The sequence below is a fragment of the Abrus precatorius genome, unplaced genomic scaffold (assembly GCF_003935025.1).
Source record: "Abrus precatorius isolate BTA unplaced genomic scaffold, Abrus_2018 Scaffold8, whole genome shotgun sequence".
NCBI classification, from domain to species: domain Eukaryota; kingdom Viridiplantae; phylum Streptophyta; class Magnoliopsida; order Fabales; family Fabaceae; genus Abrus; species Abrus precatorius.
The window spans coordinates 8781243-8853331 of NW_020874428.1; the positions used below are offsets into that span (position 1 = coordinate 8781243).

The window sequence follows — 72089 nt, forward strand, 5'->3', positions numbered from 1 at the left end:
TTGTATCCTTCATACTTTAAATCGTATAATATACATTGAAATAATATCAATTCATACATTACATTAACTAGTATTTCAACAGTTTAAACAGACCATTAATCATTTCATTTAACACATTCCCACATCGAACAACATGTCATAATATGTTCGTTATAACCATATTAATCAATGCATTACAATACATGCATTATAATTACACCCATCAATGTATTATAATCACACCAATCAATCTGTTATGACTCACCTATTACAAACACAAATCTCACAATTTCACAACCATTGCCTATGGGATTCCTTGAGGTCTTACATAAGTATAAATAGTCGCTGGTTGGCCGCAATAACACAAATACAACATGTGTTCCTCCGGCCCCTTTCAGCAAAGGTATAGTCAGGAGTCTTATAAGGAAATGAGTGTATGACCTGCGAATACTTTCATTTTCAGCAAATCATTATGCACTCACTTACCATTAGCATTCACCACCCTCATTTTCCAAAGATTTCCTAAATCTTCTCCTGACTCTATACCCCCAGTGTATTTTTCTAACTATCTATATAGTGTCTTAACATTTCTCATGACACTCACTTTCTCAACATTTTATATAACATTCAATTTCTCAGCATATTTCATTACATTCACTTCTATCAGCACCTTGGCATTTTCACTTGACACATAATTTATCGACATTTCTCTTTCCACTTTCATAACATAAACATCTTTAGTTATACATGCACACTTGTTCACATTGGCCCATATTCATTAGTTTTCACTAATAATACATTATCATTCAAGACAATCAAATACTTTTTATAATAACCCAAGTTCACCAATTTTCACATTCATCAGTTATCAAACATAAACCCACAGTTATCATAATACTCAATTCTAATATTGACAAATTATCCACCTATTTTATATCATACAAATCAATGAAGTGTGCTGAAGGTCGAACACCTCCAGACTCAGACCAATCATACATTTTAACTTACACAAAATTAAATTATAGGTATATTGCTATATATCACACTCTCTCGGTCTTAATAAAATCATCTATCCTAAAGTTCAGCATCCTTTACTTATCTTCTTACAACATACATACATACATACATACATACATACATATATATATATATATATATATATATTTATGAAAACTTCTTGAAAACTCATTCCTATTTATAAGTTTTGCTATAAAATTCTATCTTAGGTGATTCTTAAACTAAAGCATAGATTTTTCTTATAAAAAATCCTTTTTTAACATTATAATTTCAAGAAAATCTTATAACTTTGCTATTTAGAAAAAGTAGTTTGAGTTTTCCTAGTGAAAATACATAAATAAGATTTAGAGTATAGGATCAACTCCCCTTACTTGGAAACAGGTCTCTAAGACTACATTGTTTGCAAGATCTAGAGGAAACGCAATGTTATGGTAAGAGATGCTACCCAAGGACCAAGAATTTTCCTAGATATCACAAAAGAGAACACTTTTAAGAAGAGATAAAATAGTGAAATAGAACAGAGTTGGGAGAACTAAGCTCTAAAAAAACTTACTTAGGATCAAAAGGAATAAGCATTCAAGCTCGAATCTGGAAGATATTCAGAGTTTGGGAGAGTTTTCTCTGGAAATGGAAGGTGAAAGAGTAGAAAGAAATGCTTTGAAAATAAATTTTATAGGAGAAAAGTTTTTTAAATACCCCACAAGGTTGCAACTTTCTCGCCACAATGAGAGGTTCTCACTACAGCAAAAAAACAAGACAACATTCTTCCTTGGCTATCTATCATTCTAGCTACAGCGAAAGTGTTATTAGGTTATCCTTATCCACTTCTCGCTACAGTGAGAAATCCTGCAACTCACACATCTTAAACTTTTCTAAATTTAAATAACACATATAAACAACTAACTTAAATTGCAATAGTAGAAAACAACAAAACAAGGATGTTACAACCTTTCCCTCTTCTCCCTCTCCCTTCCTAGAGAAAGCCTTCATTAACTCTGGATATCTCTTGAATCTGAGCTCAAACATCTATTCAAATACTAAAGAGCAGTCTTTCCTCATAAGATCATTAGACTATGATCCTAGAACAAATCAACCTTCTTTTATTTTTTTCTCATTTGTCTTTCTGAAAATAATTAGTAATAGTGAGTATTTCCTGCCCCAATAAATCTCTTATTTAATAGAATAATTTAAATGAAGCTGAAAATATTATCTAACCCATTATAATATGTACTAATTAATAATAACACACACAGGTTATACCAACAATTATCATAACAGAGCACATATAATAAGTCAATCACATTTCTACACTGATCTGTATATCATAATACATGTATTATATTACATTAATCAATATGTCAGAATACATGTGTCATAATTATACTCGTAGATGTATTATAACACGTATATCATAACAATACCAACTGAGATGTTACAATGCATATATTATAATAACACAATTTCTATACTACTTCAAATTCATCATACTTTCATATATATTGCCCTTGAGATTCCTTGAAGACTTCTGATGAATCCACATTTTATCATGTTTTTACTTGTCTTTTTAGTTTTCCTTAATAGAAAAATTAGACTTATATAGTGTAAATAGTACAAAAATTACATTTTGAGTAAAAATCATAGGTTTATTAAGTTTTAGTTAATTTGCATTTAGTTACATAGATATAGATTGCAATTTTAATTTTCTTAATAATTTTGCAGAGTCCCCAAGTTAATTTTTAAGAAATCTTGGCCCTTGGATGAAGGTTGGCTTCAAAGTAGCCACTTTCAAGAGCAAAAGTGGCAATTACAGCAAGTTTGGAAATTGAAGGACCCAAAGTAGCCACTATTGCCTCTCATAGTGACTACTCCAGGGAGCTCCAGGACGTCGTTTGGGAAGCATTTCTGCGCGTGGACACTATTGGCTCTCATAGTGGCCACGCACACCAGAGTAGCCACTTTCAACACAAAAAGTGGCAACTCCAGAAAAGTGACAAACCTTTCATCCTGCGCGTGGACACTCTTTTGCCCCAAAGTGGACACTTTCAAAGCAAAAAAGTGGACACTTTACTGACATGACATCCAATATAAATAAGTTTTAGGAATTAGGGTACGGGACTTTTACACTTTACACATTTTTTTCCTTTGCCAAATTGAGACAATTTCCCAGAACATTGGAGTCTTGGGTGACAGTCAAGGGTCCTCTATAGGTTTTAATTTCCAATTTCCCTTTTGATTTTTGTTAAATTTACATTAATACTGCTTACGTTCTTGCATTTATTTCTTTCATTTGTGAAGCCCATCCACATGGAGGGCTAAACTTCCTTGTAATTCCTAGTCAATGCACATAAATCTTGAATTCTTGGGATTAATTGTAATACAAATCTTTCTTTCCTTGAATTTATTGACCCCAATCTTTGAATGAAATGGAATTTGCATAAAGGGAACATTGCTTAATGAACCCTAAATTACCCAACGAAATTCTAATTCAAAATTGCTTAATTTTGATTAATCTTTGAGGTTGCTTAATCTTAGGGATAGAGATTGGAGCCCATTAAGATGCTTAATTTTAATTGGGATGTTAAAGTTAATTTTCGCTTGTTAGATTAACTTAATTCAAGGGAAAGAAAGGGGATTATTGAATCATTTAAAATAATAATGATGGAACTCATTGATTGACTAGGAATTACTCATTTTAATTGATTGAATTTCATTAATTCACATTTCTTTCTTGATTTAAATCTGGAAATTAACAAAAATTCCCCCCATTTTACTTGCTTTAAAATCCATGTTTACACTTGTTCGATGTATGTTCCCAACCAAAAATTCCCTGGAGACAACTTAGGACAACATTTTTTTCTTTGCATATTTGATGAGGATTAACGACAATCTTTTGCATGACGAGTAGCTAAATTCTTTTCATCAACTTCATAACATAGATAGTTGCGGGATAGCTACTGCGCACAGATACAATGTATACCAACAAGGCCTTTTTTTAGCAAAAGTGTGGTAAAGGGTTTAGGTCAACAAATGAGTGTGAGGCTTGTGGTATCTTTTCCCTCTATTTTCATTAGTTATGCACATTTCTTAGAAAAACATCTACCACCCTCATTTCTCCCAGATTTTCAGAATCACTTATGTCTTCCACACCCTAGTGTATCTCTGTGACTATCTATACTTATTCTTAACATTTTTCATATCATTGCCCATATCATTTTCATCGGTTAACATGTCATAATACCTGAGTTATGATTTATATAAATCTATGTATTTCAGTTCATGTATTATAAACACACCTTTAGATGTATTACAATACCTGTATCATAATCTCGCCTATCAGTCAGTTATGATTGACGTATTATAATCACACATATCATAATTCTATAATCATGTCATATTATCTCCCTTATATATATTCTTTCAAGATCAGTCAAAAACTTCCCTCGATAATATGAATTCACCCAATTTGACATACATCAGCTATCAAAAAACATTTATATTTATTGTATCATATCAGTCTAACACAGAGAACCATCATCCAATGTCACACTACATAATCAATACAATGTGCTGAAGGTCGGACACCTTCAGACTCAATCCAAACGTACAATTTAATATACATACTTTCTCTGTATTAATAAAATCGCCTAGCCTAAAGTTCAGTATCTTTTAATACATATGTTACACCGAATAATATTCCAATATTGATTGTACATATATAATAGTGGTAAAATCTTAAAACTCATCATAAAATTAGTTACTCATGCTCAAGATTCCATTCTTAGTACTAAATTCTTAAAAATCATTAGGGTTCTATTACTCAAAATAAAAATATTGGAGTTAGGGTTCAGAAAAAAATTTCTTTTTAACACTATAGTTTCAAGAAATCCTCTAACTTTGCTTTTGGAATCAAGTACTCAAAGTTCAGGATCAAATTCCCCTACTTGGAAATAGGTTCCTCAGACCGAGTTTCTTAAAGATTCAAGGGAGAGGTACAACGGTCTCGATAGAGGATATTGTTTGAAGGATGAAGTTTTCGCTAAGTGTTTCAAAGTAGACCTCCTTTTAGAAAGAGAAAATAAGAGGAAACGAATAAAACTAGAGATCTGAACTCTGAGAAACTTACTTGAATTCGAATGGAATAGAGTTTGAGCTTGGATCTGAAAGAAATTTGGAGTTTGAGAGAGTTTTCTTTAAGAAGAGAAGGTGAGAGAACAAAGAGAAACAATGAAAGAAGGTTGTTTGAGGAAAATAATGAAAGTTCCAGCACTGAGATCCTTTAAATACCCCTCCAAATCTGCGCGTTCTCGATTGAGCAAGCGAATTCTCACTCTCACCCAGGCGAGAAAACTAGACAGTGAAACAACTCAGTTTTCTGCTATTCTCGCCTGAGCAAAAGATACTTTCGCCTAAGCGAGTAGTATCTCATCTAGGCGAGAGACATTCTCGCTCTAGAGACATCTCTATTTTTTCTGTGATTCCTCGCCTGGCCAAGTTGCTTCTCGCCTGAGTGAGACTCCTTTCTCGCCTAGGCGAGAGAACAATTGTGACATCTTTATCCTATCTTACTTGAGCGAGAATGATCCAAAATGCCTTCTTTTAAAAAAACTCTATCTCGTTTGAGTGAGAACCCCTGCACCAAAATTTCTATCTTTTCCATATAAAGGCAGAAAATTTGAAGGTGTTACAGATACAAGTAAAATAATAAAAAAAATAATGAAAATCTTACCTTATGCACTTTTTTCAGGTACTTTTGTTTGCTCTCTATCTTTTTTATGTGTGGTTTCCCTGTTAGTTAGTTTTTCTTATATTTATATTATGTTATTTTTTCATTTTTACTCTTTTCAATGATATTTTTTTTTAAATATGTACTATACGAGAATAAGCAGTATTATTTTAAGAATTTTTCATTTCCCTCCAACTTTCTATTATTTTTATTCTTTCTCTACCCTTTTTTAATCTAAAAACACCTTTCTCCTATTTATATTTTTTTATTTTTCTTTATTATTATTTTAAAAAAATGTTTCATCATCTTTTCATTTGTTATTTTTCTCATAACTACTAATCAATTTTTTTCCCCACCATCTTATCCATTCTCTCAAAAATTTTACTCATTATTTTTATTATTTTAAATTTTTTCAAATTAATTTTATTCATTAATTTACTAATCTAAAATTCCAAAAAAATATATTATTTTTATTTTTTAAAATTTAAAATATTAAGTTTTAAATTCTTTCAGTTCGTATTCATTATCTTAACTTTACACAGATCTAATCATTATTTTAAATTTGAATTTAAAATTTAAAATATTTATTTTATTATATTATTATTTAAAATAATAATATAGAGAAAATTAATTATTCACAATAATTCATTAATTATTAAAACAAATAAAATAATAGTTGAGAATTGTCTTTTTGAAGACTTATTTGGAAGGATTTAATTAGTCGAGAGGATTTGAAATAAAAACCACTTCCTTAACTCTGTTTTCCATTAAGTATAGTAAATTTTGTAACATAATTATCCAACATTCTAACTTATATTTTTGTTTTATTGGATAATTCATTTTATTTGATAAATATTTCATAGTGACATGATAATCTATTTGTTATAGTGTTATAATAATTAAAATAATATTATTTGATTTTAAATTGAAAATTTGAGAATCGTAACAAATATCTGATTTTTTTTATTGATATTGAATTAACATTATTGACATAAAATATATTTTAATTGTGATAAAATATCTTTATCTAATTAAAATATCTAATTACAAGATATATTTTATATAATTATTAAAATATAAACTTTAAAATAAATGTACATTTGAATGATAATTTAATTAAATACTTATTTAATAAAATTTTATGATATAAGAAATTTATATTATAAATTTAACAATAAAATTTATTAACATAAATAAAAAGTATTTTATTTTAATAATTTATATAAAATTTTGCTAAAATAAATTAAAAATGCTTATAAAAGTTATAAATTATTTGTGAACTCTGTTGATGAAATTCCCAAACACCCTTGAAAAAGAGTGAAAAACATCTCTTTTGACAAAAAAGAAAAGAAAAGAAAAAAGAAACAAAAAAGAAACTGATAAATACGGGTGCGAGACGAAACGAAGTATATAAATGCGAGAAGAGAACAAGATTTTCAGAGTGGCTCCAATTTCCGAATCGTGGGGCACTAACAAGTAAAGCACAATTTCTGTTGTACCTGTGGGCATGAAACCCTAATTCACTTGCTTCTCGATCTTCGAAGAGCAATTCTTCCACGCTCGTCTTCGCTCTCCATCTGTAAGCTCAATCAATCCCTTTCAATCTACCAACCAAACCTACTCATCCTTTCAATTTTGCATTTTATTTCACATCGCTTTATTTTCGTTAAAATTTTCTGTTGTTATTGAATCTGGCATGTAATTCTCTAGTTGTTCACTCCCTTCCGTTACCCTAATTTTCTAGGGACAAAGATCCATCTGAAAATCTGTTACGAGCGTTTGTTGGACAATGGACGGGAACAAGGACGACGCGTTGAAATGCTTGAAAATCGGCAAAGAGGCGTTAGAAAACGGCGATCGGACACGAGCGTTGAAGTTCGTGACGAAAGCTCGCCGCCTCGACCCCACCCTTCCCGTCGACGATCTATTGTCTGCGATAGAGAAGGACACAGGGGATCCGCCCCCTGCTGCCGCCTACGCGGAGCCCACAAAGGGCCCCGATCAGCCCTCTATCCGTCGAAGGGCTGCGACGGTGCCATCGTCGTCCTCATCATCCTCATCGGTCACATATACCGAAGAGCAAATTTCAATTATCCGAGAGATTAAGAGGAAGAAGAACTATTATGAGATATTGGGATTGGAGAAAAGTTGCACTGTTGAGGATGTGAGGAAGTCTTATAGGAAACTGTCTCTGAAGGTTCATCCCGACAAGAACAAAGCCCCGGGCGCCGAGGAAGCGTTCAAGGCTGTGTCGAAGGCGTTTCAGTGTCTTAGCAATGATGAGAGTCGGAGGAAGTATGATCTTTCGGGGGAGGATGAATTGGTTTACGAGCAGCGAGCGGCGAGGCCTGCGGCGAGGGGTTTTAATGGTTATTATGAGGCTGATATTGATGCTGAGGAGATATTTAGGAACTTTTTCTTTGGAGGAATGGCTCCAGCAGCTAACTTTGGTGGATTCAGTTTTGGGCCTGGGATGGCCCATAGGCCTGCTGAACCTGGCTCTGGTGGCTTTAATGTTCGCGCTTTAATTCAGTTGCTTCCGGTTCTGCTCATTTTGCTAGTCAACTTTTTGCCTTCGTCGGATCCTATATATGTGCTTTCGCAGAATTATCCTTATGAACACCGTTTGACTACGCCCAAGGGTGTTAACTATTATGTTAAGTCTGCAAAATTTTCTCAGGAGTATCCACCGGGGAGCAATGAGCTTGCGGCAATTGAAGAAAGGGTTGAAAGGGAGTACTTCAGCGTTCTCCGCCAGAACTGTCATTTTGAGTTGCAGCGTCGCCAGTGGGGTTATATCCGGGAAACACCGCACTGCGATATGCTTCGGAAGTTTGGGGCGGCGAATTGATATGTTGAATCAAGGTCCTTATTACATTGTCTTTCCTTTTTATGTAGATGCAGCAGATTTACCTGCTTGTTATATTATAGGATGTACAATTTATTTTTCACTCTGATATTAGTGAAGCAAGTTCGTAATAAGCTGCTTTGACGGGATTGTTAGCTCTTGAGCTTCAACAAATATCTCTACCACGGGTCTTCCTTTACATTTTAAAATCATTCATTGCCAGAGATGTGAATGCATTGTGTCACATGTGTACCTAGCATTGTCTTTTTGACTGGTGTATTTTATATACTACTGCAGTGAGTGGAACACCATATGATAGAGCAAATCAGTAAGTACCTAGTATTGCTATATTGCCTTAATTAGTTCTGTTGGTTTTATTGCTGCAAATTTTGAAATTCTTTTGTATTAAGCTATTACTTTTAAGCTCTCTAATATGGGGATTTTTCTAACCTGCGCAGTATTGCAAAAGATAAAAAGTTATATACGGAAAGCTTTTATTTAAAGTTATGGAATTCAATGTTATTTAATGCATTGATAGTGTTAAATGCTACAATTTTCTATGAAAACTTACCTTATATAATTTTTTATATTGTGCAACATTGCATGTTAGAAAAATTGCTAATATAATTGCATGAATTGTATAAGATATTGGGTGATGAATGTTAAGAAATCATGTTTGTAATGGAATAAGGAGGGAAGTAAAGACGATGGATTACCTTACCTTGACGCTTTCATTATTTTCCATTGTCATAAAAAAGAAAGATCAAAGAACAATTACTACAGCCAATTATGTGTGGAGTAATTAATGTCATCTATACATATGATGGAAGTTTATAATTTATGAAGCTATGTAGCCTTCTTGGCTTCATTTATACTTGATAAGCTGATGCTCTCTAACTGACGGGTAATGGAGGCATAGTTGGATGGCTAATGAAAATCTTTATTTGACAAGTACAAGTCAAAGGCCTATTGCCATTGGGCATAATTTGTGTGTTGCAAGTTTTTTATGGTGATATGATTTAGTTTATCTATGAGCATGGAAATGGATATTTAGTGTTTGTGAGCAGCTTGATTCCATGAACGCATTGCCATGTAGGTCTGTGCTATAAGTTGATTTGCCTTTGCATTGAGATTTACCCTGTTTGAGTCTGATTGAAAGATGAATGAAGTGGAGATTGAGGAGAAACAGAACTTGGCCAAGCCAAGTAAGATATTTTGTGTTCTTTTTGGTTGGATTGGAATATGCCCTGAATAGTGGCATTTTCTCAGCTTGCCGAGACCTTGCAACTTCTTTTCTATTTTTCCCAAAAATAGTTTACAATATGGTGTAGGGCGGAGAAAGGTAGTTAAAAGAGGCAAAGCGGATATTTTCTAAAATAACAATCGTTTAGTCTTTTTCTTTTCTAACATATTTGGTGAAATAAAAAATGGAAAGATAAAAATGAAAAGTGACGTTTCTTTATTTTTTGATAAAATGAAAAATCAGGTGGGCAAATACTTAGAGAACGGACGGGGGAAATGAAATAACAGGCAAATAATTTTTTGAAATTTTTTTCTTTACTTGATGGAAAACAATTTATATTTAAGCTGCACATTTATATTTTTCTCTTTTGTAATTTTTTCTTGTGCAACTAAACGAGAAAAGAATGTTATATTTTTATATTATCCTTAACTTTTCTCCTCCCATTTTTTCTTGTAACAAAAACAAGTGAGTTTTTGACATTTTTGCTATGGCTCTTAGCCATAGGGGTGTACAAGAATTGATCGTTTTAAGCTGCTGATAAATTGATGCTAACAAAATCGAATATTGAAGAAATTGTTAATCGAACAAATTAAAAATTGAAAAGTTGCATTATTTTAATGGTTTGACCCGATTTTTAGTTTTCATATTTAAAATTAAACCAACTGGATTACAAAGATATTAAGTTATTAAATGTTCATATTTTGTAAGAAAAAAATGAAATTATTTTGATTTATGATTTCTAATTTACACTAAGTTATGATTTATTATGAGATTTAATATTTTTTAATATTTTTTCACATTTATTAGATATTTAACTTCTTATATTTAACCAAACTTGCCACTTAAATACAGAGTTAGCTACTAAATGAATTTATGTATTGAGATTTTGTTACTCTAATTAATTGAAGTCTACTTATTTAGTAATTAAAAAAATTAAAATTGTCTCCCTTAATAAATAAAAAAAATAAAAGAATTGATTCAATTTAAATAATCAGAAATTAGTTTGAATTGGTTTAGGTTTTATATTATTTTCAAACTAGTTTGGATTGAATTTCAAGTTTTATTTGGCTTATGCTAAAACAAGTTAGTAATTGAAGTTGTTATGAATTATTATACGAGTGAATGTCCATTTTTATAACTTCTCATATTTTTTGTAACTTATGATTTTATAACTATTTTGTTATCTCATTTAAAGAGATGAAATGCTTCGATTCCAGATCTAGGGCTATAAAAGTATCTTATTTGTATTGAGGCAAGGTGATGTAAAATAAAATTGAGATTATTTCTTCCTCTCTATATTTTTCACTCTATATTCTCACTTACTCCTTATAATTTTACATTAATTTCATAACATGTTATCAGCACCAAGCTCTTGTAAACACTTTTTTAAGAAATGAATATTATTGAATAAAGCATGAGACTCTAGTACACACTTTTTCAAGAAAGGAACATTATTGAATAAAGGTACGATATTATTTCATTTTTATTTTTTTTATAGAAATATATATCATTATTTGTTTATTTTAATCCCAATTAAAACTGTGTGGAGAAAAAGTTTTTGATGAGGATACGTTAGAAAAATTATCTCAAATAATAAATGTGTGTTAGAAAAGTTATCTTCTTTTTCTTCTAGTTTATATTACACACATATAAATATAATTGAAAGACATTATTGTAAATCAGAAGTTTATAAATCATGATAATTTTTTTATTTGGCATGAACAGTTAGGTCATCCTGATCAATCATGATGCAAAAAATAATTGAAAATTCATGTGGACATTCATTGAAGAGCTAGCACATTCTTCAATCTAATAATTTCTCATGTGTTACTTATTCCCAAGAAAAATTGATTAGTCGACCGTCACTAGTTAAAATTGGAAATGAATCTATCATATTTTTTGAACATATACAAGGTGATATTTGTGGACTAATACACCCATCATGTGGACCATTTAGATATTTTATGGTTTTAATTGATGCATCAACTAGATAATCGTATGTTTGTTTATTTTCAACTCTCAACTAGGTGTTTGCAAGATTACTTGGACAAATAATTCGTTTAGAAGCTCATTTTTCTGATTATCCAATTAAGAAAATATGCCTTGATAATGCTAGTGAATTTACATCTCGAGCTTTTAATGATTATTGTATGTCTATTGGAATTGATATTAAGTATCTTGTAGCACATGTACATACTTAAAATGGACTTGTTGAATCACTAATCAAGCGTTTAAAATTAATTGTAAGACCATTACTAATGAGATCAAAACTTCCAATTTCTACTTAGGGACATGCCATCTTGCATGTTGAAATACTTATTCGCATCAGGCCAACAAGCTATCATATGTTATCCACTTTGCAATTAGTTTCTGGTCAACAACCAAATATTTCTCATCTTAGAATTTATAGATGTGCAGTGTATGTTCTTATTGCTCCACCACAACGCACTAAGATGGCTCCATCACAACAAAATATTGTTCCAATTGTTGGCTATGAATCTTTATCTATAATAAAATACTTTGAGCAAATGACAGAGAATTTATTCACCGCTCGATTTTCTGATTGTCATTTTGATGAATCACTTTTTCCTACTTTAGGAGGAGAAAATAAGCATTTGGAAAAGGAGATAAGTCGAAATAAATTATCTTTATCTCATCTTGATCGTCAAAAAAATAGTGTGAATTAGAAGTTCAAAAGATGATTCATTTGCAAGGTTTAGCCAACCAACTACCAAATGTGTTTATGAATCCAAAAATAGTGACTAAATCATATGTTTCGGCTACTAATGCTCCAATTAGAAACAATGTTCTGATTAGACAATCTAATGTTGCAAATCAATCTGAATCATGTATGAAGCGTGGTAGACCTTTCGGTTCCAAAGATAAAAATTCTCTGAAAAAGAAAAGGAACTAAGAATCAAGGCGACCAAAATGAGGATGTAAAGACTCCAGAAGAATCATTAGACATAATCAATATTTTAGTTCCTGAAGAAACACAGGTACCTGAAAATGATGAAAATAAAGAGATCTTGATAAATTATATCATGAATAGAATACAATGGAACTGAAATGAAGTCAATGTTGATGATATTTTTTCACTTAACGTAGCATTGGATGTGATAATTGTTATAGAAGATCATGAACCAAAATTAGTCAACGAGCGTAGACAAAGAAGTGACTGAGAAAAATGGAAAGATGCAATTGAGGTAGAATTAAAGTCGCTTACAAAATATCAAGTTTTTGGACCTATAGTTTGTACACCTGAAGATGTAAAGCCAATTGGATATAAATTGATTTTTGTGCGAAAATGAAATGAAAAAGGTGAAATTGTGAGATATATAGCATGACTTGTTGCCCAAGTTTTTTTTGCAAAGACCTGACATTGATTTTGAAAAAACATATTCACCTGTAGTGGACGTAAATAGTTTTTGACACTTAGTCAGTTTAGTAGTAAATGAAGGACTTGAATTGTGATTAATGGATGTTGTTACAGCCTATTTGTATGGCTCACTTGATAATGACATTTATATGAAACTCCCTGAAGATTTTAATTTGCCAAATGCATACAATTCAAATTATAGAGAAGGTTATTCGATCAAGTTAAATAAATCACTTTATGCATGGAAACAATCTAGACGCATGTGGTATAATCACCTTAGCGAATATTTGTTGAAGGAAGGATATAAAGATGATCCTATTTGTCCATGCATTTTTATAAAAAATCATCTCATAATGGATTTGTCATGATTGCTGTTTATGTTGATGATTTAAATATCATTAGAACTCCTAATGAGATTTTAAAAACAGTAAATTACTTAAAGAAATAATTTGAGATGAAGGATCTTGGAAGGGAAAATTTTTTGTCTTGGATTATAACTTGAATATGTAAAGAATGAAATTTTTATGCATCAAGAAACTTATACTAGAAGGGTGTTAAAATGATTTTATATGGATAAATCACATCCATTGTGTACTCTAATGGTTGTAAGGTCACTAGATGTAAACAAAGATCCTTTCAAACCTCTGGAGAAGGATGAAGAACTACTAGGTCCTAAAGTACCTTATCTTAGTAAAATTGGAGCACTAATATATCTTGCTTGTCATACACGACCTAAAATATCATTTGTTGTTAACTTATTAGCAAGATATAGTTCTTCACCTACAAGAAGATATTTGAATGGAATTAAACATATATTTTATACCTTAAAGGTATAATGGATATGAGTTTATTTTACTCAAATAAATCTAAATTTGAGTTGATTGGTTATGCAGACGTGAATTTTTTGTTTGACTAACATAATGGTAGATCACAAATAGGCTATTTGTTTACATGTGATGGTACAATCATTTTATGGCGATCTATAAAACAAACTATAACGGCTACATCATCCAATCATGCAAAAATCTTAACATTACATGAGGCAAGTTGAGAATGTGTTTAGTTGAGATCTATGATTCAACACGTGTAAGAAACTTGTGGTTTATCTTTGAGAAAAATGACCTAAACAATCATATGTGAAGATAATGTTGTGTGTATTACTCAATTGAAAGAATGATACATTAAAAGAGATAGAACAAAACATATTTCTCCAAAATGCTTTTTTACCCATTATCATCAAAAGAATGGTGATATAAATATTCAACAAGTTCGTTCATGTGAGAATCTAGTAGATATTTTCACAAAGTCACTTCCAACTAATACTTTTGAACAACTAGTTCACAAGATTGGACTTCATCGTCTAAGAAATGATTGTCCATATGAGGGGAAGAATATTTACTCTTTTTTTCTTAGCTATGATTTTTTCTCATTGAGTTTTCCTGGCAAGGTTTTTAATGAGGCAATATGTAATAACGTATTAAATAATAATATATTTTTCCTTTCACTAGGTTTTAATCCCATTGAGTTTTTCCTAGTTAGATATTATGAAACATATTCTCAAATAATGGACATTGAAGGAGGAGTGTTATGAATTATTATATGAGTGAATGTCCATTTTCATAACTTTTCATATTCTTTGTAACTTATGATTTTATAATTATTTTGTTTAAAACTCATTTAAATAGATGAGATACTTAGGTTATAGATTTAGGGCTATAAAAGTATCTCATTTGTATTGAGGCGAGGTGATGTGAAATGAAATTGAGATTTTCTCTTCCTCTTTATATTGTTCTTTCTATTTTCTCACTTGCTCCTTATAATTTTACATTCATTTCATAACATGAGTGAGTTAGTGTGTTTAAATTATTATATATATTTTAAAATAAATTAACGATTCAGATCTTTTATCTTTACTTTATAATGGTAGTTTTTATAAATTTAATATTTATTTTTCTGTAAAAATTTACAAAATTGCTCTTTAGGCATTCAAAAGTTGTTAGTTTAGATCTTATAAAATTGAATTGATACTAATTTTAATCTTTCCCATACAAATCTTGTATGTATCCTGCATGTAGGTGGTGATTTTAAGAATTATAACTTTCATATATTAATGTTGTTTCAATTCATAATTAAAAAAAGCTTTTGAATTAATACAACATTAAATATCATTTTAAATTTTTAGGGTTTAACGCAAAACTCATGTATGCAGCCTATGATTTCTAGAATTAAAAATTTGAAACTCAAACAATTTCAATTCATCATAAAAAATCAACTTTTGTATTGATAAAATGTTTAATGTCATTTTAAATCTTTCACATGTCTCTCCTTGCACATTGATTGCATTTGCATAGTATAATGTCTACAAAATTTGCTAAAGCCAATTTAACATTGCTTAAGAGGAAGTTAAAAGAAAAATTACTTACTGAAAGAATATTGCTTAAGTAGTGTTGAATGTAATTTAAAAATTTCTGTATTTTTAGTTTAAGCGAAGAGGAATGTCTTGAGTGAAAATTGATGAAATTTGTATAGTCATTACTACATAAATTTAGCTTAAACAGATATTATATGACTTAAGCAAATTTTGCAAAGAATGATTTTATTGCATTTCTTTACTTTCAACCATATTTCTTTAATTACTACCTTCATTTTCATTTAACCAAGTTGTTCATTTCTAAAAGAATTAAAATAAATATATAATATTTTTAAATTTAATTAGTTTTACTTACAAAAGTCACATTTCAAAGTATGACAATATAAAAAAAGTATAATTATTTAAGAAACAAGTTTGAATACTATTTAGGAGGGAGAAATTAAGAGCATGTGATATTCAAGTATAATAATAAAGAAATAAACAAAATTTCTATGCAAATATTTCAAGTAGGGATTATTTGATTCCATTAAATCTCTTAGTTTAGTATTTTTTTTTCAACTTTTAAATCTTATATTTCAACTACAGCCATCGAATATAACAAATTAGCTATTAGAATTTATTAAAAAAATATTTAAAAGATTAACTTATAAATATTATAACTTTTAAAACTTTTTATACCATATTATCTTGCTTACTTATTTATAAATTATAGTAATACACTAATTTATGTTAACTATTATAGTTTTGTTTATGATTTGTTTAAATAATTTTTACCTCGTTGATTTGTATAAAATGATCATTGTAAGAAGAATTATTCTACTTTATAATTATATTTTGTTACACATTATCTTTTATTTGATAATCATTCAACGTAAGAAGAATCATTCTACTTTATAAGTGAATAAATTTTGATTAATGACTTAAATATATTTTTAGACTAAATATTTTTATCATATTTTAATTACAATTTTTTATTTAGCACCTGACACAAAAAATAATGCATAACAACATTTTAATCAATCACTTATTATTTTACCATCATTAGTCTTAAATGTTGAATTAAAAAAAATCAAGAATTAATATTAAAAAATGTCTTTCAATTTAGTGTCATAACGACAATGATTTAAAAATATAAAGTAAAAAATTTAATTTTATTTAAAATCAGAATGCATTGAAAAATACGGTCAATGTGTATTAATAATATTTTTATTAATTTTTCTCTTTAATAAATATCTTTAAGAAACGAATTAGCATTTTTATAAAAAATCAAAAAATAAAATTAATATTTATCATTAGTTTTATTCTATTGTAGTTTCTATAAGTATTTTTATTATTGTTGTTATCAATTATCGAGGAATTAATTACGTAAGCAATCAATAAGAAATCACATACATGCATAAAAAAGCATTAATGAGATTAGTTAAACAATGCAGTGTACAATATGTGTTCAATAGACAGAAATTATTGGGGATAGACAAAATATATAGCAATCCACGTAATGAAATAAGAACTTCATTGTTACCACTAGTTCTAATGGATGCTGATCATAATCTAGAGCTGTCTCGTACGAGAACTTAACTACAATACATAATGTAAAAAATAAAAATCTTAAAAAGATAACAAGATTGTGTAAGTGTGTGATCTTAGAGTATGCAAATACAACTTAATTATAAGAAGAAATCCTAATACATTGTTATCATCTAAATTTATTTTATTATTTGTTATTTATAATTGACTAAATTCAAAAATTGTTACTTACTTGTTATTTTGTATAGTTGTACAACAAATCTTAAGAGTTGCTTTGTGTATATATTGTATGTAAACTAAATAATATGAGATCAATATATGTAAGTTTGTTTCTTTTGCATGTTATCAAATTATCTATACTGGTTCATTGTTAATTTTGATCCACATGACCTCCAAAGTTTAAACCTTTGTGACTTCTTCTATTCCTATTGAAACTAAAAGTATATTCGGGAGGAGGTTTTTTAAGGAAAAAGGTGGGAAGGATATATTTTTTAATTTTAAATTAAAATAACTATATATTATTTATGATGATAAATATATTATTAATAAATTAATTTTTTGTTGATATATTAATTTATATCTTTTATTGTTTAAAAAAATTAATTTTAAATATATTTATTTAAAATACAAATTTATACCCTCTCCTCTTCTCCCTTCCAAAACTCTCTTTCCCTAACAACCCCTAAAGATCTTGTGAAGTTTAATACATCTATACAATTATCATTCAAATTAAACTCCTCAAATTATCGAACCTAGTACAAACAAGTGCACTCCTTACTTGTTGCTTGAGACCTTGAGGGATACGTGATTAGTGCAACACTATGCCTCCTTTTCCACCATCATTAATGGTGATATCTAAGTCTTAAATTAAATTATTTACTTTGGATACAACAAGATCAAATACTTTACATTGCACTGATTGGGTCCTATGATGTTGAAACTCACTCCATTATGTCATTCGCTAATACTTCTCATGATTCTTAACTTGCTTTTTAACGTGCATTTTGTGACGCTCCTAGCCTTAGATATAATACTCTATATAAGTGTTCCACATTATACACAAAGTGACATATAACATCTCCATGTACATCTGAGTACACATAACTCATGGATGTACTTCCCTTATGTGGGTAAGTTAACATCCATAACATAGCACAATAGAAGCTTAGAAAAATTCACTAAGGATTATAATTGGTAATTAATTAAAAACTAAGATGATTATTTTAGACTTAAGTAGATGTTTGAAGACTACAATTAGAGAGTTAGAGTTGAGGAATGCTAAGAGTGAAGCAGAGTTAGTATTAAGTAAAAGACTAAGGACCAACGATACTAAGTGTAGTAACTAATTGACTTAATAGTCACTAATAAAATATAGGAACCAAGAGGTAACTAAGGATCAATAAGCTTAAAATAGCCTTGAACTACTAGACTAAAATAGAACCAACTAATGAATGAGTACAAAATCATTAGACAAAGTATGAGAATTGTCCATTGAACAAAATGGAAATCGTGGAGTTGTCCTTGGAAGAATGTGCTTTTATGTGATTGTCCAAGGTATTTGGACTTGGAATGATGTGAAACTTTGAAGTGAGAATGAGAATGGTTAAGTAAAGAATGTGTAAAGAATGTGTACCAATAATAAGGTTACACAAATGTTCATCATGCATCATACTCATGCAAGAGATGAATGTCTTCGGTTCTAGGAGAACTTTGATGGTGGATAGATGACTCAATGACACAAAGTAGCTCATTATAACTAGGTTACGTTGTTAATAAATCCTTGCCAATCTTGACATAGACACCTATCACTAGGGTTATGGTAGGTCCATTCCTAAATAGCACTCTTGAAGCACATTGTTGTTGACAACTTTTATGGAGTAAGGAATAATTATATGATTATGTTCCGAGTGATTTGGATCCCCATGCATCATATCATATGACTAAATAAAGAAAAGATTCATAAACAAATCGCATCATGCATGAGCAAGTGTACCCGTCGAAAAGTAATAAAATGGTTCTAAAATAAGTTTCTAAAATAAGTTTCTGGAATATCGTCCTATAAGAATTATTTCTAATTACCAATAAATTCTTAATTTAATTGTTTGAACTTAAAGGAGGAAAAATTTAATATAACAAAGATTTGAATATAAAATTAATTAACAACAAATTAAAATAGTGCAACCTCTAACAGTAAACTAATCGAGAAGAACCTAGGCGCATGATTTCATCTTTACACTTCTCTATGTTCTCTTTTAGATTAATTCTAATTTCGATTTCTTTATGATTGCTAACCACTCATGCTAAATCTATTAACACCCAATGATCATGCAATGTTAATAGTTTTTTCTCTAAACTATTACCCCCAATGATCGTACAAGGTAAAAGGAAGAGAAAGCATAAAGTGCCTATGAGCAATCAATTTAATAACAATTGAAAGAAAAGAATTAAGCTTAGTTCACCTAATCCTTTGTCTTATTTTATCCTATAGATCCATTAACTATATATGGTATGATTGCTTACAATATAATTAATTATGGTATGTTTAAGAGTTATCAATTCTAACATACAAACACAGCTCAATAGGGTAACACCAATTAAGACGGAAACATGAAATTATCATAAATCATACAAATCTCACAGAGTCATGCAAAGAATCCACCATAGCCCTAGCTATGGATTTAGCTAGACATAATATAAAAGAAAATCAAAATAACAATAAAACAATCCATAGTAATCAAAAAGTAAATGCAAACTAAAGGAGTTTTCAATAGAGAAGAGATGAGGAGAAATCTTGATCCAATGCGCAAATTGGCCAACACCAAGGTTGAAAGATGTGAAAAGAGATGTGAGGTCTCAGAAATATTGAAAGGCTAATCCCAAAGTGCTTAAGTTGTTGCCCTTGGGTTCCTTTAGTAAAGTTTGAAACCCCTAAAATTGCTTTAGAGTTGGACTTCTCGTAGGTAAGCACGACCATGCAAGACATAAGTACGACCATGCATGTAGTCAAAACACCCCTGTGCTAACTGCTGGAGTTTGGGCGTGCTGACAGCTGTGAAACCTTATTTTTCAACCAATTTGGGCTCAAAATGCACCAAAAGCTCAACCTTCTTCCCACCATGATTTAACAAGAACGTCAGGCTCGTGAAGTTAAACAAGCGCTCCCAGGAGGCAACCTGTGTCTTTTATTTTATTTAAATTTTATTTTTTTTGTTTATTTTAATTTTGCTATTGTTATTTTATTTTTAGAATAAAGAATAAGCATATTGAAAGATTGGAAGGACGGAGTTGATTGTTCCCGCACACACTTTTGAGCTCTAATATGAAAGCATGTTCGTGCTCATCCCATACATAGCCATGCATTCAGTTGTAGTTGTGAGAGAAGCTTTACATCATAAGCATGGGCATGCTTAAGATTTCAGCATAGTCGTACTCCCTCACCCAAAGCCGTTGCGCCAAGAATTATCAGGGAACCTCTTTCCTTTTTATTCAATTGCCCTCTTTGCATGCTTTTAATTTGATTGCTTTCAAACATTGAAGACAATGTTTCACTTTAAGTATGAGGGAGTAGTTGCTAATTATATGATTGTTATTGCATGTTCTTGAGTAAAGTGTCTATGCTATTTTTTTTATGATAATTTAAATTTTTTACCCTTATAGGACCCAATTTTTTCAGATAGAATAGCATGTTGAGTGATTATTATTGGCATTATACTGTCATTTGGAAACTAATAATTAGCTAAGTTCCTTACTTTTATGCTCTACATTAAACTTTAACCCACAGATGTGAGTTTTTGAGCCTTAAAGGAAATTTTTACCTTAATCTAATTAATTGTACCCCTTTACTCATTGTTTTGTGTGATTATCTCCTTAGGATTTGTGCTCTAGAACTTGACTTGGAACCGACTTAAGACTTCTCTTTTTAATTGCACGTTTTAATGTAATTGAGGCATAATAGGATTTTTTTATTCTTGACTTTCTGCATGTTTGAGATACAACTAGTTGTCCAATTTGAGCTTTATTGATTTTTCTTGGTCCCTTGCGTTAAATTTATAGAATGTTCTGATAACCTTGAGTTTATGAATGGAGCAATTGAGTTGTTGAATTGTTTGATAAATTCTCCTCTATATCTCTCATGTGCAAAAAGAAAGAAAAAGTATGAAAAAAAATAAAAAGAAAAAAGGTTATATATGATTGAAAGGAGAGAGGAGTAAAGATATTGTTTACATACAAAAATATAAAAATTACTCCAAGAGCTTCATTTGTAAACTTAGGGGATGTTGTAATTGTTATAATTTATTTGTATATCCTCTTCTTTCATTTATCTCACCTCAATTATTATAACCCCTTGGCCACATTATAACCTGAAAAGACCTCATGATTTTTACTTGCATTTAATTTATTTAGTGGAGAGTCGGTTTATAGTCAAGCCTATGGTAGTACACTTTTCTTTAGGAGAATTGAGTGATATCTTATTTTGTCCCTTAGTGAGAGGGGAAAGTAGAGTACCTTAGTTTGACGTTTGAGTGAAAAGTATGGAAATATAAGATTCTAATTGGGAATCCTTTTGATTGCTTATGCTCAGTGATATTACTTTTGTTGCTCTCTTTATCTTCTTCATCTCTGGTTCCTTGTGTGGTATTATGTTTCAAGTTATTATGTTATTCTCTTAACCAGCACTTTGCTTGAGGACAAGCAACCAGATAAGTATGGGGGAATTGATAAGTCTGTAAATAGGCCCTATTTTACAGCCCATATATTCATATTTGACCTTTATTTTATTTGTGTTTACACTAATTTATATATTAATTATGCAGTTTGGTATAAAGAGGCCGTAAGTATACTTTGGGTGCGTTTTTGGGCCTAAATTGATAGAAGATTAGAGCTTCACAGTAGTCAACACACCCAGACCCTTCTAACATGCACGGTCGTGCTCAAGGCCTTGCACGACCTTGATCATCTGCGGGAAGCCCAATTATGAAGAGTTTTTAGGGTTTTCAAACCCTATTAAAAGGGAGATTTGAGGCATCGTAAAGGGGACCATTTTTGACACCTAGTCTTTGACACTTCTCATCTCCTTTCTCTTGCACGGGATCTTTGGCATATTTTTTGTGAGACTTGGAGCTTCGAGCGATTGTACTTGAAGATCGGGAACTCATCTCATTCTAGTTTGCTTTTCTTTACGGCTTTGTTTATGATTGTTTTAGTTCTTTTCTTTAGCATGAGTAACTAAGTCCATAGCTAGGGCTATGGGAACTATCGTTCATGAATTTATGGGATTTTGATGTCTGAATCTAAATTTGATTTATGTTTCGTGATTAGATTTTATCCTATTTTGCTTCTTTCTTAATCCTAATTAATCATATCGTCAAGCGACCGTACCCCGGTTAATTAATAGATCTATAGGGTAAAACGAGACAAAGGATTAGGTGGACCAAACCAATCTTTCTCTTCTAATCGTTATTAAATTAACAAGTTCATAGGTTCCTTAAGCTTTCGTAAATTGATGTCTTGCATAACCATTGGAGATGTTAATTTAGAGAAAAAAATATTAATATTGCATGACCATTGGGTATTAATAGTATTCGTATGAATGATTAGTAATCACAAGGAAATCGGATTTAGAGTTAAACAGAAAAATAACATAAAGGATTGAATGAGAAAACTCATATGCCCTAGGTTCCTCTCCGATAAGTTTCACCAGAACGTGCATTGTATTCCTTGTTTTTAGTTTATAATTAATTTTATAAATTCTTGTTTTAATTAATCTCATATCTTTGAAGCTTAAACAATTGAATTAGGAAATTCTTAGTAATCGAAAAACAATCCTTGTGGGACAATATTTCGGGAACTTAATTTAAGAACCTTTTATTACTTCTCGATGGGTACACTTGCTCTCCGAACACCAAGCTTGGGTTCACTTTCCTTACTTCTTGGTAAGTTCTTGAAGCTTGATTCTCCATTCCTTTGGTTATTTTCTTGATTTTCCTTCTCTAAATGAGATCTCTTGTGATATTTAGGAACAACTCCACGTTTTAAGCAAGAATCCTCAAAAACCCTTTACTAAACTTTCATTTGAAGGTAAGGAGAGCTCTATTTTGTTACTAAGAAAGTGGTTAGCTTGTGTTCATAAAAAAGGCTATGGTGCAATATATGATTTTGAGTATATGTTGGGTGAGAACATGTTTTTGTTATATTTGGAGCATGTTTTGTGGTGTTTGATGATGTGTATGATCTTTATTTTGAGTGTACATGCATGTATATGTGGATTGAGTTCGAGGGGACTAACTCTCGGCAATGATTGAATGATGTATGATGTAATAATGAAACTAGAGAAAAATAGAGAGATAAAAGTGTGAATAATATGTTAGTAAGAATATAATGAAAAAATATAGACATGAAATGGAAATACAGATAAAGAGAAATGAAATGAGAAAGGAATATGATAAGGACGAGTATGGATAGTACAAATGTACACTGGGAGTGTGGAAGATGGAGATGATTGAGAAATCTTGGAAAAATGAGGGTGGTGGATACTCATCTTGAATTGCGCAAAACAAATGAGAGTAGGAGCACCACAAGCCTCACTCGTTTCATGACTAATACTCCTTACCATACTTTTGCTAAAAAGGGTCAGGTCAGCACACGTTATATCCATGTAGCTATGGCTATCCAGTGACTATCAATGCTAAGGAAAACCTCGAGGGATCCCAGGGGCAGTGAAAGTGAAATGAAAATTCTGAGTATTAAGAAAAAAATGAAGAGAAATAAGCTGAATATTTAAAGATTTTTGGCATGCATGAGTATGATTTTGTGATATAATTAATTGTTGTATTACCTTTGTTTTGTGGTGTGAATAATTATAAATGTATGCTTAGTAATATGAATAGAGACTCATACTCATGCATGCCAAAAATAAGCATACATTTATAATTATACCAGGATGACAACACCCAAAGAGAGAATTAGGCTTGTAGATAGTTCTGTAATTAATAGACTTAATTATGTATTTAACAAGTATCAGAGATTGTTACTTTAGGATAGTTGTACATGTTAATGATGTGCCTAGGGATATTATAATGATGGAAATAGAATTAGCCTATAGTGTCCCTTTTGATTCCCCTGTAAGTAGAATCCATCACACCCTCTGTGTATACATATTTCCTGGCACTGTGAGGACCCCAGCAGCTTTGACTTACCTGTTTACACATCACGATCACAATCATCTTGGAAGACCATCTCGATGGACGTTTGAGCAAATTACTAGTACCCAGGTTATCGCAAACTTGGGTTATCTATATCTCAGGTCGGATGATGATCTCGATTCTGACGATATTGCGATGATAAAAGGATGGCATAGGAATGATTAGTGTCTCTTTAGTCTTTTGGGAGATAGACTGCTCATTAGAACTTCTTATATTTTGTACTTTGTAAATGTTGTAAAAGCGTCCTAATGTATATTTTGCTAAGGTCAACTCACTATAAACTCTTTAGAACAATATATCTATAAATGTTATTTCACGTTTCCTTTTTAATTTGTTTTACTTCCATGGATTCATTCTCTAATTTTTTATAAGTTCGAGGAAAATAAATGAAATGTTTTATAATTCCACATATTATACTCGACTGGCCATGGATTTAAATTAATTATTCCCTTTTAATTATGAAATTATTTTCTTATCATTTTGAATAAAATAAGGATGTTACAGTGATCATGGAAGAATGTAGCAGATTGATTCATTTAAACACCTCCATTGGCCTTTAATCACACTATCATTTCTAAAATCACAGGTTTCACCTAACAATTTTAACCTAGGGGTCCCTAAATCAAAATTCCCAATTTGTACAGTGAAGAACCCTAGTTCAAAGAGTGAGAAATTGAGTAATTACTTGATTAGAGGTGAAGAACTGTGTAAAAATGCAGGGAAATGAGACCCTTGATGCAGAAAAATGAGTGCGAGAGGAAAGATGCAAAGAAATTTGAGATTGGGAGTGAAGTTGTTCAAAGAATTAAGGGAAAGTAAGTGAGAAAGTGGGTACTTTATATATATAAGTCATGGGCATAACCACTTTCATGAACAATAGTAAGTACACGCACTGTGTTTTTGCAAGGTGATGTTGCGCGTGGCTACTATTACAAGTGATAGTAATCACTACAGAGGTGCTTAAATTCAAAAATACCTGAAAGGCTTACACGTAGCTACTATTGTAAATGATAGTAGATACACACACCACATATGTTCAAAAGTGCTCTGCGTGATCACTATTATTTACAATAGTAGCCACTACAGAGGGCGCTCTTCCTATGTAACACCCAAAGTGCTTGCGCGTAGCTACTATCGTAAAGGATAGTAGACATGCGCATCCCAATTAACTCAAAAGCCTTGAAAGTAGTTACTATCAGCCACAAAAGTGCTCACTATAGAGAGCAAGGTTACATACCTGGGCTAAAAGTAGATACTATTGCTTGGAAAAGTGATTACCTTCATGATAAACTCTCATTTTTCTCCCTAAAGTGACTACCTTAAGTGGTAAAAGTTGTCACTCTCCTGCTGCACTTGATCTTTTCCAGAACTTATGCACAAATTGGGTCCAAAAATTGCAATCTCTCTCTGCAAAAACAAGAATTATGCAGAAACACATGTCCAATAACAAGGTAAAATGCAGAGTGGAGTGTTGATGCAGCAAAATTCATGAGATATCCAAAACGCAGGTGAGGGACTAATGCTAAATGCAGAAAACACAATTAAAAACACTTAAGAAAATTATGAGTTGCCTCTCACACAACGCTCTTTTAACGTCACTAGCTTGACGCCTTATGATCTTTAGTTCTAAGGGATACTTTTGATGGTAACAATTTAAGTTCTATCCCTAGATATTCCTCCTTTTTCTCATAAATTTGCAACACTTGGTTTAATTGAGAACTTGGAAGAAATAATTGCTGAGGAATTTCCAACTGCTTGATAAACCCTAAACCCTAAACCAGCAAGTATTTGCAGAATGACCCATCTTTCCATAAATACTACACGCCGACGGTGGTTATGGGCAATTCCTCACAATGTGAGGTCCTTCGCAGCGAAAACATCTAATTGGTCCCCTTGAAAGGGTGGAACCACCACTGTTTCCTCCACGAGACATAGTCCCACTTGCTTGAGACTGACTAACACTAGAGTATGGCCCCATCTAGAACCTTCGAGATCTCTAGTCTTGCTTCATTGGTCCTCCAACTCTAGTATCCATAGATTTGGCTTTGGAGTTGGCTTCAAAAATCTGACATTTGCTAACTAAAGTCGGCAGATCTGTCAACTAAAACATACTGACTGCCGCACAGATATCAGCTCGCAGGCCGTTTTTGAATTCAGCGCACAAATCTTCATTACTGTCCTCATGTTGGAAATATGGCTAGTACTTCATGAGTTCGTGGAATTTCGCAGCGTATTCCCTCACAGACATGCTTCCTTGCTTCAATTCAAGGAATTCTTTGGCCTTTTGTTTCTTCAAATTCCTTGGGAAATAGTTCCCTAAGAAACTTACTTTAAATGCCTCCCATTGCACGTATCCTTCTTCATGTGGTAAGGTTTGACTGGCAAACCTCCACCAATCTTCTGCTTCGCCGCTCAACATATAGGTAGCGTAAGTCACCTTGTGCTCTTCGCGACAGCCCATCGCATTGAAGATTTTCCCAATATCTGCTACCCATCGTTGAGCTCCATCAGGGTCAAATTACCCTTGAACTTTGAAGCGTTGTGCTTGGTGAACGATGACAACCCACGATATTCAACTGGCTCAATGTCCTGGTTATGCACCAAGGTCTCCAGGGCTTATGCCACACGTGCCAAAATTTCATTTGTATCCCCAGCAGATCTACCTCTACCAGCCATAATTCTAATCTCAGGGAAAAACCAAATAAGCATATCAGCTTGTCTCACACGATTTACATCTAGTTCAAGCAATGCAAACATTTTAAACAAATCAAACAATCCACAAACAATCACTTCATATTCTTGTAAAACAAGAATATACAAACACATAGTACAAACAAACTAGTCCCACACCCTCAGGTTGGTTTGGACGAACTGCTCTGACACCAATTTGTAATGTCATTATTTCAAATTCAGTATATATAAATAATTTTCCATTTCAATTCAATTTCAATATGAAATTCGGATACTGTTGTTCGCAATCTAACACTAGCAAGTGCACTAGGATTGCAGCAAGTAATGAGTAAATTTAAGATCCAAATATTGTCTCCACAGGGAATTTAGGTTTCAAATACCACTTCATAGAATTATAACCATTTAAGGCTTTTTGAAATTGGAAGGAGAGTAGTAACATGTAATAACATCAAACTAGAACAATTAAAAGTAAAATGAACTTGCAGAAAACAGAACAACGAACAAACAATTATGTGATAACAGAGGAAGAAACCATACCTAGGGAATTGCTTCACCAAAACTCCAATGTTTAATTAATAAAGTTCTGAATTAACAAGCATTTGGAAAGAAAGACAATTAGTTTCACGTTCTATTATTCAGAGGTTAATTCCTTAACTCAGTGAACCAAACATTCAATTAAAACATTCTAATTCCTTAGATCTGATTTAATTCAACATTGCTTTAAGTATAAGAAACCAAAAGATTGCAAGATCAAAGTTCCTTATCCCTAAGAAAACTATAATCTTGGTGATTGGTTCAGATCTAAAGAACAAATTCAATTTCCATTGACAAGAGTTCCTCTGAAATTAGTTAATCAAATTTCCATTCAATTCCTACGTAAAGTGCAGAATCAATCACTCAATCTATTCCAAAGCTTGAAATCCAGATCCAAAATCAATTCAACATATTCGTTTCAGATATACAATCCCTAGCTATGAACAAATTACACAGCCATGGCAGCAGAGAAAAGAAAAAGAAGAAGAGAAGAAGAAAATCAGAATCGCCATGGAAGCTTGCTCCACTCCAATTCCTCTTTGTGAAGCTCCGAGATTCGAATCCTCACTCCTCTCTCTCACTTCTTCTAACAAGAATCTAACTAAAAAAACTGAAAATGAACAGAATCCCCTTTTTCTGGATCGTTTCTGGTATTTATAGAATTTTTAAGATTTTCACGTCATTACTTTTATGAGAAATAGTAGTTACGCAGAGAGTTTTTGGTTGCGCGTTAACACTTTTCCCAGAAATAGTGGCCACGCGCAACTTCCTGATATTAAGAGCTCTCTGGAACTATCACTCTTGATGATAAAAGTGACAACGCAAAGCCAAAGTAGTTGCGCGTTATCACTATTGCTGATAAAAGTGACTACGCGCAACTCGCCAAGTTGAAGACTCTCTGGAACGATCACTTTTGATGACAATAGTGGTTACGCAGAGCTTTCCTGATATTTTGCCTCTCTGGAACTATCACTTTTAATGATAAAAGTGGTAACGCCCAGGCTTCACTTCTTCTTTGAGCTCTGAAGTGATCACTTTCACTGACAATAGTGATCACGCCCAGTCTGCAATTTCTTATTCTTGTGTTTTTGGAGTCCAGACTTGCTTCTTTCCTCTTCCTTGTCATCAAACCTCCATGGATATGATCCTTGCTCAATTTATTCCTTCAAAAACAAGATTAAAAACTTAATTCCTAAGCAAAAATTTCACAATTGCTAAAATAACTACAAATTTAAACAAAACTTCAATTCCTTCTCTTTTTCTGAGTTTTTCTGCTTTCTTTATATATTTTTCTTATCAAATGTGTTAGAATTATGCTAAAATATCAGTCAAAATATGGATTCATCAAATACCATAAAATTTTCCCGGAAGGAATTACTACAATTTAATCAAATATTTCCTTTTAAATCAATAGACTAGTGCAATAGCATAAAACTTCCGAAATTACCATAATCAAAAGTAAAGAAAAAGGCTATACATAAAACTTCACAATACAGTATATTAATTTACAAACTATATGTTTGAGTATTTAAATATCAAAATAATAATTACAACACCAAACACTACAAAAAGGATCCCAGAGCAGCCTCTGTTATACTAATCTCTAGCATTCCAAGTCTATCTCGGCTAGGTCCTCAGAGTCTAGGTCGTCATTAGATCCCAAATACCCATCGCCAAAGTCAGCTCTGACCTTTGTTCTCGTGACGTGCTCAAAGGTCCAACGGGTAGGTCTTCCTAGATAGTCGTGGTCATGGTAGGTGTATAAGTAAGTAAGGGCTGCTGGGGTTCTAATTGTACCCATATACATATATACACATAAGGTTTGGTGTATCCTACTCCTAAGGAAGTAGAATGGAATACTACAAGCAAAATTCATCTCTATCATGACATAAACCCTAGGAATGATTTACACACTGGTATTCATTAAATACGTAATTTAATCTAAAGTCTACAGAACTATCTACCAGCCTAACTCTTCCCTGCGAATTCGTCATCCTGGTTCCTTGAAATTATCAGTAAGAATGAGCGCCTATCTTATCATTTAAAACATAATATTACTTTAAAGACTAACATAACAGCACAATCATGGTCATGGAATACAAGGAATTATAATAACATAAATCTCAAAGTAATCTATTAGACATACACATATTCATAATTATTATGTTGCTCTCTTTTGGATACACACATTTAGTGCACTGTGATCACAATTATACGGTGCCTCCAACAGTTCTTGAGGTCTTACACAACTAGGTAAATAGTCGCTGGTTAGCCCATGCATACAGATACAACGTATACAATAACCAGCCCCTTAGCAAAGGTATAGTCAGGAGTCTAGTTAGGAAACGAGTGTGAAGCAATGTGGCGCATTCGCTCTCAGAAAGAATGTGTACACATGCGTGAATGTTGCTCACCACCCTACATTTTCCCCAGATTTCTTATCGTATTTGGACTCTATACCCCCAGTGTATCTATGTAACTATTCACACTAGAACCATTCAGCTTCTTACACTTATCTCATACTCCCTTTCTTACTAAACTCATTATTCAAGTAAGAGATCGTGCTTAGTAAAGCACTTCCGAACTAAATTCCAAACAAACGGACTACTCTAACATATCATTAACACCCAAAATCAGCCAAACATATTTTTCATAATAATTCAATGTCAATCAATCATAAGAATCATACTAAAACACATACATAAAGTACTCTCATGGTTACAAAATAATTATTATGCTTAAAATAACAAAATAGAGCCCTCCTTACCTTGAGATGAAGTTTTGAAAGAGATTTTGTGAAGGGTTTTAGGTGAAAGGACCAAGATCTTCCTAGATATCACAAAAGAGAACATTTTGAGAAAGTAGAAACTTAGAAAACACCCAAAGAGAGAAAACAAAGCTCCAAGAACTTACTTGAAGTTGATTGATGAAGTTCTTAAGCTTGGATTTGAAAAAAAGTTGAGGTTTTGGAGAGATTTTCTGAGAAGAGATGGTTAGGGGTCGAGAGAACAAGCAAGAGCTCGAAACTTGGATTGTAATCCAAGTTTTCTAACTTGTAAACCCTTAAATACTCCTAGACTCGTGACATTCTCGCTACAGCGAGCCCTTTTCTTGTTGTAACGAAAAAACTAAACAAAATTGCACTTTGTTGTCTATCATTCTAGCTACAGCGAGAGAGCATCAGAATGCCTGATTTCTGAACGCTCTTTCTCGCCACAGCGAGAGATATCTTGCTACAGCGAGATATCCTGCAACCTACATCATTTAAACTCTCTAAAATTCAAATAACTTCACAAATATAACCAACATTCAATGCTATAATAATAAATATAAAAACGAGGATGTTACAATACTCCCTAAATTATCCTATGCACAACACACTTAACAATCATTCTCTGGCTCGCATTACACGTTGCACTTAACAACATCATCACACATTACTTGCAAATATACTGCTCCTTATTTGGCAATTACACAACCTTTACATTTACATTCCAATATATGAATAATTCATACACTTTAAGCATACACAGCACAATTCAAATGAAATAATGAGTACATATAAATACACCGATCTGGCAATATACGTTGAGTCAGTCTTGAGTTAGAAAAATGTATGTGCATAAGTTATTATAAATAAAAATAAATAAATATTTATTTTATAAAAACTTACAATCATAGTAAAAGTTAATTTTTCACCTGATATAATCCTAAAATAGTACAATAAAAATTATGAAAGGTCCACAAAAGTTTTTATGTATTTCCTAATTAAGAAGACAAAAGAGTGTAATATAAAATGGAGAGAAAAATATCGACAAAATATTCCCTTATTCTCTAATACGCTCATCTTAATACACTATATACTATTGAATTAAATTTATTGATAGTCATAAAATTACGTAAAATTCATTCTTAATTTATCAAGTTTTACTCATAAATTTTTTAAAAAAATCAACCAATAGTAAAGAATATATTAAAGAGTTTGTCAAGAATTTTTCACTTGCCAAATTATACTCTTATCACATTGGTCAAAATGAATAAAAAGTTTAATAAAAAAGAAGAAACTTGATTTTAAAATAATTAAATAAATAAAAATAGTTAATATAAGAATACTCGAGAGATATCTTTTAGAGAAGATATAAAATAATAACTAAGAATGTAATCTAATATATATTGAAATTAATAAATCAAGAGAAGAAAAAATAACATTTAATTTAATTTTAGTAGAGTATCCAACTCTACAATGCTAGTAACTAAAATAAAATTTATGTGCTAATATTTATAATTAATATTTCATATTAGACGAATTAAAAAAAATCAAAGTGTCATATAATTCACTAGACACAAACTAGTGATTAATGTTTGATACATGGAATAATTCCATTATTCATTTAGATCTTTGGTCTTATTTGATGAAAAACATGTAGATAGGTTTTCATAATAAAATGAGCTACAGTCATATGTTTCTGTTTTTCCTGCTTCAGATTTGCCATTACTTGATTTTCTTGATCCTTGCTAAACAATTGTCCATTGGCCTTGTATGCGGTAAGAATCTCAGAGGAGAATTTGGATTAAGTTGCTCAAGCCTATGACAATGACATAATGTGAACGTTTGTTAATACAATGTTTGATTGTTAAAACCAATATTCTTTTTATAACAAATAAAGTTCTAGACAAAATTATTTTAGATATATAGAAAAGGATGTCTAAGATATTCATGTGAACTATGTTTTAAAATTTTATGCATACATACACAAACATGCATAATTTTAACAAGTCAAATGAAAAAATATTGAAAAAACAATAACTTGAAATTTCAAGTTGAGAAAATATTATGTCTTTCTTGAGTGAAATTTTTGCATCTTTTCCAAGTTTTTATATATTGATAATACATTATATGGATTCAATCAATTTTGTAAATAATTTAATAAAAAATGCATTTTAATGTTTAAGTAAAACTAAATTAATAATATTATTTTATCAACTAGGATTTTATGAGAGTTAATAGGGGTCATCGATCCTTTTAATGAATTCTAAATAGGGTAAATAAGTTATAAAACAAATGAGTTCTTAATTTTAAAGTTAATCTATAATATAAAAAATTGATCTGCATTAATATATATACTTAGGTTCAATCACATATTATATGAAAAATAAAATACGTTATAAAGAGGGAGAAAATGTGTACTCATAATTTAAAAGAAAATGATGAAGGAAAACTGAGATTTCAAGTTTGGCAAGATCATTTCCGGGACATAATCTAGTTCCTGCTCCAAATGGAAGGAATTCTCCAGCCTTGCGTACCTCCTATTAATGATCATCGACCAATTGTCAAAATATGTTGATTACATGGCTAATATTAAGTAGAAAACATATAAAATCACCTATTTGTTTGATTTAAATATATCAAAATCAAATATTTGAAACTTACATTCCATCTATCAGGATTGAACTCTTTTGGATTGGGATATATTTCTGGATCAAGGTGAACTGACCTAAACCAAACTAAAACTTTCCAACCTTTCGGAATCATGTAACCTATAAATTAAATTGTAATTAGTATTTAGTGCAATGAATAAAATGTCAAATTTTATGTTGTATCTTTGTGCTATGAATATTATTTGAAATGTGAACGAATAGTAAAAAGGAACCAAGATATAACATTCCAGTTATATTTTCATGATTCATCATGGCTAGAAGTAAGAATAGATATGTATTGAAGCCTTCATGCATCTTATAAATAAATAAATTATTAAACATGGACTAACCATTGATATTGACATCAGATTTTGCCTCTCGAAAAACCATTAGTGAGAATGTGACCACACGCAATGTTTCATCAATCACCTATACAAATTACACAAATCAAAATATATATAATCACAAGATCATCAATTATAATTTTACAGTAACCTTAAATCAATAATATCCACCTTAGAAAGATATTCCATCTTTCGAACTTCCTCCAGTGTCAAACCTTTTTGTGTTGAAGGCCTTTTCCTTACTATTTCTTCTTGTTCTTCCTATGTAAGGAGGTAAACTATATTAGGAAGTAAAACTAAAGTTTAATTTTGGATGAAGGGATATTAACTGAAGCATAATCTAGGTAAAGTTGGAAGAAATGCACGTATCTGTTAATTATCATTAGCAATTGCACATATATTTACTGATGATGATTAAGTAATTTGATAGTTAATACCTTAGCCTTCTTGAAAAATTTCGGATGCCTTTGGAGGAAATAAGTTGCCCACATGGTAATATGTCCTGAAGATTCGTGACCTGCATTTAAGTACATCAACATGATATCGATGATGTCCTCATCACCCAATTTTCTACCATTTTCATCTTCAGCATCTATCAGAGCATCTATCATATCTTTGGCTTTTTTGTTAGGTGATCTTTCCTTTCTTTCATTTCTTCTCTTATCCACAACAGATTGAAATACAGCCAACAATTTTTTCCTAGCCTGAAATATATAAAAAAAAAAAATTATATCATAAAAGATTTCACTTAAAGAAAAACTTCATAGTAGTTTTCATAAGAAGTAATATATTATTTACTGTTGCTTCATTTGATGAACATACTTGAGTTGAGAATACTATAGATATGATTGAATATGATGTTTAATTACAAAAGAGTGATTGAAATGAATTCTTAAAAAGTATCCATATGCACAGAGGCAAATAAACAACACTTTACTCTTAATGATCTTGGATGTGAGCTAGCATGTTTAGCCAAGGTGAATATCATTAGGTATTAATGTAGCATGTGATAATTAAGATTAGTAAAACTATTCCTTATGTAAGGACGAAAAATTTTACTACTAGGCTCTCAATAATTTGCAGTTAGTACAATAAATTTTACTATTTTTTTTTATTTTTCATGTACTTAATGCTTAAGGGAGTAAGATGATGATGAAAAATTACCTTCAATGCTTTATGGAATGCAAATCCGGGAAGGTTAATCCGCATAGCTCTAACCCCATGATTAAGGGTTGTGTATTCTTTTTCCAAAGCCTCCATTATAGATTGACTTTCTGCACCAAGAAAAATATGCATGATGATCTTAAAAGTGAGCTTACGCATTTGAGTTAAAAACTCAATGTCTCCCATGGTGGTCCATTTCTCTAATGAACTTATCACAATTTCTTCAATATATTTCAAGTAAATAGACAGTGCTTCATAGCCATTGATTGAAGCAGATGTTAAGCGCCTTAGGCGTCTATGCTCGTCATAAGGCATTGAAATGAATGACTTTTTGCCAATGAGGTCTACAGTGGAGCGAGGCCACCCAAGAGTGAATTTATCATCATCTGTCAAAACTCTTTTTGCATGCTTCAGGTGTTGTTACAATAACACTTGGCTTTCCAAACATCAATACCTTGTATATGCCGGTCTTTCCAAACCTGTTATTGCATTAATATATTAGTATATCGTTCATAAAATGATTATTAGTAAAGCTTCACAAATTGTGAATTTATTTGAAATTGCTAATGTTTAGTTTCCCCATGTTTCAACAGGGAGATTAAGCTCTTTGAATATATTAGAAGAAATTTTTATTAACAATTTGAAAATGCAAAAAAAATATAAAAATTGTTTTACTTTGAAATCATCAATTAAGAAACAACCACTTCGTATGAATTATTATTGATTTCACCATATCTTGTTTGATAAGCCTGTTTAACATATGACAATTGTTTATAATAAGTAGCTTGCCTAGCTAGTATCGTTTGTGTTGCATGGGAACGAACATTGTCAAAATTTGTCTTTCTCAATTTAAAATATCTCAAAAAAACATCTTCCACGTTTCAATCCTATTATCGGGTTTGACTCAAAAACCATGTCATATTTCTCAAAACACAATACAAACGTAGAATAAATAAGTAATTATTTGATATAACCCAATTTACTTTTAAAACTTTTTTTATTTTGGTCTAAGAAAAACTATGCTAAATTTGTCTTAGTACAATGGAGGGTGGGGGTTGGAAGAGGGGTGCTATTTTTTTTGGATCAATTATTCGGATTAAGCCTCGTTTCTTGTTCACTCTATCACTTAAAAGCTATGCAAGCGGACCAAAATTACTGCAACTATGTTGTAGAAGGTTGACTATACCATCCTAACGATGAGATGATGAGGTCCACGGTAAAATTATTAAAATTATTAAAATTATTAAAACAAACGCAAAGAAACCTTGTGCATAATTATGAAATAAAAAAAATATTTGTTGGTTGTGATGCATGCTTAAAAAGAATAAATAATTAAAACTTTATGAATGGAAATAGAAAATCCTGAAAAGATTAATTATTTTAAGCAAAATAAAAATACAATTAAAAAAATATCAAGAATACTCCAAGAGAGTACAAATGTTGTCTTTTGTACCTTTGACCATACAAAATAAGGTACATCATAATACAATGCACTTAATACGCAAAAGTGCATGCATAGCGAAAGAAAATGGTTGTTTATGTAGTTAATATGATATGAATTCAATAATAAGGACATTAATTTCTTGATAGCAAATGAGCAATTATTGAGAAAATTAGAGTATCTTTTGTATAAAATGGTGCCTTCCACATCACATCTTTGAAGAAAACTAGATATAAACATGCACAGTGTGGGGGTTTCTTAAGTTTTCAAAATAATTGTTAACGATAATTAAAAATATTAGAACATTAAGAGGGAATGAAGGATTCAACTAAAATGTGACATAGGTGACAAAGGAGGGTGCTATAAAGTAAAGTATATAGAACATTGCAAGGTATGTTGAACGCTGAAATTACCTGGAGACAAAGGAATCCATGAAGGAATCAGGATCATTGGTCTTGAAAGCATTAAGAAAAGACCACATGTTGCCTATTAAAGGCCAACCCATGTCCCCTGGGGGAAGAAAGTATTGCTTACCACCTAATTTGTATTCATAGAGCATCCAATTTACATTCTTGAAGAGGAATTTTAGGGCCAATACAGCACCAGCAACATAGAGTACCCACATGGAACCCATCTCCACGATAATCACCTGAACCTCAGCAACTCCCACACCAAATTTTATGTGCAAATATTTATATGCATAATTCACTCTTGCAAGAAGAGAAGGAAACAATAAAAGGAAAGAAGCCGTGTAGGAAAAGGAAAGTAATATTTTGGAACAGATTAAAATCAATTTTGAAATATTTTGAGGGAAAAGTTCATTTTTTATTTTGTCATTTAATTATGGTTAATAATGAAAATGGAAATAAAAAATGAGCTACAATGCTATTGTGAAAAATAAAACATTAAATTCATTGAATTTAATGTTTTCTAATTCCCTCATTAATATAAAATAATTTGAATGCATATCTACTAATAATAAAAATTCCCATTTGGTGTGCTTGCACAATTTAATACATTTATTTTCAATTTTAACTCTATTAAATTAATTAATGTATTATAATAACATTAATTATAATAATTTGGATAAAATCTTCATGATAATTTAAATATTTCTTATATTTTTCTTACAATTATTTTTTATAGGATATAGACTCTATATTTCCTACACAATTATTTTGTTTTGAAACATCAATAAACTTTTTAAATTTTATTAGTCAAATAAATAAGACTTTGTGCTGTAGTTAACTCAACACTAATCAAGAATTTTTAAGAAATGTTGAAAATTTTTGTTATATATCCATTTCAAGTTTTAACCCTTTTTTTCACTTCATTAATATTGAATCAATTAAACACATTTTTAACATATATTTTACTTTTAGAAAATTTTATGTTATATCACCATATCTTGATTTTTCATATATAAATGTAACTAATATATTTTTTTTCATAAAATATTTCTGGTCTAACACCCATATTCTTGGTCGGCATGGTAATTGTTGAAAGACAATTCTATATCGTCAGGATTCAAATACTGGTAAAAAGAAACAAAAAGTAAAGATATGATCAAACATTATGCGTGAACATCTCTGCTAATGAGGATTCAAATCGTCCATTACCATTTTGTGGGAAGCTAACCTCATGCCTTAGACCTAACTCATTTTAATATTAATATAATTTTACTTAATATTTAATAATGATTTAAAAGAATAAATTATTTTATGAGTTTATTTGAATTCAATGATAGGAAATATAATATCTATTGTTATAAAATATGTAATGTATGAACCGAAGCCAGAGCTATTATTAGAGGTAACAAAAGTAATTGTGCAATTTTTTCAGTGAGAAGAAAATTAGGAACTAAGGACCTTTAATGTTAAGTGGGCTTTAATTCCTTTTTGGTAATAAATTTAATGCTTTAAATAATTTTAGGTTAACTACGATAAAGAATTATTTAAAAAAAAAATACTGATGGTATGAAAATTTAGGAATCACAGAATTTTTATGGTAAGTAGGCTGTGCAACTAAAGAAATTTTTTAAAAATTGAAAAGTTAAACAATTTCTATGATATGTAACATAATAATTAAATTAATTTTAAAAATTTATCACGCCAAAAAAGAATCCAATTGTAATAAGGTAACGAGTTAAGGAAGTAATTATAAATTAAAATAATTATAAATTAATTTCCTATAAAAATAATTATAAATTAAAAAATTATATCATATATATAATAAAGGAGTTATTAAAGTAATTATATCATGCGAATTTTTATTTTACCGTTTATCAGTGACGAACATGGTTTTGAATTATATTATTAACGCTGTTTTCTTTTATAAGGTCATTTATTACCTATTATATTTATTATTGATGCTTTCTTTTCAAAATGTTTACTACATTTTATTTCTTTTTCGACTTCTATCACATTATCCGTTCAACTAATTATGTTTTTCTTCTATCTTTTTCAAATCTTTCAAAATTTATATACTTCAAAAAATATCGTAAAGTTATTCTTTTAATTTATTTTGGAATTACATTTTTAAAAAAAAAAACTATGATTGTTAAATACATATTAAGTTTTCTAATAATAATTAATTATCATTAAAAATTAAAATTTTTTTTACATAAATTAAAATAAATATTAGTCATCAAAAAAATTATTAATATTTTATTTATAATTTTTATTAATTTATAGATATTATTTATATAATTTTTTGACAATATTCTTAAAATATATAATTATGAGAAAAATAAACAAATGTCTTAAATATATATATATATATATATATATATATATAGATAACCCGAAGTGGATCAAAGGAACAAAAATAGATAAACTAAAAGACTAAAAGGAAAGTAGGCAGTAGCAGGAATACTAAATGATATGCAGAAATTAAAAGTGCAGTATGTAAACCAATTAATTAAAACATAAGAAACTAGAACGGTGGTATAACCAACACAGATCTAGTGGAGGGAGAAGAGAAGAAAGCCAGAGCGACGGTAGTCCGAGCAGGACCGGCTAAGAGGGAGAAGAGAGAAAAAATAACTTGAAATAGCAAATTTTATTAAAAGATCTCAAAGAGGTAAGCTTACAAAGGATGGTATCTCTCAGAGCTTCTCTCTCTTAAATCTCTCTTCACTTGCTAAATGAAAGGGTTGTAATTGAAGGATCTTTCTGGTCTTTGTAGTGTTTAATGGAAACAGAATCTGAATCCACTAATATAAACTCATAGAATTGCCTGGTTTTATTAGCCTGATATGGTCTAAAATGAAATCCAGGTGGAAAGACTTTGGTAATAGCCTTGTATGGATTCTTATCCCAAAATTCAGGTTCCATTTGTATGACTGAGGAAAATTTTCCTTTGGCTACATAATGGTTTGGATTTGTAGATTTTTGTTTTCCCTTTTGAAGGTCAAGGGTCCCTTCTGATTTACTTGGATTGGTTATTGTTTTCTAGGTTTGGTTAAAGGACTGGAGTATGGTATTTAGGCTTGCTAAATCTATTTCCATGTCTTCTTCAAAGGCAATATCAGCCTATGATTTTTTTGGTAGGCTACTAAGACTTCCTTGTTGGACAGCCAAAAGTGTGCTTATTGGGAGAGCATAGTCTGCTTTGGTTTGTTTCGTGGTTTTAGCAACAGAATCAGTCTTTTTGGAAGATTCTTTTGGAGATCCAGATTGTTGTGTTGATGACTCAACAATTTGGATTGCCTTTTGGGTCGATGACCCAATGGGGGTAGATGACCCAGAAGAAGATTTTGAATCTGCCGAAACAGATTGTTGTTTTGATTTATTTAATGTCAGGGCTAACCTGACTCTGCCACTTCTGGTTGTTCCTCCCCTGGAAGAGGTGGTTGCCTTTCTAGGCATTTTACTTATCCTGTAAATATTCACGGGTAAGGTAGTCAGGAAGAGAGTTTGAAGTGCCTTTGAGATATTCGATATCAAAGTCGAAAACACTTAAAATTGCTTGCCATCTTGCAAAGATTTGTTTTGAGGCAAGGTTTTTTACATCTTTTTGTAAAATTTCTTTAGCAGACTTGCAGTCTACTCTGATAAGAAATTTTTGATTTAATAAATCAGATTGAAATTTTGAAACACATAAAACAATTGTCAAAACTTCTTTTTTAACAGTAGAATAATTCTGTTGTGCATCCAATGTTTAGAAGTGTATGCAATGATATGCTCATGTGACTCAATTTTTTGTTTGAGGATACCTCCATAACCTATGTCTGAGGCATCGGTTTCAACAATTTTGAAGGCTTGAGGAATTGGAAGATATAAGCAATTTATTTTTTTGACTCTATTTTTGATATCTTTGACAACGTTGGTATGAACATCAGTTCAAGAGGGAGGATTTTTCTTAAGCCGATCATGTAATGGCTTGATGATGTTATTTAAGTGAGGAATAAAATCTCCTACATAATTGAGGCATCCTAAAAACCTTTGTAATTGAGTTTTATCAAGGATCCTGTCAGGAAATTTATCAGCGAAATCAATGGACCTGCTGATAGGAATAATAGTTCCTTGGTAGATATTATGACCAAGGAATCTAATATTGGTTTGGAAGAGACTAATTTTTGACTTAGAAACGGCAAGACCGTTTTGTTTAATGACATTGATGAAAACATTTATATGTTTGAAATGTTGATCAATGGATTGAGAAAAAATTAGAACATCATCAATATAGACAATGACGAATTTTGAATAAGGATTAAAAATGTCATTCATAATTTTTTGAAACTCGGAAGGAGCATTTTTTAGTCCAAAGGGCATAACGTTCCATTCGTAATGCCCAAAAGGGACAGTAAAGGCAGTTTTGTACCTATCATTTTCACAAATTTGGATTTGCCAAAATCCGGATTTCATATCAAACTTTGAAAAGATCTTTGCAGAATTTAGTCTGTTAAGAAGATCTTTCTTATTGGGGATAGGATGCCTAATCCACTGGAGGGCTTGATTAAGAGGTTTGTAATTAATGACAAGTCTGGGAGTACCTCTCTCGATCTCAGCAGGTTTATTAACATAAAAAGCTGAGCAAGACCAAGGACTCTTGCTTTTTCTAATAAGATTTTTGTCTAAGAGATCTGTAATCTCTTTCTGACAATAATGAAGGAGTTCTTCATTCATCTGTATCGGTCTGGCCTTAGTGGGAATCTGGCTATCCTTAAAACCTGTCTCATAAGGAAGACTGACAATATATTTTTTCCTATTCCAGAAGGCGCTGGGTAGGTCAGAACATATGGAAGTTTGAATATTTTTTAAAAGGGATTGGATTTTCTTCTGAAGCGAAGGATCATGTAAATGTTTTTCAATGTTGGCAAAAGAAACTTCTTCTTTTAGAAAATTAATTTGATTAATTTTGTTTTGAATAGAATTAATATTTTTTGTAAATGGTTTGTTAGAAAATTTAAAAGTTATTAGTTTTCCTAAATGACGAGTGGAAATACCATCTTTCAAAATTTGTAGAGGGAAAAGGGCTTTTATAAAAGGTGTACCCAGAATAACTTCATTTTTTAAATTTTTTACAAGAAGAAAGTTTGTTTCAATCTTAAGCCCTTGATTTTCAATCACGGCTTTAGAAAGCTTGTAATTAATTTTTAACTTTGAACCACTAGCAGTGCTGAGTTTTTCAGAGGTTTTTTCAAAATACTTTGTAGGGATTAATCCTTCTAAAATACAGTTTGAATCAGCACCTGTATCAAAGAGGGCCAAGGTATCAAGAACAAAATCATCAATAACGATTCTGATGTTAATATAAAATTTTTGTATTTTGACCTTGTTGATCAAACACATAAAGGTTTCTTCTGGATTATCAGAATCAACCTTCACAGAATCATTATCTTCAGGAAGTTCTACTTTCTCAATGTCAGAATCATCATCTAACTGAGAAAGAATAACTTGATGAATTTGTTGTTGATCTTTGATTTCTCTGATCTCTTTTTTGAGATTATTTATCTCAATCTGGAGATCTTGAATAGTGGTTGGTTTAATACTAGAATTCTTTTCTAATCTTTTGAAAATATTTGTAATGTCGAATTTATTTGAGGTAAAATATTCTTTAGGTTTAGGTTTATTTTCTAAAACCTCTTTGAATTTATTTAAAAATTCTTTTCTGTTTTGAGCATCCGAAATGGAGCTTATTGCTTCAAAAAGAAGATCTTGTTCTTTTGTCAAAACATTAATTTCTGGAGTTTCATCGCTGTCAGAAGAGGAAACTTGGTCATCATTTTGAATTTGGTTAACATCCTCTTCAGATTCTTTATTAGAATCTTCACTAGAGGAATCAGCCAAGAGATGGTTAATCTGGTCTTCTAAAGAAGGCTCTAGATTAAGACTACTAATTTTCTTTCTTAGCCTGCAATATTTGCTAATATGGCCAGGTTTACCACAATTGTAACAGGTTACGCCTGGCCTAGGTTTTTTAGGAACATTTGTGGGGATGACATTTTCCCCTTGCTTCTTAGGATTGGGTTTCCTGTTATATCTACGCTTGTAAGGTTTTTTGTAAGGTTCAACAGCCTCTTTCTTAGGGGTATGTTTCTTCTTTTTGGGGGAACAGGATGGAAGACCAAACTGTTCGCAGAAAGAACCTAATTCTTTCTTACTTAAGGCCTTTTCTTTGGCCAGCTGTTTCTGGAGTTTATCCTTCTGGCAGGCCTTAATACCACTATGGATAATGATAGCAGTAAACTGTCCATAATCATAATTATCATAATTGATTTCTCCAGTAGGAGAACAACTTCGGAGTTTACTTCTAATAAGATCTCCGAAAGCTTTGGGAAGCCCATCTAGATATTTCTCTTTCCAGTAGGCTTGGTTACAATCTTCCCTGGTTAGGACCCTAGACATAAAGGTATCTTTATACCATTTGAAATGTTCTAAGGAATCACATTTGAGGTTTGAAAGTAACTCTCCTGATCTTTCCCTCCAAAGAGAAGGATCACCCAGGAAATGTTGGGATATTGTGTATAATAACGTATACACAGCATCAGGGAGACGCTCATTGTCACTGACAATGGTTTTCCCCTTATCATCAATTTTGACTGCAGGGAGAATGTTATCTCTGTCAGCTTCAGTGAGATAATTATCCCACCAACCTTTGAGTTGGCCAGTAAAACCAGCGACGAGAATATAGACAATGGTGTCTTCAGGCATATTTTGATTAGTAAAATAGCCCATAGCGACAACCGACATATTTTGAAGTTTGGCAATGATATTATATTCAGATAATCCATCGATGTTCCAAATATAAATATCATTAGAATTAAAACTTTGAATAAAATCTTGTTTTTCTTCTAAAATAAGGTCAGGAGCAGTAGCTCTATTATAATAAAGCTTGGAGGAATTTTTCCAATTGTTGATTGGATTGATGGCTAAGACAGAATCTGTTTCAGAACAATGTTCTGAATCAGCTTTAGAAATGGCATTGACAGTTTTGGCAAGAGACCTAGTTCTGGGTTTAGCACTAGATTCTTCAGAGGGCTGGGGAGTGTCGGGAATGGTAGTGAGGAGGCTAGTAATTTTACTAAGCAACTCGTTTTGGTTCTCCTCGTTCATTTTGGTTTTCTCTTTTTGCCTGAGTTCTAAGATTTTCTGCTTAGCTTTGGCACTAATCTTAAAAGGTTTAAATAGAGGTTTTTCTAATTGTGGTTGGGAAGATGAAGAAGCTGTTTCTTCAACTTTAGGTTTGACAGGATTAACAGAGATTTTTTCTCCTAAAACCTGAAGGTATTTATTGGTATAATTGGCCTGTTCCATGAGGCCTTGGATGTCATAAGGAGTGATAGACTCATCAGGGTTCTTAGACTTAAAAGGAGTAGCAGTAACAGGGTTACCGCCTTTGTCTTTCAAATTAGACAATTGGTATTGAGATGTGGGTGGTAAATCACTTTGGACTATTTGTCCATCTTTGATTTGCCAAGATATAACATTAGCCGAGGAGGTACTAATAATATCCTCTTGCCAGGGATAATCAATATTATTATGAATGGTATAAGCATGATACCAATAAAAAAATGGAATATTTTGTTTGACCTTTTCGAGAAATTGATAAAATTTTCCTTGGATAGCAGACCTATTTTTTCCCTTATATTTTTGAAAGAACCACTCTCTTTGAGGTTTCCATTCCTCAGAGTAGAAATCTTTCCTAAGGGTATCCTTATCTATAATGAATTTATGAAATAACATCATAAGACTCATTAAGAGAAGAGTAAGTTGGAGATTGGATACTCTGATTTTCGTCTTCTTTTTCAGAAGTCTGATAAACATTTCTAGGAATCCTAGAAGAAGTATCTAAACCTTGAAGATTTAGAGAGAGGTTATGATTGACAGACCTAGGAATGTCAGGTCTAATATAAGATCTAGAAGAAAAAGATCTTCTAGCAGAGACAAAGTCAGATCGATTACTATAAGCATCGATCCTTGAGGAGAAAGAGTTTCTCCTATCAAAGGTTATTTCAACCTTTCCAGAATTATCCTGCGAAATATCTTGTATTTGAGGAGCAGGACGAGGAACACTGGGTGAGGCTTTATCCATAACCCATTTTTCTGGTAGAGTAACCTCATCCCATTTGATAATTCTATGTAGAGAAACATTGGCCTTTGTCATATCAGTGATAAACAAAGTAGTTTCTCCTTTTTGAGGTTTAAGAAGGACTCTAGAAGCACAAGAGTTCATGACCTTGTACTGAATCCTATAGATGAGAGCTGCGGGAATAGATCCCTCTTTCATGTTTAGACCATGAAAGCAAATATTGAGAAACAAGGAGTCTAGAATGTGTTCATCCATAAGACTCACAGTTTTGTTGGGAAAACAGTTAAAATAAATCGGACCTTGGCCTAGACTGGTTTCAACTGTTCCTATAAGAGAATCGTCAAACTTATTATGACGAATGTCTCTTAAACAAATTAAGACAGCAACATCTATGCCTATGTCTATCAAAGGTTTGATTGCTACCTGAACACATCCTATGTGGAGGTATTTGTATTTTCTTTTATGGTCATTGAGAGAGGATTTGGATAGAAGATGAAATTCTTCTCCTATACCTTTTCCTAAAGGGATATTATTTTCGACAGTTTTGATAATATAATCAGAACTGTTTTTCTTGGGTTGATCTTCAGGAACATATAATGTATCCTGAGGAATGACTGGGATGGTCCAGTCATCCATGCTTTGGTTGATCTCTTCGAAACGAACTTCTTCGTCGAAGAGGTTGTGTTTGGGTGTGATTTCAGGAGAATGTTTCTCCTGATCATCAAAGAGATTGTGTTTGGTAGGAGAGGAGGAGGAGGACTAGAGCCAGAACGCAAGGAAATACGGGAGAAAGAACGTAGAAGCCTTGACATGATATAAAAACATCTGGCTCATAACCCTCATCTGGTTCCGTAACAATACATCTGTTAATTATTTATAACTTATTCAACTAGATCTGGTTATTTGTGGACTCTTTTTTTTATTATTATTATTCACAAAATCTTGAAAATTCTTTTCCATAGCCACCAGCTTCTTCTGTTCTTAGTTTCTTTTGAATACAGCATCGTCAAATTAGTCTTACTGCCCTTTCAACCATACGGGTCTTACTGCTACAGCCCTATTCAAAAGAACTAACAACTGCTATACTTCCGGTAAAGGATTTTCATAAAATTAACAGTCTATACAAAAGCAATATTTCAGAACCATTAGTTCGTGGCGTTGTTACAGACAGGGACGACCATCACTGGTCTCACCCGAAGGGCCTGTCAGCTGTCCAGCCTATAAACCATGGTTACAGAAATTTCATAAAGGAATTTAAAGTCTAGATCTAGAAGAACATAGCCATAAACAATTAACAGTTATATTCCTACTTCCCCATCAGGCTCTGATACCAGATAACCCTTTCATTTAGCAAGTGAAGAGAGATTTAAGAGAGAGAAGCTCTGAGAGATACCATCCTTTGTAAGCTTACCTCTTTGAGATCTTTTAATAAAATTTGTTGTTTCAAGTTATTTTTTCTCTCTTCTCCCTCTTAGCCGGTCCTGTTCGGACTACCGTCGCTCCAGCTTTCTTCTCTTCTCCCTCCACTAGATCTGTGTTGGTTATACCACCGTTCTAGTTTCTTATGTTTTAATTAATTGGTTTACATACTGCACTTTTAATTTCTGCATATCATTTAGTAGTCCTGCTACTGCCTACTTTCCTTTCAGTCTTTTAGTTTATTTATTTTTGTTCCTTTGATCCACTTCGGGTTATATATATATATATAGGGATAGAATCTATTAACACTAAATGTAAGTATAAACCGTACAAATCAAATAATTTAAAAGTTAAAAGATTACTTTAACTCTATTTATAATCTAACGGTTAAAAAGATTATTTGATTTGTATGGTTAAGATCTGATGTAAGTCTTTTAAACTTATACTTGGTGTCATTAAATCCTTCAAATAAAATTATTTTAATTCAATTTATAACTTAGAGTTTAAATGTCATGTTATAACCTTTTTCACAAAAACATTTAACTTGATACTCTAAAGATGAAAATGTAATTAAGTAGTTTTTTCAAAAATTTTGGCTACCAAATTAATTCTTCAAGCATTTTAATCATTGTTACAATAATTTTTTAAAAGTTTTGTGACTTCATTAGTTTATTTATCATCGCCCCTTTTGTTCTAATAAAGTAAAATTTGATAAAATTTTATATTTTTTTCTTTAAAAATTTAATTTATCGCCAATTATTTTTTTTTCATCATTTTAATCATTTTTATAGATCAATATAACGATATTTTAGATCACTCAAATAAAAATTTGACGGTTTGACGGCAAATTAAATTTTTAAAAGATTAATTTGATGACAAAACTTTTTGAGAATTAATGCGGCAACAATTTAAATATTTAAAAAGCTTATTTTATGAATAAAAACTTTGAAAGACATGTGATAACACTTTCATCTTTAAAAAATTAATTTAATATTTTTTAATAAATTTTATGTTAAAATATGTATTTATATTTATTGCAAAATAATCAATAGTTATCAATTTGTTTTATTAATTGTCAACGGGTAAATGCTAATTTATAGAAAAAATGTACTAAGTAATTTAATAGTTGAATAATTTATTTTTAATGGTTAGAAGGAAAGTAAGAAATTAGATAATTTTATCGTACATAGGCCATATATGGATTTGAAAAAGAAATTTTATAAGAGAAAAATAAATTAAAAATTTATATGATAAGAAAGTTAACATGGTAAAAAGAAATTTAAAAAATGAAAAAATTTTATGGTAATCCAAGTAAAGAATTAAGGATCTTTTAGGAATACAAATAGTTAAAATATTTTTTGATAAATAGGCAAATAATTAATATTTTTATTGATTTATGGTAACTAATGAACTAAAATAAAATTATGTTACATGGCTTAAGGATTTTAAAAATTTATTTTGTAAACAAAATTAATGAATTTTGAAAGAGTTTAGCTTTGAGGTGTTATTGTTATAAAAAAAAATTATGTATAGTGACATTCTTTTACAACAAAAATATTCATTATTTTTTTTGTAGCATTCAAATTTTAGTGTAAAACTCAATTAAAATTAAATTTTATTATTATTTAGATGAATTATCGTTATATAATTTACCACATATAAAGTCTAATAAAATTATATTATTGAGTTACAAGTAACTTGTCAAATATTCTTCCATGATAAATTTTAAAATTAACTTAAAATAGGATAAGATATAAAGATTTTTATATCATTTACATTTTTGTCTCCTAATATCCAATATGTCTCGTACCATATTGCATAAGTTGTATGTCAAATTTTTAATTAGTGTCATACCAAATATGTAAAACCTAACATCAAAAGTACAATACAATCTTTATAAATCTTATATGATCTATAAGATTCTACATGAGAGAAGGAGATCTCCTTATGTAGCCATAATATGTGATTGTGTTTTAAACATAGCATTCTTGTTGTAAAATATCTCGCTATAATCCTTGAGTACACATATACTCCTTAAACACACTATCAAAGATTTGCACAATACATAAAAGATAAAAGAGAGGTAACATTTTTCATATTCTCAAAATAGTTAGCATTTGAAAGAAAGAAAAGAGTGTACATGTAGAGCTATAAATTGGTTTATAATCTTGGATTTTATAAATAACCTCATTCAATATTGTAGAGTAATTCATCAATTTATAAGCATACAACCATAAATTTTCAAATTAATGCAAGACTCTGATGCAAAAACAAGCACTTGGATTGACCTAAATATCATTTATCATACTTATGATAGACTCTAGATCCACATTCTTATCATTATAAATTGTTGGGAGTTTAACTAGTCAACCCAAGGTAGTGTATTGTCTACAACTATAACTAACTCCACCAACACGATATGTCTCTGAAGTAATTAGAGATATCTAAAGCACTGTACAAAGTACTCTTAGCCAAAGGTGCAAGCCTTGAAACATACCTGATAAGTCTGTATTTTGGTATAATTTTAAGGTATGTTCATATGCTTTGAGAGTATTTTATGAATGTTTGCACTAATTATCTTAATATTTGTTACAATTAGCATAATGAGAATATTAGCATATTTCTGAAGTATTTTAAGCCTAAATTGGATGAAAAATAGGCCTTGTCGAGCAACCAGCACGACCTTGCTTAAGATGCAACACGACTTTACTTAAGAGTTACATGAGAGTGCTTCATGGACCATGCATAGGCATGCATAATGGGTAGCGGGGTCGTGCTTGCTTCAGAAGATAAATTAGAGATTTTTTTAGAAACTTGTGAAGAGAGAATTCAAATTTTAAATTTGACAACAGAAAATCATATTTTTATTAGAGATAAAGCATATCTCTTGGAGGCAACAATCATAATCTCCTATAGATTATAAACCCTGTTTAAAGAACCTTGAGGGCTAAGACTTAGATATCATGATTGGCTAGTTGTTGACGACTATTAGAGCTTTAAGAGCGTGTCTTGGGATTAATAACTCTCTCCATCTCTTCTCTATTTGGCACTTCTTTAATTTGCATTTACTTTTTGAATAGCTATGGATTGATTTATTATTTATTTTAGTTTTTTATTACATTATGTCTTAGAATTTATATCAATTAGTTTATTGTTATAGGTTGCATTATTTCATCTTAATTACTTTTATATTTAAATTTTTGTTTTATTTAATTTCATATGCTTTAAGTTCAAACAATTGAATTAAGATTTCTTAGCACTTGGAAATAATTCTTCTAAGATGATATTTTTAGAACTTATTTGATAACCTTTTATTACTTTTTTACAGGTACACTTGCCTATAAACAAGCTTTTGGTGCTGTTGTCATGAAATATTTTTTCAATATTAAGAAAATATTGTATTTAATTGATTTGAACAATTATTATCTTATCTTATTTTAATTTTTCTTTTATTTTCATTTTTAATCCTTAATTTTAATTTAGTTTTTTCTATTTGTCTTACTAATATAAAATTTTCTCTATTACATGTTCCCCCATTCTAAGTCTTCTACAGCTTGTCTAATTGATTCAGAAATTGAAAGGATTGTGCAAAGATAAAGGAAAGAGATGAAAGAGCAAAGAATGACGAAGGAAAGGAGATTAATCCAAGATTAATACTCACTGTTGAAATTGTTTTGGGAAGCACTGTAGCACTTAATATAGAGGCCAACATCTTTGAGTTGAAGCTGGCGTTGATTACTATGGTTCAAAACTCTACACAATTTGGAGGAATGTCTAATGAAAACTCCAACCTTCATCTAACAAAATTTCTCTGGCTCACAGGCACTACAAAGTACAACAAGGTCACCAATGATGCTATAAGCCTTTGCCTTTTTCTGTTCTTTGTCACAAAAAAGGTGAATGCATGGTTTTCCATAATACCAACTAATTTCATCACAATATGGAAGGATCTGACTCAACAATTCTAGGAAAATTTTTTCCCTCATCTAGATCTGCTAAGCTTGTGGCAATGATTTCCAGTTTTAGTAATATAAGTTTGAATCCCTATTTGAAGCGTAAGAACGATTTGTAGAGTTTTTAAAAAGATGTCCACATCATAATTTTTCAGTTCAGAGACAGATACAAATATTTTGTAGTGGCCTATTAGTCTCCAATTAGGCCACAGTTAATGCAGCAGCTTGAAGAGCTCTCGTGAGAAAAGATTGAATGAGGCATATACATTGGTAGATGAGATGGGATCTGCCAATTTTCAGTGGCACACAAATGACCATTACATGAAAAGAAAGAGGGAGACTGCTTAGATCTATTAAGCAAAGAGAATTAATCCACTAGCAAAAAAAATGGAAGCTTTGAGTGAGTAGATGGAATCTCTAATGAAGGTACATAGACAATCAACAAAGCCACTTGCATCTTTTGAGTGTGAGGACTGCGACTCCATAGGCCATTATAGTAGCAACTATACATCACTAAAAACAAATAGAAAGCTAAATTCATGGGCAATAATTACAATTCAAAGTGGCAAAATCCTCCTAATTCTTGGGGGAATGCCTTTGGAAGCTAAAATTCAAATGTCTATCGCCCTCCCTATAAACAATGATGCAATTTGTGAATTATGCTGATAAAAATATGTCAGAACTTGAATCTCACTTGGAGCAACAAATTGAAAAGGGGGATAAAAGGTTCGTAGAGATCAAATCAGACATGAGATCATATCCTCAGAGATCACGTCACAATTGTAACAACTCATAAAAGACATTGGAAACTGATGAATCCATATTTTGTTAATATTTTAGTTAGCTTTTTAGCATATTTTTAATAGAAAAATTAAATTGGAAAATGTGAATACCATAAAAATGTCAATTCTGTAATTAATTTTAATTTCTCTAAAATAGTTCAAATTATATAGTTTTTATAGTTCTCTTTTCTTTTGCTATTTTTTATAGTTCTTTATTGTGAATATGCTTATTAGAATAAATGTGCAGGGAATTTTGAGCAATGATTCATGGGACTTAAGCTGTCAGAGGGAGAACTGGGTGAAAGTGATCACTTTCCCTTCACAAAGTAACTACTCCAAAGCCTTCTAAGAAGAACTCAGCTGAGCATTGACACTATCAGTGTCTATAGTGAGTGTTCCAAAAGGCATCCCACAAAGATTGGTTATGCGTGAACACTATCAGTGTTCATAATGAATGTTCCAGAAATACCTTCAGAAAGCAGGATGTGTATTATCACTTTCACCATTCATAGTGCTAATATGTAGGCTTATTTTGCTTATTAAGACTACACATGGCTATGTTCAATGTTCATAGTGATAACGCGCACTACGCATTGCTACTATCAATGCCCAAAGTGACTGTTCCAGTCCTAAGGCATTACAGGAGGTTCTCTACGTTGTCACTTTTACCACTTATAGTGACAACACGAAGAAAGCGTTAAAATTACTATAAATAGATCTCCAATTAGAATAGGGGGACCTTTTTGCCATTTCTTGCACCTTTTCATTTCTAAACTTTTGAGTTTTGGGGCAGCTCCCAAGACCTTAAACATAGGGTTCTCATTTCTCTTATTTTTCTTACTCTATTTTTCTTATTTCTGAATAGTGATTGCTTTGTAATGTTGGATTCCCTCATGGAAGCCTAAATAGGATTAATTCCTAGTATAGTTCATAGTGATTCTTGAAGTTTAAGATAAATTGTTAATATGAACTTTCTCTTGCACAAATTTTATTTTTCCTAATTTCTTAGAGGCTGAGTTTGGATTTGAATAAGAATTGTTTGCCTAATTTAGTGCATGTTCTCTTCTTAAAAAGGATTCATGATTCAGTTTACTTAATTCTAGATTAGATTCTCAGTTTGCTTAATTCCAAGAATAAGAAATTAGAGTTCATGAGAGTTGCTTAATCTTGCATGTAAATCAAGAGTTAATTAACACTTGTACTAATTAATTCAAATATGTGAAGGAATCAGTATTTAATTTTTTATTAACTAATGATTGAACCAACTATGGATGAACTCGGGATTAATCTAATTTGTTGATTGATTTTCCTAATTTTGAATTTCTATTTTGAATGGTTAAGGATTTTAGGGTTTAGGGATTCAATCAATCCATCAAAAAAATAACTTAATTAGACTATGTACACCAAAAACATAATACTCCCCCCCACTTGAAATTAACATTGTCCTCAATGAAAACACAATAAGAAAAAGAACAATTCAAGCAATCCAATAAAGGAGAGAAGTAAGAAAAACTCCCTATAAATCGAGGTAGATGTCCAATCCAAAAGTGGCTTCCTCTTGTGCATGTTCCTGCAAGTCCTCATGAAAAACCTTGAGTCGATGCCCATTAACCTTGAAGCTTCTTTGAGATCCCATATCCTGAAGTTCAACAACACCATAGGAAAAACATTAACAACAAGAAATGGATCATCCTTTCTAGATCTCAATTTACCAAGTATTAACTTAAGTCTAGAATTATAAATAGGACTTTTTGACTAATATGAAACTCTATGCCCTATCATCTTATCATGAAAAGCTCTGGTGCACTCCTTATAGATGTTGGAGTTCTCATATGTTTCTTTGCAAATCTCCTACAACTCTTATAATTGAAGCTACTTATATGAGCTAGCTGTATCCATATCCAGATTACATTGCTTGATCGCTTATAATGTCTTATGCTCCACTTCCATTGGTAAATGACATGCCTTACCAAAAATAACCCGATGGGGAGACATTCCTATGGGTGTCTTGTAGGCGGTCCTGTAAGCCCAAAGATCTTCCTCTAAGCACAGACTTCAATCCTTCCTATTGGGTTGGACAATTTTCTCCAAGATTTGCCTTAATTCCATATTAGAGATCTTCGCTTGTCCTTTAGTTTGGGAGTGGCATGGTGTGGAAACTCTATGCATAACCCCAAATGTAACATCTTAATCTTTAAATTCTAAAAGTAAATAATAATTTGTTGCAAACCAAAGGAATAAATTGATTCTTCATCAAATCAAGTAGTATAAATATTTGAGAAATTGAAACTTTTCTTGATCAAACATATTTACAATGAATTTAAACAATAAAATAATCAAAATTTAACTGCCTTTTCATAATAATACCTAAATTTAAATAATATAGAGTGTACAAGTACTGAATTTAAATTGTATATAAAAGTATACTTTTTACAGATTGTTAACCAAATACATATTTGATTTAGAATACATCATTATAAAGTCCAAATACTCAAAATTTGAAAAGCAGTTCTAATTCATGCCCAAACGCTGAGAGTTTGATCCTAATCATCGTTCCTGTTTCTTGAAATATTTGTAGGGATGAATTCCTTTCTCATCATTAAAACATAAACAACAAATATATTTTATACATTTACAAATCTATTTACAACCTCATACGCAAAGATGAATACATTAGTCTCTATAATAATATCTATATCATATTCATAAAAATCAATTAAAATCACTGGCATGAGTCAAGAACGTCAGCACTTTACATATATCGGTAACAAAACCAATTCACTTTATTCTCAATTAAACAATTTTTTGTACACTGTGATCACCTTTCATAGTTAGCTCCAGCATTTTATGAGGTCTTACACAATAGGTCAATAGCTGTTAGTTAACCCATGCATACGGATACAACGTACACACTTATAGGGCCCCTTAGCAAAATTACAGCTAGAAGTGTTAGTCAGAAAACCAGTGTGTGGCCAAGTGATGCATTCGCATTTTTAAAATGTGTACACTTAAGCGAATGTCATTCATCACCCTATGTTTTCCCCAGACTTCTATAATCGGCTCTATATTCTATACTCCTAGTGTATCGCTATAGCTATTCATACTAATTCCTTTCTCGTCATTATATACACAATTCATATATCAGTATGTTATAATACATATGTCATAACCACATAATTTAATGTATTAAGATACATATTTTGTGGATACGCCCGTTGATCTAAATGATTTAATTTGAAATTTTGAGTGACTGCATGTAAAATGAATTAAATAAAACGATGAAGATGAATGAGATCAATAATTTTCATAACTCATAAAATAATATAAAAAATATTATGGCGAGGTGATGAAAGAAAATATGCTCCCATAGTGTTCAATCAAGGTTCCTACAATTCTAACTTAATGATCTATGACATGCATTCTTACTTTGGATAGTTTGTAAGCCTAAGGATAAAAGATCACTAGAGGTAAAATCCATTCCATAAAGTTATCCTCAATCAATAGGTACTCAACTAGATGTAGGGACTTATATATATAAGATATGCTCTAATTGGAGTTGAGGGCCTCACTCATGTTATGCATAATTAGTGGTATGTGAGAGAACAAACAAATCTTATGCAAATCAAATAATAAAAATGTGCAAGGGAAAAAATAAAATAAAAATCAATCAAATAAACTATAATAAAAAGTGCGATAAAAAGAAAATAAAAATTGAAATTATTTTAATTTTAATTTTAAAAAATATTTTTTTCAAATTTTTTTAAATAAAAATAATTCAAAATTTAAATTTAAATTAGCAAATTGGTTAGATAATTTTTTTTCAAAATTTAAATTTAAACTAGTCTCCTACCTTTAAAAGGAGAACAAACTAAATTTAATATAATCAAATATTGACTATAATATAAAATTTAAATTTAAATATATTAATTTTATCTAATCTAATCTAATCAATATGCAGAATTCAAATCTAGCAAATCCTTATTCTGTTGCTCCTTAAAAATCTGCAAAATCTCTACAAAATTCCTGCAAGTCACATAATTCTGTAGCAATCTTATTAATCCAATTTTCTAAAAATTCAAAATTAAATGCACTAAAATAGCATAATTTCATAATGACTAAAACACACAAAACATAAAACAAATGATAGAAACAACTTGCAACATTTAATAAACAATTAGAATGTAATTTTTTTTATTATTTAACCTTATTAATCATGAAAATTAAAATTAAACACACTTAAATAAATGAACTAATGCAAAACAAAAAAGATACCAAATCACAAATAGAAATAGAAACAAAAACAAAAGCCTACAAATCAAAATAGTGAAAAATCAAATTATGCGAAATTTGCAAACAGTGAAAAAGTAATAATAAATCCTAAAACGAATCAAAATTGACAATGTATCCCCGACAACAACGCCAATTTGATAGATGATTCTGAGTCACTATCAAAGTAACTAAGTTTCTCTAAGGATTTTACAGTATAGAACTCAACCTAGGTCGATTCACAAAGACACATTTTCATTTAAATTTAGTTTTAGGTTTTTTTAAAAATGTGAGTAAATTTTAGGGGTTTGAAAACTACAAATTAATTAAAGTAAATTGCGAGCAAATTAAAATTGAGTAAAAATAAACTAAGAAATATCAATCCACAATATACCAAATGTGTATAACTCTAATTATCATAGTATCTAAAGATTTTAATCTGAGTTTGAACGTTTACCCAATTCAATTATTAATTCAATCAAATAACCTGTCAAATTAATGTATTGATCATTTTATCCAAATTGTGTTAAGTATGTTTAAAGTGTATGAATTACATATATATTGGAATGTGAGTATGAAAGCTATATGATTGCAGTATGACGAGCTGTATATAGTTTGAATGTTGTATTATGATGCTGTCGAGAGTGATGAGCAGAACAACTAGAAATTTTTTATTAAGTGTGTTGTATATGAAATAAGCTAGGGAATATAATCGAGAACCAATATAATTTCATCTGAAAGATAAATTAAGAGTTCAGGATGCAGGGTATCTTGCTCAACTGAGAGAAATCTCGCTTACGCGAGAAGTTGTTGTGCAGAATAGGAATCCTAGAGTGTTCTTGCTCAAGCGAGATTAGTCTCGCTCAAGCGAGAGTAGATAGGATCACCCTAGCTGTCCCCTCACCCAGGCGAGAGGTGATCTTGCTCAAGTGAGAGGTTCTTGCTCAAGCGAGATGTCGCATGTAGCTCGCTCAAGCGATGAGTTTCTCGCTTCAGTGAGAATATCATAAATATAAGAGGTTCCACTGTCTGGTTTTCTCGTCCAGGCAAGGGTAGAGCTTGCTCAAGCGAGCTACTTCTCGCTTGAGCGAGAGAGCGCTAGAGGGGTATTTAAAGAGCCTTAGTGCCCAAAAACTTTATTTTCTTACTAGATAACTTTTCTCTCTTAGTTTCTCTCTGTTCTCTCTTCTATTACTTCTAGAGAAAACATTCTCAAAGTTGAATTCCTTCCCGATCAAAGTGAGATCTTCTATCTCATTAAGGTCTAGGTGAGTTCTCAGAGCTCAGTTCTCAGTTTTTACCTTATTTCTTCTTTCTTTCTCTCAAGGGACTTAAATCGGGTTGTTTTGAGTAGATCTAAACCGTTCAAGCTGTATTTCACATCCAAACTATCAATCTCTCTATACAGAAACCATTAAGACCATTATCTTGGAACTCATTCCAGGTAAGGGGAGCTTATCTGAGCTGATTTATCTGTATAGTGAATATGGAGTTAATTATGGATTTGATGTTGATGTAACCGAGAAATAAGTTGTTAAGTAGCCATATTCTTGAACAAAAATTTAGAGCAGTATAGCTGAGTAGTTTTCTCAGTTGTTTAACTAAGCTGGTTTAGCTCTTATGATGAAAAACCTTGGTTAGTTGAGAATCATTAGTGGTATGGACAAGTTTTAGGGTAAAAGCCCCAAGTATGTATGATTGAATATATTTCTTTGTTGTATGATAATCGTTTGAATAACTGTGGTAGAATATGTTGTGCTGTAATGTTGTGTTGTATATGCTAAGAATATTAAAATACACAAAAGGATGAGTTTTGCTTTGAAGATATGTATTACTGTTTTGTTGAGGTTATGAAAATATATATAGCTGTAATGCTGAAGCTAAAAATAAAATGTTGTTAGGTTGTAATATGCTAATTTAATTGTAATACATCGCATTTATCATTATCATCCTAGAGTTGCCTAGGATATTGAGTTGTGCTGTGTTTGGATCCAGATACCGAGATGGGTCGCTCCTAGACCGGAACAGTTCCTTTGGATTACTTAGGCTGTGAAATCAGATGGAAACTAGAATTGCTGCATTTGCATTAGATGGCTGGGAATGAGCTGGACATGCTGCATTATTGTATTGAAGCTGCGTAACGTGGTGTGCTGATTAATATGAGTTGTTTAATTAATTTCATCTATATTTATTCATTTTTCATTAATAAGGTCGTCGGTTTCATAAGCTCACCCTTATATTTTTGTTGTTTTGATATATGTGTGTGATGCGATGATCGTACAATGGTACGTAAGTAGAAGGTACAAGGGATGCATCCATTTCTCAAGCTGGAAGGTCTGGCTAAGAGATTCTGGAGTTAGCATTTTTGGAAGAGCATGGGGCTAATTATTTTGTTGGTCTAGATTTGAGTATTAGGTCTGGCCTAGTGCATTTCTAATTTGTTAATGGATGTAATTATAAGTTAAATTCTTATATTTTGTGTTAGCTTATTTTAATAATCTTATTATAGTGGCCTATGTAACTTATAGCATGACTCTAATTAAGGGTTTAATGTGATGGTGGTTAAATATAAAATATAGAGTCATTGAGAGTATAATTGTAAATACAATTATAAGGAAACCCTCCCCTCTCCCTTCATATAAATTAAAGAGCGGTTACCAAGTAGGGGTTACGGTATTTTCTATTCTTTCACTTTCACGGTCTCTGAGTGAGCTTACAGTAAACGCAAGAAAGGAACTTTCTCTCAACCATTCGAGAGGAGCTGAAAGAAGAAGGAAGAGTTGGGGAAAATACCAAGGGATCAACGACATCAAAGAGAGATGAAACATCAAGGAACAGTGGATTTAGGTTAGTACTCTCTAAACCCTTAATTGTATGAGAACCATTTATTGTGTTGTGAGAGCAACGTAATTTAAGATCTCTAAAGGAAAAGGTAATTTCATAATAGTCATTGCATAATGAAAATTACATAATGGATTAAAGAAAATTCTAACATTTTGAGATCTTCAATGAATCATCATGTTGTGTATATATATATATATATATATATATATAATTTAGTAAATGAATAAATTAATTAAGAATGACAAATGCAGAATGTCATTGATTCTTTATAAAAAAGGGTCATGACATAATCTAATTGAACTAGACTAGGAATTAAATCAAATTATCATTTAATCTAACCCAAATTAATTATCAAATTAGAATATCAATCAAATCCTAATTTGAATTCTAACCACAGAAAAGTTAATCACGATCGCAATACACAAATTTGAGATTAAACAAAAAGAGAACAAACTGGCTTAGAACTCAAATTAAATTTACAGTGTTTAGATTCCACAGATTGAATAAGAGGTTTAGCCTTCCATCAAAACACTAAACCCACGTGAGAATGAGAAAAGAACAAGAGAATTTGAAAGAAAGTAAAAATAAAAATTCTTATTTCGGCCAAATCTCCAAAAACTCAAAGTGTCTAATCGCACATCCTAATTCAGAACCTTATTAGTCTGTTTATAGGTTCTGATTAGGGTAAATTAAGTGACCAAATTTTGGCCCTCAATAATATCTAAAAGCCCAAATACAATTATTAAATAACAAGGAGTCCAAATGCAATCTCGCAACAATATTCAACAAATCTATTTCAACTTAAAAAAATCATAAAAAATTAAAAATCACTCTAAACCAACAACTCATATATGCATTTTGAAGCTTTGGATGTGTATAATCAAATGCAATTGAAATAAGTAAAAAAAGATATCTATAAATAAAGCTATAGCCAAAATAGTAGTCAAAAGTCAGAATAACTAAAAATATAAAATTAAAGCATTTATTTGTAATAAATCTAATTTATTCAAATAATTAGAAAATGATAAAAAGACTAAAAAATAAAACATATAAAAAGTGTTTATAAATCAAAATAAAATTATAAATGTAAATTTAAAATATGTTACATCAACATGCATTTAACAAAGTTTGACCAACTGCACATATTTAAATATAAAGGAATAAAAGTGTTTTTGCCTTTTGAAATTCTCAACGTAATTTAGACATAAATAAGGGGGTAGGTGGATTTTCAAGGGGAAGTTTAAGGAACAACAAGCAATAAATCAGAATTCTTAGACTAGACGTGAAGATCAAATAAAAGAAATATGGGCCAGCAGAGAATATACTTAAGAAAAATTGAAAGATCATTAGGATAACGAATGGTATTCACAGTACACCTAATGTATAACTCTTTCCAAGAGTAGAGAGAGCAGGCTAAGAAAACTAACATTCAAAGTTGTTATTTTTCTTCATTATTTGACTTTCTTATTTTGTTGGGAATCCTCTTCTCTTTAAAGATTTAATAGAAGAGGTAAAGACAATTTGATTGAATCATCACAACATATAAAAAGACAGTGAGAGAGACCACCACAAAAAAATTATAAGAGAAAAAAAATAAAGTTTGAGAGATTTATTTATAAATATTTAAAATGTATTTAAAAATTTATTTATAAATATTAATATTAAAAAATTAAATAACAAATTTTTATTATTTAACTTATCACTTAACTTAAAACAATTGATAGCATAAATTAAAGTTTTTAATTCTTAATATTTTAAATAAATTAGAAACTTAATTTAATATACAGAAATGTTTTAAAGATTTATTACAAAATATATTATTTTTATTGGGAGTAAAAATATAATTATTCTTTTAACTAATAACGAACTTAAAATATACCCATGAAGCAGGAGCGATATCTTGCAGGGAATATACGTTGACGTGCTGCACAGGAAGGCACTCTAACCTAGACGGCACCCAAAAGGATCAATAAAGCGAGGTTTGTAGTGAGGTGGCAGTTGTACTCTTAAACCCTATTGCTCTCACAATCCAAACTTTCTGCTCCGAAAAACCCTAGTCTCTTCAATCAGCGGCGCACCCGAGAATGGTTCCTCCTCATTCTCTTCCAAGTTGACTTAGACTTGTTTCTTACTCTCAGTACTCAACTTTTCTTTCTTTTATTGGTTTTGCAGACAGGAGAGGCTGTGAACCCGAAAGCTTACCCTTTGGCCGATGCACAACTCACAATAACGATATTGGATCTTGTTCAACAAGCTTCCAACTACAAGCAGCTCAAAAAGGGTGCCAATGAAGGTGTGCCCTTGCATCGCTCTTTTCTTTTCTTGTTTTTTGGGTTAGAAAAAACGATGCATTTGAAACCTTCTGTTTGTTTCAGCCACCAAGACTCTTAACAGAGGCATTTCTGAGTTCATTGTTATGGCAGCAGACACCGAGCCTCTCGAGATTCTGCTACATCTTCCTCTGCTTGCTGAAGATAAGGTGATTTTTCTTTTGTTTTCTTTTCTGGGGAATATGCGTGCGCCTGTTTTGCCATGGCTGCTGCTGCTGTTATTATAATTACTAGTCAAAAGATCCATCCTAAGATTATCTTTGAATATGTTCTGTTAATTATTTTTTACATGATTTGAATTATAAGTTGGAAAAAATTGAAGAAAGTTGGAAAAAATGGAAATAATGATGAAACATATAAAAACTTACATGTAAAAGTTATGGTCCGGATCAACTGGAATAGGATAATTCATGACAGTATAAATTTCTTCCATCAAGTATTCAGTATGTCTAGAAATGCTAATAGTAGTAACGGATAAAGGGAAATGGGAGAAAGCATTATAGACTGGGATTGGTTGAAAAGGAAAAAAGAAATAAAGAACCTTCTAGTCTTGTCTTCTAAGTGAGATCTCACCTTGTTGGCCAAGACTCAGATCCTGTTTTTTGGGTGGGAAATGAAATTATAAGAAGCTGACTCATGAAAGAATTTAAAGATCCCTTTACCACTATGTTATTCCTTGGTCTGTTTCTGCACTACAAATCTGATGGAGGGATTTAGAGAAAAGGAATTGCATGAATACTGTTAATTCTCTATTCTCACTACTAAGTGGCTTGTCTTTGTATTTTAGATTAGGATTAATTGTTGTCCTATTTTTTGAGAGTGTTAATTCTTCTACTAAAATCATTTGTAGAGTTAAAGTGTACAATTTTTAGCGTAGAGTCCACAGATTCAAATTTTAGCATATGAAGAATGGGTCTTGTTGGCTGGGTGCATATACTGTGTGATGTGTTCCTCAATGGCAAATTGGGAATTAATTGGGCCTTTAGGGTTTGGATCTTGGGGAAATTCAAAATTCTGAAAGAATTGGGGAAGAATTATTCACGGTAATTGAGTCTTTGATTGATTGGGATTAAGTTGAAAAGAAAAAATGCAAAATTGAGTTATTAAAAAGGAAAAATTTGAGTTTCCTTATTAGGGAAACGAAAATGGAAAGAAAATGATGTGGTGATGATAATTAAGGAAATAAAATGTAGAATTTGTAAAAATTAGAAAGTTTAGGTTTCTTTTCTAGTTGAAATTCGAATTTTGGAAAAAAGGAGAATTAGGGTTCAATCACGTGGAAATTGGAAAAAATTGGGAATGGAATGAAAGAATCACTCTTTCACTAGGTTAGGCATGCACACAAAGGGAGTGAATATCCTTTGATAAACCTAGGTTCTTGAATCACTCAAGAAATCTAGAGAATCACTCTCTAAGTTTGCCAAGGCTGAATTTTCATTCAAATTGATCATCCCTTCAACTTTGTGCCACCCACCCTTAAGCAATGAGTTAGTGGCTGAAATTATTACAGCAATAATGTTCATTCAAAGTCCCATTAAGCTCTACTCATCAAGCTTCACTTAATGACCATTTTGTAACCGAAATAGGCAACTAAAAGCACCGCTCTCTCTCTCTCAATAATACAGCCAATCAACGGATGGTCCACCTAGGCATTATTCAACTCATAATTAATTAAAATAATAACCCTCAATGGCTGTTTTTGGCACTCCTAGTTCAGCCACCAACTTAAAGGAATTGGACCACTTAACATATTAGCCCATTATTAAAAAAAAAAAAACTAAGTTCCAAAACAAAAACATGTGCACGCCAAAAATAAGCATTGGGCCTTCCTTGCATACTTTAAGCCATCACTCTTCTAACTCTTGAATGCAATTCACCATCTTGGGCCTCTCTTGATTCATGTTGGGCTCCTCTCCAAATAATGTGATCATGGCTTGTTGAAGGGTCTCCTTAATCTTTTTGGTTCTTGTTCTTGTTATTGGGCTTCCAAGTCCTTGAAATGTATTGGGCTCACTGGGCTCCTTGTCCTTTGACTCTTGTTCATGATCTCTCAAGGTTTGGTCTCCATCACTGTGTCATTATCAGTTGTAATATTGTTTGATTTGCAGTCTATGTTGTTTGTGACTTTTGTATTTGAGATGTTTTGCAATTACATGATATACTATCTGCTTGTAAAGCATGCATGTTTATGTAATGCTTACCCACTGAATGCTGGGAAGATCCCACTGATGTAAATTTGTGTCTTTAAAGTAATCCGGGTCATGGCTTTTAACCAATTTCTTTTCATGCCTCCTTTTCTATGTAGTTGTCCAGTTAGTATAATATTTTTGGTTCCTTGAGTTTAGTTTGTATTTCATTACAAACCGATTGGGGAATATTTTGATTTTTTCTTTTGGTCTTTACTACTTCAGTTGCTCTCATTTCCATTCATGGTGTTTCTGGGATTTTTTTTTTCTGTAGCAGGGAAGTAACTATTAACTGTCTGGTTATTTGAATCTTTCAGAATGTTCCCTATGTTTTCGTCCCATCAAAACAAGCACTTGGGCGAGCATGTGGTGTCACCCGGCCAGTGATTGCATGTTCAGTGACAACTAATGAAGGAAGTCAACTGAAATCACAAATACAGCAACTAAAGGTTTGGGCAGTGCTTTACTTTAATAATTTTGATGTAATTGCCCAACTATATTAATCTTTATTCGTCTTGGAAAAACTGAACCAGTCATTTAAATGGTAAAGGTACTGATTTATATCTTGTTTGTTTGATAGTGGTTAAAGTGTGGTCACAACATTGATGATAATTGAATATATATTTTAAATACTATATGATCTATTAGGAATTAAACCAACCTAAAATAAAGTTAGGTAAAATGTTAAATTAGCATAAAATGACCATATTAGATGTTCTGTAATATAAAAAGGCAATAATAAAAGGCTATATAATGACAATCAGTAAGTGAACCTCATAATTGACCTTTGTAGCTTAGTTTGACTGAAATATTACTGTGGTTTAAAAAAAATAAAATGGAAATACTTAAAAACAAGTAGGAAAGAAAAAAAGCAAATTTTCATTACGGTTTTTGCACTGATTTTAAACCTGTTCGATCACTTCTCTGGTTTTAAAATCAGTGAGTTATTGAATCAATGTTTAAGCATGCATTCTGAGCATTTGGTGGGTGTGCAGGATGCTATTGAGAAACTGTTAATCTGAAAAGTTGATATTCGGTATGATGGGCTTCTTGAGTTGTGCTGAATGCTCCTTTAGAGGCTTTGACTGGACGAGGAGTTGTTTTAAAAACAGGCCGAGGTGGTGCTTTATATGTAAAGCTGCAAACGATTGTTTTGAAGTCATATTTTCAAGTTAGTCCGAGTGATGTCTTACACTGCTATTATATACTGTTCAACGCATTTAGTGTGGGGATGTTGTTAGAAAATTTAAACTTCCTGATTACCTTTCTCTGTAGCGCCATTGTTCAGTCTTTTTCATGAGAAACTTTTATTTTGAAAAATCAATTTTAAAAGTTTTTAATGTGTTAAGTTATTGTAAAACTAAAATATAAAACAAATAATATTTGTTATTATCTTCAGTCTAAGTTTCAGTTATTTTTTAGAGGGGTGAGTATTTTCAATTATTAACAGAGTTCTTAAGTTCAAAATTCAAATATACTATTTGTAATATTTAATTAAACTTATCAGTTTAAATTTCAAAATAAAACAAATGCGAATTTGTTTGCATTTTTTTAATATTTGTTAAGTATTTTTTTCAATATTTCAGTTACCAATATTTATTTGACAACTTGATGTACGGAATTTTGAATTTCTTAACATAGAAATGTTGTAGCTTTATCTAAAAATCAATTTTTAATATAAATTATTAGTAATGTTACCTGTGCAATGTAAAATATAAGTAATAGGAGCATTACAAATAAAAAGAATATAATATATAAATGTTAAAAAATAAGCAACTTTTGTGAGTTTTCATTTTAGTTTGTAAAAGTACATTGACTATAGTTTGTCTAATGTAAATCATAACCAAAAAAATTGTAAAATAACTAAAATGAATGATTCTTTAATGTGTAAAACTACACTGATTTTAATAAAAATAACAGAGGTATAATGTGTATATATAACTGAATTAAAATAAAGTGTATAATAAGGTATTAAAATAGAGACATTATAATGCCAGAAAAGAAAGAAAAAGAAAAAGTAATCGGACACTTCAGTTATTAAGTGAAAAACCAATGTATATGTGAGTAAAAAATAAAAAAATTTGATTAGTAGATAAAGACTCAATAACTAATTCTAAAGATATAGGGTCTAATAAATTAAAATTAATTCTTACATAATAGTGAATAAATAAAATACACATTGAATGAATTGTATATTTGACTTGATATTAAAAGATAAATGCTTATTGAAAACTTACTCTTTCCTTTTCTTAACTGATTTAGCAAATTTCTTGTAAAATACATACATACATGTTTTTGACAAACTAACTTCCTATATGCTTTTTTTGAGGATTTTGAATTTATATTTTAAATGATTCAAATCCAAAAACACATTTAAACGATGTTTTTTTTTTTTTTTGTCCATAGAACATATTTATAAAGCCATATGCTTTGCACTTGTATTAATTGTTTTGTCAAGTTCTGCTACAATAACAAGTTCTATATATTGTCTTGCAAAAGGGAATGAAGAAAAAATAAAATAAAATCAAAGAAGTGCTGAAAGCGTGCAACAGTTACAAGTGACCAATTGCAATTGTTGACGGCCTGTGTAACAACTGGAATTTTGCTATGGAGAGGTAAAGTAACATTTTTAGTGACGAAAAGAAAAGGACGACGTACGCGTTTTCTCGAGAACATGATCAGTCACTGTCCAGTGTCAACCCCGAAGTCAATTACAATTTACAAATTTAAAGTTCAGCTAAAGAATCTAAAGAATGAATTTTTTTCAAAATATTTATTATATCTTTTAATAAAATTTTATTATTATGATTATATTTTTATCAAACAAAGTTTTTTATGTTTACATTTAATTCTGAGAGTTGAGATTAACAATATCTATATCATATAAAAAAATAATATACGTCTTTAATTATTAAATTCTTATAAATATATTTATAAAATTTATTATAATTTAAAAGAAAAATCAATTACATGGATATTTAAATTTAATATAAAAATTTATGAAGTGTTAAAAGAAAGAAAAACACACTATCACAGTTTTTATTTATTTTAAAATATTTTTTATTATTTGATTTTAGAAAATTGAAATATTGAATTTTTATGTAATCTATTACATGGCGATCCTGGGGGAATTAGGGAGTGGAAGTCCTCGTCAAAGCTCATTTGTCACGGTAGAAGTTCTATATATGACTTCAACTTGAACATACCACCCCACCAATTTGGAGATGGCAATTAACAGAAAACGACAACTTAGTTTTTAATTTATCCCAAAGAACTGGTTATAAATACTTAAGAATTTCACATACCAAACACTGAAAATAGTTTTAGGCATTCTTTGGAATTTCTTTAAAGAACAAATAAAGCACATGAGATTCATTATTAGAAATTAAATAAGCCAAATTTTAAAACATATTAACCAGTAAAAAAAGTATAATGTTTATCCTTTTTAATTCTCAGTGATTTGAAATCTCTTTTAAATAAGAGAATGGGAAAAAGAAAATGGTATGGGCCTGAGCAGTCATAATGATTGTCTCCCAGTGATTCCCACTAAGAATGAATTGGCGCATGTTTCTCCAATCCTGATTTGGCACTGCCTTCCACTGCGCATTAACGCCAACATAGATCCTGCGCCGTTACAAAGCTTTCCTCTTCATCAACCTCACCACTCAGAGCCAGTGATGGAACCCAACAGCAGGAAGCAGCAGCAGCAGCAACAGCAGAACAAGAAGAAGAAGTGGTTCCTGCCACTCATCTTCTCTCTCCTCATATCAACTTTCCTGATCCTTGTTTCCCTTGTAATATCCTCGAACTCATCCTCTTACCAACTATACCAGTACCACCACCACACCACCCAAGAGGCAAAGGAGGTGCCACAGTTCGTGGAGCACAAGTTGAGGGTGTGTCCCACGTTGAGCAACGGGGTTCCGAGGATCGCGTACTTAATATCGGGCTCAACGGGGGACGGAGAGAGTCTGAAAAGGACGTTGAAGGCATTGTACCATCCGAGAAACTACTACGCAGTGCATTTGGACCTTGAGGCTTCGGCGAAGGAGAGGTTGGACCTCGCCAATTTCGTCACCAATGAACCTCTCCTTGCCAAATTGGGGAATGTCAGAGCGGTTGTTAAGGCCAACTTGGTCACTTACAGAGGGCCCACAATGGTCACCAATACTCTTCACGCCGCCGCCATTTTGTTGAACCACGCTCAGGACTGGGATTGGTTCATTAATTTGAGTGCTTCCGATTATCCTTTGGTAACCCAAGATGGTACGTCACCCCCTCCCGGTTAAATATAGAAACCTTTTCTTTTTAATTTTTAGTTACGTTCCAATCTGTGTTTTATTTAATACTTCTTTCTCACTTAACATCAGTTTCCATATCTTGTTTGCACAACAGATCTGCTGCATACACTTTCGTCCATTCCCAGACACCTCAACTTCATTGAACACACCAGTGATATTGGCTGGAAGGAGTAAGTTGCTAATTCTTTTCTTCTTTCTGTTCGTTGCACGATTTTATCCATTTAAGTAACATACGATTGTATAAAATATTAAATGATGCCTCACTCATTTCAATAGGTATCATAGGGCCAAGCCTGTCATAATTGACCCGGGTCTTTATAGCGTGCATAAATCTGATGTATTTTGGGTATCGGAGAAAAGAAATGTGCCCACAGCTTATAAACTGTTTACAGGTGAGAAACTTTTGCCATTCTTCTTTTATTAATCACTATTTTAAGTATGATTACTCGAAATTTCAATACCTTTCTAGGAGTTACATATTTTTCCATTGCTGTTTGGTAATCTTACTAGTTACTACAGCCTAAAGCAAACATTCCTCATGAACTGTGTGTCCAGTCCTCATAAATTCCTTTTATTCGTAATTAGGACTCGTGTTGTTTCTCAGTTTCTTCTTTTCACACGGTTTCCTAAATATGAAGCCATTATTTATGACTAACTTGTTGCATAAGATCACCAGTGTACTAGAATCATAGAAAAATAATTGTCTCTAACTAAACTAATGACTTAAAATTGATGAAAAGAACTTGAAATTGGTAGTCCCAGCTTGACGCTATCTGAGTTATTAAATTATGATTCTTGATTTCGCTCAGGTTCTGCCTGGATGATGCTCTCCCGCCCATTTACTGAATACTGTCTATGGGGTTGGGATAACTTGCCTAGGATAGTCTTGATGTATTATGCCAACTTTCTGTCTTCCCCTGAAGGGTATTTTCACACAGTCATCTGCAATGCTGAGGAGTTTCGTAACACTACAGTGAACCATGACCTCCACTTCATATCATGGGACAACCCTCCAAAACAACACCCTCATTTCCTTACAGTTAATGACTACCAGAGAATGGTGGACAGCAACGCTCCTTTTGCTAGGAAATTTGGCAGGAATGAACCAGTCTTGAACAAGATTGATGCAGAACTCTTGGGACGAAATGCAGATGGTTATGTGCCAGGCAGGTGGTTCAATCAAGCAAATTCAAGCGTCGCTAAACAGTATTCTGTCACAAGAAATATCACTGAACTTAGGCCTGGTCCTGGAGCTGAAAGGCTTAAACGCCTTATCAATGGTTTATTATCAGCAGATAATTTTCAGGCAAATCAGTGTTCTTGACACCGAGTTTGGAATGATGCATATTACGCTCATTGCTGCTTTTCCATCATCTAACATCTGAGAGGCAAACAATTCGTTTTGCATTTGATACCTGATGTTGCTAAGAGATCAAACAAGAAAAATGAGTTACAGAAGGGAAAACAGAAATGGCTTCCTATGACTGGATGTTTTACACAAACTTTAACCGGACTCCAAGAATTTGGTCAAAATGTTTCCACTGGTTCACAAACAATAAAACATTCTAGATGACAAGCCATTGATGCAATTGTTGTACTCTGTAAGACATTTATAGAAAATATGAGATTCAATTATTTAATACATGGGCAAGCTGCTTGTTAGCCTGGAGTTGAACCAATCCAGTATAAAATAATCCCCAAATTCTTAATGCAATAGCTGCAGTATATCCTGTGTGTTCTTTCTTTCCTTTCCTTTCCTTCCATTTGTTGGTTTATATTTGACTTTTGTTTTTGCGACCATAGGTGCTTGCAAATAATTATGCTAATGCATGTAAGAAGACAATTTAGCAGTACACAATAGCTTCTACCCGTCATGAGTGCTCTAAATTCACCATCTTGAGAATAGAATCAAGCAATTTGCACATTTCCTGTGCTTGTGAATGAGAAAGATCACCTGCAAGAAACTCTTCAACTTCATTATTCACCTCTATTATGCTGCATCCGGGCTTCTTTTTCATCCCTGCTTCTGATATCATACTCCTAACTCTATTTGCCTCTGCATCCCACCCAGCTTCTCTATATAAATTGAAAGTAAGAACATGAGTACCACAGTCCGCTACGCCCAAATCAAGCAGCCTTTTCCACACTCTATTCCCAACAAGAATATTCTTATAAATTCTGCATGCATTCAGAAGAGCACCCCACACATTAGCATCGCCAGCTGCAAGTCCACCCATCTTGTCCTCCATAAATTTTTCAGCTTCCTCCACCATACCAGCTCTGGAAAGAAGGTCAATAACACACGCATAATGCTCCACCTGTGGCGCAACTCCATATGTACTACTCATTTCTTCAAACAACCGAAGGCCTTGTGGAACCATCTTTGCATGAGTACAAGCAGTGAGGAGAGCGACGAAAGTAGTTTCATTTGGGTCAGTCCCAGAAGCAACCATTTGGTGAAACAACTCCAGCGATTTCCTAGCATCACCATTCAATGCAACACCAGAAATCATAGCATTCCACGCTCCAGCATCCTTATCAACAATGCTCTCAAAAACAGATAAAGCTGATTCCACACATCCACATTTTGAGTACATGTCCACCAAAGCCGTTGCCAAAATTGGATTCGAGACAAGACCAAATCTATTGGCGTAGGAATGCACCCACAGTCCCTGCATGAGCGCACCAAGGTGAGCACATGCAGTGAGGACTGTGACCAGGATGGACTCATTTGGCTTCGTGCCCTCGTTTTGCATTTCTGCAAACAAAGCCAGCACTTGCTTGAAGTCACTAACGCGAGAATAGGCGGCCATCATAGCACTCCACGATACAGCATTTCTTTCAGGCATTTTCTCAAACACTTGTCTAGCATTGTCGACATTGCCCACTTTGCCATAACCGTCTATCATTGCCGTCCACAACACGACATCTTTCATCGTCGTTTTATCCAACAACACCCTTGCGGTTTCCACCTCGGGTAAAGCAGAGTAAAACTCAATAAACGCACTCACGACGTAAGGGTCGTCGCAGAGGCCGAATTTAACGACATGGGCGTGCACCAAACGTCCAATTATGTTGAAAGAATGAGAAGATGAAAGTAGAGCAATGCAAGCCTTGATGAGAGGTGGGAATGTGTAGTTATTAACGACAATGCCGTTTTGCAACATGGTTAAGTAGCAGGACACTGCGGGGAGGGGGGAACGGCCTTGGACGTAGCCTCTGATCATGGTGTTGTGCATGAAGGTGTTGCGGTGAGTGAGGTGGTGGAAGATGGAGCGAGCGTAGGAGAAGAACGACGCGTCGTTGGAGGTGGCTGCAACGGCGAGAAGCGGGGCGATGGCATACGGCGTGTCGTTGATGCGGCATCGGAGGATGTGGGCGTGTAGTTGCTTGAGTTGGATTAGGGTCTTGCATTTTTGCGCGAGGGTTGTTAGGAAGCCGTTCTTAACGGTCTTTTGAATCATGTGAACATCCAATGCTGAGGCATTTCTCAGACGAGACCTCTCCACTCTTCTTCTTGCACAATCTTGGCGCTCTGAGTCAAACCTCAGTTTACAACACAAATCATTTTCTCTGCGTTTCACTCACACATTTCACACAACTTCTTCACGCTAGGATTTCTTATTCTTAATTTTAACTTAAATCTTGGAACACCGTCCTATATGCTCTACTCAAAATTATTAAAAATCATAAAAGCACCGGTAAAAATTAATAAATTAAAACTCATGACTTATCAGATTTTTTCAACTTTTAATAAATTTTAAGTTTAAATATGTTTTTAATTTTTATATTTTAATAAAATTTTAGTTTTAATTTTTCAAATGATTTATATTATTTTAATCTTTATTTTTTTATAAATTTTTATTTTTAGTCTTTAACATTGATTTGATCAAATAAATAACTGACATGATAGTATTTCAATGGACCAAATTAGTATTAGAGAATACAAATTAAAATTTAAAAAAATTATTTAAATGAGCTAAAATAAAAAATTTGTTAAATGTAAGGATTAAAAATATATTTAAGCTTTTAAATTTTTAGTCATCGTTCTTATATTTCATTTTAGTTCAACAATTTTGAATTGTACGATTTTAGTTTTTTTTTTTTTTTTAAATTATGATGACTCTAATAAGTTATCATAGAATTGTTTACCATTTTTATTGAAGTGTACCATCATTATCCTACTTGGTAAATATACATATTAACATATAAGGATATTATATATTTATAAAATAGTTTATTATTAATTGTTGCGTATATAATCTTTCTCTTCGTCAAACTAATTTTTTATTAACTAAAGTTTTTGCAAAATATAGTTTTGTGTTGAAGAAAATAGGTGTCTGCTTCTTTAATGGTGAGAGGGAGGAGTGAAATATCAAAAGTTGTTTCTTTTTCTGCTAAAATGAGAGTTAGAAAGAAACCTAAGTTCTGTTATTGTGGCATAGAAGCCATTTTTGCTAATTATGGACAAATGATAATCCATACCAATTATTTATAGGTGGAGGGAAGAAGGAGTTATCATTTCTTTGAATGATATAATAAGGAGGTAAATCTTTATAAAAAAAAAATTATCAAATCTACTAAGAAAAGTGAATGTTATAAAAAGAAGGAGAAATTTCTAATGGTGAATTTTGAGATGTAATGGTGTTTGATGTTTATTCCTTCTTTTATGATGGGCAAATGGTAGTTTTTTTAAGATTAATTCTTAAGTTGTTTTATGATTTTGTGGGTATTTGAGAATATCTTTTGTATATATAATTTTTTTGTATTGGAAAAGAATTACACACTCAAAATGTAGTAGAATGTTTTGTATGAATGGAACCTTTTGTAATATCAAAATTTGACTCCAAATATGATACAAAAATTTAGTTGACATAGTTATTTGATGTTGTGCGTGATAATCGTGACTAAGTTTTTTAGTTCTCATGTCATCTTCAATTCAAAATTAAAAGTAAGTTGTTTGATTGTTCTCATTCTTCATCCTAACTGTTGCAAACTAATCGTATTAGTTTTCTTGACTTTGATATGGAATTTCCTTCTCAAAATAGTCAACTCTTCCCTTTCATTCCTATACCCATATTAATTTCTATCTCGATCTCGTATACTAGGCAACAATTGTTATGGTGGTGTCCTAACAAATAAAGTCAATAGGCAATTAGTTCAATACAACATAAAAATGTTAGGCAAACTATTAGTTCTTTGGACAAAATGATCTTCCTTGGGACTAATAATCACTAAACCTTGGAAAGTAATGATAAATTGATTGATAAATTACTAGATCTTTAACTATTGGTATAAGTAAAACTATTTTTCGTTATACTCGATTGTTGCAGATCTAGCCTTTTATTGATCAACTTAATGCATAATGCGATATAAAAAGTATGTGTGCAAGAATAAGATTTATTTATTTATTCTTAACGATATCTTATGTAAAAGATGTAATGCTTAAAAATTATTGATTCCCTTTAGATGATAAAAAAAAAGAATAGGGAAAAATAAAATAAAATAAAATAATATTTTTTTTACTGATAAAAAAACAATATTTTTCATAATAATATAAAACAAAATGCAGTGAGATGATAAAGAAAAGTA

The 72089-nt window shown here is 31.5% G+C and overlaps 5 protein-coding genes and 1 non-coding gene across 6 annotated transcripts; 3 read left to right on the forward strand and 3 right to left on the reverse strand.

Moving 5' to 3' along the window:
• The first annotated feature begins 7127 nt into the window (after nucleotides 1-7127).
• LOC113847087 (chaperone protein dnaJ 49-like) lies at nucleotides 7128-8949 on the forward strand. The gene is made up of 2 exons (XM_027475952.1): nucleotides 7128-7298; nucleotides 7464-8949. Exon 2 carries the CDS (start codon nucleotides 7509-7511, stop codon nucleotides 8568-8570), a length of 1062 nt encoding a protein of 353 aa, XP_027331753.1. The 5' UTR covers nucleotides 7128-7298; nucleotides 7464-7508; the 3' UTR covers nucleotides 8571-8949.
• A 23057-nt stretch (nucleotides 8950-32006) lies between these two features.
• Nucleotides 32007-36515, reverse strand: LOC113874179 (ent-kaurenoic acid oxidase 2-like). The gene is given in 9 exon segments (XM_027512402.1): nucleotides 32007-32100; nucleotides 32703-32821; nucleotides 32946-33052; nucleotides 33283-33361; nucleotides 33448-33537; nucleotides 33714-33980; nucleotides 34441-34836; nucleotides 34838-34919; nucleotides 36295-36515. Coding segments are annotated over 9 exon segments (1455 nt in total).
• Nucleotides 36516-49832: 13317 nt separating this feature from the next.
• LOC113848657 lies at nucleotides 49833-49938 on the reverse strand. Its single transcript, XR_003501921.1, has one exon. It is a non-coding gene; the product is annotated as a small nucleolar RNA R71 (small nucleolar RNA).
• Nucleotides 49939-59633: 9695 nt separating this feature from the next.
• Nucleotides 59634-63539, forward strand: LOC113846486 (NHP2-like protein 1). Its single transcript, XM_027474823.1, has 5 exons — nucleotides 59634-59767; nucleotides 59853-59973; nucleotides 60056-60159; nucleotides 62514-62645; nucleotides 63192-63539. The coding sequence occupies exons 1-5, from the start codon at nucleotides 59765-59767 to the stop codon at nucleotides 63216-63218; spliced, it is 387 nt and encodes a 128-aa protein (XP_027330624.1). The 5' UTR covers nucleotides 59634-59764; the 3' UTR covers nucleotides 63219-63539.
• A 2179-nt stretch (nucleotides 63540-65718) lies between these two features.
• Nucleotides 65719-70141, forward strand: LOC113846485 (beta-glucuronosyltransferase GlcAT14B-like). Its single transcript, XM_027474822.1, has 4 exons — nucleotides 65719-66462; nucleotides 66592-66667; nucleotides 66774-66889; nucleotides 67307-70141. The coding sequence occupies exons 1-4, from the start codon at nucleotides 65874-65876 to the stop codon at nucleotides 67819-67821; spliced, it is 1296 nt and encodes a 431-aa protein (XP_027330623.1). The 5' UTR covers nucleotides 65719-65873; the 3' UTR covers nucleotides 67822-70141.
• On the reverse strand, nucleotides 68369-69961 carry LOC113874180 (pentatricopeptide repeat-containing protein At5g66520-like). Its single transcript, XM_027512403.1, has one exon. The coding sequence runs from the start codon at nucleotides 69959-69961 to the stop codon at nucleotides 68369-68371; it is 1593 nt and encodes a 530-aa protein (XP_027368204.1).
• Nucleotides 70142-72089: the final 1948 nt, after the last annotated feature.

Excerpts from the sequence above, each read along its gene's own strand:
- LOC113874180 (XM_027512403.1), bottom strand. The coding sequence starts at position 69,961 with ATGATTCAAAAGACCGTTAAGAACGGCTTCCTAACAACCCTCGCGCAA.
- LOC113846486 (XM_027474823.1), top strand. Across the intron at positions 59,974-60,055 it reads CAAAAAGGGTGCCAATGAAG|CCACCAAGACTCTTAACAGA; the intron begins GTGTGCCCTTGC and ends TGTTTGTTTCAG. Across the intron at positions 62,646-63,191 it reads CACAAATACAGCAACTAAAG|GATGCTATTGAGAAACTGTT; the intron begins GTTTGGGCAGTG and ends GTGGGTGTGCAG.
- LOC113847087 (XM_027475952.1), top strand. The coding sequence starts at position 7,509 with ATGGACGGGAACAAGGACGACGCGTTGAAATGCTTGAAAATCGGCAAA.
- LOC113846485 (XM_027474822.1), top strand. The coding sequence starts at position 65,874 with ATGGAACCCAACAGCAGGAAGCAGCAGCAGCAGCAACAGCAGAACAAG. Across the intron at positions 66,463-66,591 it reads TCCTTTGGTAACCCAAGATG|ATCTGCTGCATACACTTTCG; the intron begins GTACGTCACCCC and ends TTTGCACAACAG. Across the intron at positions 66,668-66,773 it reads AGTGATATTGGCTGGAAGGA|GTATCATAGGGCCAAGCCTG; the intron begins GTAAGTTGCTAA and ends TCATTTCAATAG.